We start from the raw sequence: 70,895 nt of genomic DNA, 5'->3' as shown, positions 1-70,895 counted from the left end.
TGGCCTTCTCGAATGGTTCAGAAGGGTGTGTCGTGTGTCGACTCCTCGCCCTGCATCCCAGCTCCCTCTCTCTCCGGAGACAAGGGCTTCCTCTCAGTCATTACCTTTGAAGGGACAGGAGGTCCCTACCGCACCGCAGGGAACACCCTGGTGGCTGAGGAAGGAGGCCTTGTCCCTAGTTAGAGGCAGGGCGAGGGCCTGGGAAGAGCCACAAGCTTGGGTTCCGAAGCCCCGGGTCAAGTGTCTTCTTAAATATCAGAGACTCCATGTGTGCCAGGCACGGAGCTCAGGATTTTCCAAGCATTATCTCAGTGAGTCTTCAAGAACCCATTTTACAGAGCACAAAACCGAGGCTGAGAGGGAGAGTTAGTAATGTGCCTGGAGGCCTGCGGGGGGGGGGGGGGGGAGGCGGGAGTTTCACACAGCCAAGCTGATGGAACCAGGATTTTGAATTCCAAGCGAAAGCTATTGCTCTTAACACTGTTTAAGTGCCCTTAACTGCTTAGTCGCTGGGCAATTTGGGGAAAAGCTCTTAACCACTCTCAGGTTCTTGGGGGTCCAGGACCCTTTATGGAAACCACTCTTTCCTCGTCTCTCTTTCCCACCGCGGAAGCTCTGCGAGGACACGTCCCTGTCAATGCAGATCGGAAAATCGCTTTTTCTAAATAACTACATATCCATAAAATTGAAATATCCACAATTAGATCCTCAGAAAAACAGGCTTCTTGACCTTCCTCTGATCTTGTCTGCTAACACTGTATATACACACATATATTATATCTACATAATATGTATGTATGATATATTATGCTTAATATATAACATATGTATCATATATTGTGTATATATATATAAAATAAAGTCAGGCAAATTCTTTATATGGAGGCATGCACTATATATCTATAAATAATGTATATTCAATAAAGTAATGTATATACAATTATATATATGTACAATACATATACCATATGTATATATTATATATATAATTATTAGTTGATTTGGTGAGTGAAATGTGGGTGTAAATGGCCATGCCACTTCTCAGCTGAGCCACGCTAAGGGTTAGCTTGTGGGCTGCCATCTTTTTCTTTTCTTTCTGTAATGAATCCAGCAGTGGCCCTGAGACGGGCTGTTCTGTAAGTCTGGCCTGACGGTCACGTGGAGGAAAGACAAGCTGACCTATGATGACGTGTACCACGAGTGAGAAATAAATATTTGTCAAAGAAGAAAAATTGTCTCTGAGATTTTGAGGGCATTTATTCCTCCTAGCATAACCTTGCCCATCCTGATACAGTGACCTTGGACAAGCGACTTTGACCTCTCTCAGCCTGAGTATCCTTTTCTATAAAATGGGAATAACTGGCTGACTTCACTCACAGAGCTGTTTTAAGGATTTACATAACGGGGTGGATTGCAAGCACTTAGCCTAGTTCTGGGAGCTCAGCAGCTGCCTGCTGAACGTTAGCCGAATCTCAACCTAATCAGCAATTGGAGAGAAGCCAGACAGAGACCGATGGATGGTGACTTTTATTTAGAATCCGGTAAGACAGGGGCGCCTGGGTGGCTCAGTTGGTTAAGCATCCGACTCTTGATCTCAGCTCAGGTCATGATCGCAGGGTCGTGGGCTCGAGCCCCGCGTCGGCTCTGCACTGGGTGTGGAGCCTGCTTAAGATCCTCTCCCTTGGGGCGCCTGGGTGGCACAGCGGTTAGGCGTCTGCCTTCGGCTCAGGGCGTGATCCCGGCTTTCTGGGATCGAGCCCCACATCAGGCTCTTCTGCTGTAAGCCTGCTTCTTCCTCTCCCACTCCCCTGCTTGTGTTCCCTGTCTCGCTGGCTGTCTCTATCTCTGTCAAATAAATAAATAAAAAATCTTAAAAAAAAAAAATCCTCTCCCTCTCCCTCCGTCTCCCACCCAATATATAAATAAAATGAAATCTTGTAAAGCACGGCTGTCCATAGCAGCAGTAGTCCCAGTAGCCAAAAGGTGGAAACAACCCCTATGTCCACCAACAGATAGATGGATAAGCAAAGTGCATGGCCATGCAATGGAATATTATCCAGCCTTGAAAAAGCAGGGAATTGTGACCCGTTATGCTATGTGAAATAAGCCAGACATGAAAGGACAAAGAATGTACACGTCTACTTCTAGGAGGACCCAGAGCGGTCAAATTCATGGAGACAGAAAGTGGACTGGGGGCTGCGGGGGCTGAAGGGACAAGGGAACAGGGAGTTAGTATTTAGTGGGGACAGTTTCAGTTTGAGAAAATGACAGAGTTCTGGACACGGGTGACAGTGTCGATGGCACAACAATGTGAAGATGCTTAATGTCACTGAAGTGTACTTCTAAAATGGCTAAAATGGTAAATTTTATGTATATTTTATCACAGTAAAAAAAAGCTTTATCAGGCTTCCCTTTCATTTGGAAAAAACCCAAAACCCTCATCCCTTTTTCGCTCTGCTTTGTGTCGAGCCCACCTCACTTGGATTTCTTCTTCTGGACCACACAGTTTTATCTTTTCCTTTATTATTATTTTTGTTACATATATCACATGCAGTAATTATTTAAAAGATTAAAATACAGATAAGCAGGGGCACCTGGGTGGCTCAGTGGGTTAAGAGTCTGACTCTTGATTTCGGCTCGGGTCGTGATCTCAGGGTCGTGGGATCAAGCCCCATGTCAGGCTCCGTGTGGGGTGTGATGCCTGCTTAAGATTCTCTCCCTCTCCCTCTGCCCCTCTCACCTTGATCATTATAATATATAATAATAATAATGAAATACAGATAAGCAGAAAGAAAAAAACCCTCTACTCATGTCCTCACCTGCAGCGATAACCAGTGTTAATGGTTTCCCGTATCTCATTCCAAACATCTTTCTAAGCACTTACGCATAGAATTCCACAGACGTCTATATACAGTTCTCCAAAGTGGGCTTACACATAAAATCAGATCAATGTATATATGCCGAGATGTAACCTGCTTTTTTGCTCTATGAAATGATAAATACAGATCTTTCTTGATTTAAGATGCGGTTACAACCCCAGGGCGCCCGGCTGACTCAGTTGGTGGAGCACGTGACTCTTGATCTCGGGGTTGTGCGTTTGAGCCCCATGTGGAATGTAAAGATGACTTAAAAATAAAATATTTTTTTAAAAAGATGGGGATACATCCCCCAAATCCCACTGTAAGTTGAAAATATCGTTAAGCTGAAAACACTGAACACACCTGACCTACAGAATCATCGCTGAGCTCAGTCTAACTGACGCATGCTCAGAACACAGGTGTAGCCTACGGTCGGGCAAAGTCATCTGACCCAAAGCCCATTTTATAATGAAGCGTGGACTCTCTCCTGTCATTGATTGAACGGTGTGCTGAAAGCGAAAAGCAGGGTGTTTGTAGGGTGCAGAACGGTTGTAAAGGTCCTGCTTGTTTACCCTCCTGATGGTGGCGGCTGACTGGGAGCTGTGGCTGCCAGCGTCACAAGGAAGTACAGGACCGCGTATCGCTAGCCCAGGAAAAGATCAGAATCTAAAATTGTGAAATATAGTTTCTACTGAATGAGTATCTCTTTCCCATAATGGTAAAGTGGGGGACCATGTACAGGAACAGTTTTCCACATTAACAAGTACAGATTTGCATCATAATGTTTAATAGCTGCCCAGAATCCCACTGTATGTCTGGATGTAACATCTTTATTTAACCAATATCCACCCCCCCCCCGCCCCCCTGCAATAGACATCTGGTTGTTTCCATTCTCTTTTGTTATTATAAACGAGCTTTCGGAGGGGCGCCTGGGTGGCTCAGTCAGTCAGTTAAGCATCTGCCTTGGGCTCAGGTCTTGATCCCAGCATCCTGCTCAGCGGGAGCCTGCTTCTCCCTCTCCCCCTGCTTGTCCTCTCTCTGTCTGTCAAATAAATACACAAAATCTTAAAAAAAAAAATTAAGCAAGCTGTGGCAAATACAATAATTATGGTACAATTTATTGATTACTTTCTATGTCCCAGAGATACTCGCCAAGCACGTTACAAGCATTATTTTTTTTAAAGACTTATTTATTTATTTATTCAACAGAGATAGAGACAGCCAGCGAGAGAGGGAACACAAGCAGGGGGAGTGGGAGAGGAAGAAGCAGGCTCATAGCAGAGGAGCCCGATGTGGGGCTCGATCCCACAACGCCAGGATCACGCCCTGAGCCGAAGGCAGACCCTTAACCGCTGTGCCACCCAGGCGCCCCCCGTTATAAGCATTATTTAACTTAATCGTCACAAGAGTCCTGTAAGGTAATACAGTTATAATCCCTGTCTCTTGGGTGAGCAAACTGCAGTTCACAGAGGTTAAGCCGTCTGTCTGCCTCATTCACACCGGGATTTGAATGGAGCTCTGCCCCTTCTACAGCTCACCCTCTTTCCTCTCAGTCGTGCTGTGTCCTAACTACTGAAATAGGGTTCCTGAAATTCCCTTTGTTGCAGCCGCAGGATGAAAGGGTTTGTGGGCCAGGAGCCTGGAAGGTCCCTCATCCAGCGCTTTTGAAACATAAATGGAGCCCCAAAAGTCCTGGATCCATTTCCCCTTGAGAAAGTCTATGTACTTGCCAACAAGACACCCAGTCTTCCCTGGGGACTGTCCAGAAAGTCTTAGATCTGGGCCGCCTCTGTTGGTGAGCGGAGCCTAAAGCCTGTGCCCTTGAGAAGCAGAGCTGTCTGTTGTCCTTGCTGCCCCAAGAGAGCACACTGGGCTCTCTGGGTCTTCTCACCAGCGGAGGCCTCCAGGCGGTCCAGCCCAGCCCTAAGTCTTGTGCTTTCCTGTCAAACAGAGAGGGTCCTCCCGTGGGTTCAGGTCCACAGCTTCCTTGGGAACAGCAGCCACTAAGCGATGGCTCTTGCTTCCAGTAGCCATTTTCCAGTAGCCTCTTTCTAACGCAGGACCTGCTTCCCCCAGAAGCAGACCTTGAGACATGGATTTAAGTGAACACAGGTTTTCAGGAAGTGCCGGAAACACCAGAAGGGGGTGGGGTGGGGAAATGACCCAGGAAAGGGTATGTTCTCACCAGCTACTACTCTGGGCAACCAGAGCTCAAGTCCGTGGGAAAACTCTGGAGAATGTCACAGGGTGATTTCAGCAGGGGGTGAGGGAGCTGGGGTATTTATATACCTCCCCTGTCAGTCACTCTCAGGGCAGAGAGGTCTTTTGCAACTTTGGGAAAAGCCTTCAGGTAATGAGATGCAGAAAGTGGAAGCTCACTGGAGCAGACTGAGACGATCAGTCTGAGAGGTGAGGTTGGGGGAGTCAACAGTGTCTGCTACATCTTGATACCAGTATTCCCAGGGCCGGGCTTCTGCTGGGAACTAAGTCTTCCCACACCACCTCACCTTCCCGCCCAGTCCCCAGATACAGCTAGAAATAAACAGCATTTTCACCATCCACGAGGATGTCCCCATGTATTCAAATCTTATGTATCATTATTAATAGTTGTGTTCACTTCTTCTACCAATTAGGAGAGGTCTATTGTTTTGTCTTGTTTTTTTCCCCCCTTCTACCAGTTTGGAAGAAATACTTTCTGTTCCGAAGCACCTGGGTGGCTCAGTCGGTTAAGCGTCTGCCTTCAACTCAGGTCATGATCTCGGAGTCCTGGGATCGAGCTCGCATTGGGCTCCCTGCTCAGTGGGGAGTCTGCTTCTCCTTCTGTCCCTCACCCCTCTCTCATTCTGTCTCTCTAAGTAAATAAAATCTTAAAAAAAAAAGAAATACTTTCTGTTCCTATTCTTTTCGTAGTTACCCTTGTGATTTCACCTTGCTGACTTATCAAAGTCTAAAATTAATCAATGCCTTTTCTTCCCCTGAACTTTGCAACAACCTTAAAACACCTTAACTCCAATAACTAGCCTCCAACTTGTATGCCATTGTTGCATATATATTTCACAATCTTATTTTTCTTTCTAACCCTCAGAAGACATTTTCATTATGGTTTTATGTAAGTCAACGAATAACATGAATTATTTAGAAGCATAATTCTTAATTTCCAAATACATAGGGCATCTGGTTACCGTTTCTTTATTAATTTCTAACATAAATTCACTGTGCTCTGAAAACATATTCGATATGATTTCAAAACTTTGACATTTGTTCAGACTTGCTTAATGGCCCAGGATACGGGTCATTTCTGTAAATGCTCCACGTGTCCTAAAAAAGAACGTGAATTCTACAGTTCGTTGGATACCGTGTTCTACAAATGTCTGCTAGGTCAGGCTTGTTAATCATTAAATCTTCTCCGTTCTTACTGTTTTTTGTCTGCTTGTCCTAACAATCACTGAAAAGGATATGTTGAAATCTCCTGCAATGATAGGTTGACGTGTCTGTTTTTCCTTCTGCCATTTTGTGGCTTTATACCTTTCAAAAGCATGTTATTAGGTACATATGAATTTAGCATTGTTTTATCGTCTTAACTGAAATTTTTACCATTATGAAATGACTCCCATGCCCCATTGTGAAATGTTTTCAGCTTTAAAGTGTATTGTATTCTGTAACTAGCCTAGCTATGTCGGCTTTCTTTTGTTTAGTATTTGCATAACATGCTTTTTCTACCTTCTTACTCTCAATCTTTTTTTATATATTTATAGTTTAAATGTATCTCCTGGAGACAATACATATATAATTGGACTTTTATTGTTCACTCTGGCAGTCTTTGCCTTTTGACTGAGATATTTAGGTTTGAAACTTCAAGGTACTACTATTATTATTAACATTATTATTGCTGTTACTATTTACATTCAATATTCATTTAGATTTTCTTCTCGGGATCATTTTCTATCTGCCTGAGATAAAATACTCAGAATGTCTTTAGAGTGTTTAGATCTGCTAGTGGCACACCGTTTCAGTTTTTCTCTGTCTGAAAATGTCACCTTTATGGTTGTTTTTCTTCTGCATGTCTAATATGATGAAAAAAATAGTTCAGAACTCATCCATCAAATATATCCTTCAAGAATGAAGACAAAAGAAAGACCTATCATCATTCACTGAACTCTTAGTTCTTCCTACCCCAGACCTGCTGTTCCCTAGCAGTCCCCAAATTCGGACAGGAAGTACGGAAATACTGGAGTTTTCTGAGATTCATCGTCTTTTTCCTTCATCTCATATCCTGTTCTTTGTTAAGTCTTGTAAACTCTATTTCAATCTAACCACTTCTTACTTCCTCCACTTCTACTAATTTAGCTCAAACCACCATCATCTCCCCCCCCCCACCCAAGTGTAGCAATAGCTTCCTAATTGGGCCCTCTGCTTCCTCTCTTACCACCCACATGACGTTGACACAATATCCTTTTATAATGCAAAGGAGATACTGTTATTTCCCTGCTCAGAACGCTCCAATGTCTGCTCATCACATTTAGAATAACATGCAAACTCTAAACCTAGTATACTCGATGTGGCTTCTACCTACGTCTCTAACTTCATTCCAAGCCACACTGCCCCTGTTCACTGAGCTCCGGAAGCTCTTCTGGGATCCTGCGGCTCCCTCTCAGGGACTTTCCTCTCGCTTCTGCAGCAGTGCTCCCCCTAGACGGAGCCCGGCTCCCTCCCTCACTTCACTCCCACCTCTGCTCAAACGTTAATTAATCAGCAAGGGCTTCCCCCAATGCCTTCTCTCAAATAAAGTCCTATCACTCTACTCCCTTCTCTGTTTCAGCGGTCTTCATACCAGCTGTTAACTACCTGACACCATTTCCTATGTACTGCAGTGTAAACTCCATGAGGACAAGGACTTTATTTTATTCACTGTATTCATCCCTAGTGTCTCAAACCATCCCTGGCAAGGAGGAGGTTCTCCATAAACACCTGCCGGATGGCTAGATCTGCACTGTGGTCACTTTTACAATGAGATGCGCATTAAAAGATTTTAACGCAAATGCAGCCGAAGTATCTAACCTCATCAGCTTGTTACTACGAAGTTGGGTTTAATTGCCTGGTTGCCTTTCCATTCTCAACTTGTAATGACTTAACACCCCATCCACACGTTGGCGAGTCCTCACTCAGTCTCTCCTCCAAGGGACCCTCCAGTTATTTCTGGGAGTCCCCAAAGAAGGGCTCCTCGGAGTGGCAGCCCCGAGTTAGCGTGGGCGGGCTCCTAAGAGCGGCTTGTTAAACATTCAGGAATTCGGTGAGCTGGTTGCTGTACCGAGGTAGCTTGAAATTGGCCACACCGGGAGTATTTATACCATGGAAATCAGAGAATGCTGCACATCAGAATGGCTTTTTAAATAAAAAAAAAAAAATTAGAGCCAGTTTGCCAGTACAGGGGTCCCCAAACTAATAAGTAAACTACTGTTTCCAGATGGCATTAACTCCCACTGGGAGGGCTCTTGGAGAACGCTGCCCCCTGCCACCGCCCATCCTGAGAAGGCCAATGTCCCTGCAAGGTGCCATATCCTATACTCTCTGGGAGCCAGGGGTGAAGTTAAGGGCTGCCCCCCTAGTAGACGCAGACGTGGAGGGGAACCTTGAAGATATAGGGTTTCTCCAAAGCTTGCCTCTGTTTTTTCTCTAATCAGCTGACTTTCAAAGCTCGTAAGCATGTTTTCCCCCTTTCTAATCAAGGCTCCGTAGTGGTGACGCCAAAGTGTGGCTTGGTGACTTTACCCCCCACGCGGAAGACGCTGCTCGCTGTGTTTTCGATGTGCATTCCCCCTTCTTCCTTACTGTGACTGTGGCACGGGAGTAGCAGAATGGCGGGGTGGGAGACACAAGGAGCCACCATAAGGACACCGCAGCCAAAATAAAGTATCCTGACTCCGTGAAGTCTCGTTAGCTGTCTTACCTGCTGCTTGGATCAGTTCCTAACTGAAACACTTCGCTGTCGTATCCGCCAGCTCCTCCAAGCCGGTTAAGCAAGAACGTATCTTCAGGGAGTCTGGGTGGCTCCATCTGTGAAGTTCCAACTTTTGATCTCAGCTCAGGTCTTGATCTCAGGGTCATGAGTTCAAGTCCCATATAGGGCTCCATGCAGGGTGTGGAGCCTACTTAAAAAAAAAAACAAAACACTCAAACCCCAAAAACCACATATTTTTCTAAGCAAGCACAGCATCCGAACAAGACTTCTCTGCTTTTTACTGTTTGATGGGAACGCTATTGATTTTTGTGTATTGATTTTGTAATGGGCCACATTCTTGGACTCACTTAATATTGTTAATGGATTTTGGGGAGATTTCCAGATATATAATCATACTGGTTTTAAATAATGATTATTTTGCCTCCTTCTCTCTAATATTTACACCTTTTAATGTGTTTCCTTAATTAAATCAACTAGAACGTTCAGAACTGTTAAGTAAGCACGGTGCTAAGGATCCTTGATTATTCTTTATCTAACGGAACTACTTGTAGAGTTTCTTTTTTTTAATTTATTTTTTTAATTTTTAAAAAAGATTTTATTTATTAATTTGACAGAAAGAGACATCCAGCGAGAGAGGGAACACAAGCAGGGGGAGTGGGAGAGGAAGAAGCAGGCTCCTAGCAGAGGAGCCTGATGTGGGGCTCGATCCCAGAACGCTGGGATCATGCCCTGAGCCGAAGGCAGACGCTTAACAACTGTACCACCCAGGCGCCCCTATTTCTAGAGTTTCAATGTGAAGCATGATGCTTAAAGTTAGAGATCTTTGAAAACAATAATCATAAGAAAAGACCACTTTTATTTTATTAAGATTTGTAAAACGTAGTTATAGATATTAAATTGATGAAATGCAATCCCATTATCTTTTAATAATATTGTATGGCTTTCTTTTTCTACTTATTAATAAGATAAATTATATTAATAGATTTTCTCATATTGATCTATCTTTTTATTCTGTACAGACTACCACTTGGTCATGGTATATTTTTCTTTTAAATAATTATTATTGTCTATTTTCTACAATAAATTATATTAATAGGTTTATTAGTATTGAACTATTTTAACATTCCTGTAATAAATACCACTTGTTCATGGCATATTTCTGTCCTAATACACTATTAGGTTCTCTCTGTTCATATTTTTTAAAGAGTATGAACTCAGTCTATAAACCCAGTTGTACAAGAAATATCACGTTTCTCATTCTGCCACAATTTTATTCAGGAGTTTTGTATCACTATGAATGAGCAAGGTTGGTCTATTCTTTTCCTTTTCTGCACTATCTGCACTATCCTTGAGTTTGGGGCACAGGGTCTTCCTAAAGAAAACCAGAGATATTTCCTTCTTTATCCAACAGTTGTCCCTGTGGCTGGATGTAACCACCCAATGTGTAGGCTGCATTTTCCCCGTTATACCTGAGGAGACTAAGATCTGCTAGGACTGCCCTTGTTAAGCCCGGTACCAAGGTCTCTGGGAAGCAAACTCTGTCAATGGAAGGCAGTGTAGAATCGTGGTTGAGTTTGGGCTCTAGGGCTAGACTAACCAGCTAGGTGACCCTGGGCTCCCACCCCCACCCAGAGTTCTTATGAGAATTTAACAAGATGGTTGTGTATGGAATAGAGAATGATGACTGGCACACAGTAGACACTAAATAGATAGAAGTTGAAAAACAGAACAAAACAAAACCCAGAAAGCTACTCGGTGAACCAGGAACCAGGCCAAAGAAGGATGGTCCGAGGGTGGCTCCTTCCCACCTGAGGACAAGCCTCAGAGATGATCTCTGCCTACAGCAGCGCCCCCCTTCCTAGTACCCACACCCCATGTGCCTTGCAGATTTCACACCCCTTGCCAGGGACAGAGCTGCTGGGACCTTCCCAACAGTCAGCTAGCTGCCTGGACACCTTGGATTCTCTTAAACCAAGGCCCCGCGTGGTCCCTCTGGCCTGGGATTGTGTTGGAAGAAAGACTGTTCAGTGACCACAGTGAAGAGCAGTTCACATTTTTCGTGGCGCGTCCTGAACAGAGTTAAAGGGAGTTCACGAACAGCACTCCCATCTGAAGCTGCCTCCTTCTCCTCTCACGTGTCTCACCTACACCTCCAGATGCCTTAAAGACCCAGCCCTTCACTCTCAATTCCCACCCCAGCTAGATGACCATCTCCTCTCCCGGTCCAGTCCCCCCCACCCCCCACTGCCATTCCCCAACACCAGCCTCCCCAGAAAGGTAGCTTGTTTGGGGCTCTGATTGCTTCTCCCCTAAGAAGCAGCTGTCCCCGGAAGGAACACTGATACTGTTCCTTGGTGCCCTTGAGGATAATTTTTGTCTGCAGAGAAGACTTTAAGAAGGTTTATTTTTGGTTTTAAAAATGGAGTCAATTTATTAAAATTACAAATCCAAAAACCTCAGTTCTTCTCGGACTTTGATGTTCAACTCACAAATCTTATTATTCTATTGATACGCCTAACGCATCTTCAGAATAATTTTTAAGGAGACTTTAAATGTTTGGTCCCATTTACAGCCTTAACTAAACACCTTCACATCGTAGAACTGTGTTGATAAATTTAAATGTATTTGATTTCTTTTTAAGTATTTAAATCTTCTCACTTAACAAACAGAATCTGGGGCACCTGGGTGGCACAGCGGTTGAGCGTCTGCCTTCGGCTCAGGGCGTGATCCCAGCGTTATGGGATCGAGCCCCACATCAGTCTCCTCCGCTATGAGCCTGCTTCTTCCTCTCCCGCTCCCCTTGCTTGTGTTCCCTCTCTCGCTGGCTGTCTCTATCTCTGTCGAATAAATAAATAAAATCTTTAAAAAACAAACAAACAAACAAACAGAATCTTTCTAGGTACCAAATAATTCTTATCAATCCAGGAAATTAATAAATATGGCGAGCCCCAAACTCCCTTAGATGTTCCTATGCTGTGCGTTACTTTAGTAAGATTTCAACTTGCAATCCTAAGTCTTCAAGGGTCACTCAGACGATAAGTGGTGGAGCTGGGATTTGAACCGAGAGTCCATGTGCTTAATCTCTACTCTAGACTGCCTCTTCATAGCTTAAATCATGGGAACCTTCATGGAGGCTACTCTCTGGATTCCAGGTACTCAGATCACCTAATTCTCTTTCCTCAGAGAAGGCTGCACTCCCACTCAGGTTGGCGATGGGTTTTGCATTTCTTTATCTCTTAAGATATGTAAACATGGTTTTCCATTTTACAGTAAAGACCTTTGAACTGGATGGGAACTTAGATTCTGTCGTGTTTTGGGGCGCCTGGGTGGCTCAGTCGGGTTGGCCCTGGGCTCAGGTCATGATCCCAGGGTCCTGGCATTGAGCCTCCCGTAAGGCTCAGTAGGGAGTCTGCTTCTTCCTCTCCCCCTCCCCCTCTCTGACCCCTCCCTGTCACTCCCCCCTCCTCGTGTGCGCGCTCTCTCTCAAATAAATAAATAAAATCTTTTTAAAAAATTCTGTCATATTTTTATGGGAACACAAGCTCCACGCGGACAGGTGTTCTTGGATACTCTGTCTCTTTGTTCTTTACTGATTCCGAGCAGAGCCCGGAGCCAGGTCGTGCCCCACAGATATTTGTTAAATGGTGAGTGAATAATATCTGGGATAATATCTAGTTCAATTTTAGCTACATCCCATGGCTTTGTCTGGCTCCAGGTCATGATTCATTACACCGTTCTCCAGGTTATTACCTGCTCTCCTTGGCTCCTCCCTGTTTCATTGTCTGCAAGGGCTGGCCGGCTGCCGGGGACTGCGGTCCGCCCCCCTCGGCTCCTGGTCTCCTGGGGAACTGCTCCCGTGCACGCTGGGTGGGGCTGTGGGTCACAGTGTCCCAACACTGCAACTGTGGAGTCGGGGAGCGTGACCCAGCCTAACCCAGTCCTGTGATTGATCCGCACTGTGACTCAAGCTGGGCGGTCAGCCAGGAGTTTTTATTAGTGTTGTTATTATTACTATAATAATTAACAGAACAGCCGGTACCCTTTTCTTGCTTCACAAGGGGCTGAGGTGTAGGCTGTCCCGGAGGTGGCTTCTGAAGTCGCCAGTGGGTCTCTCGCTGGCCACAAAGAGACTGGGTAACACCAGGCGTGGAGCCAACGTGGGAATAAAGGTAGAGAGTTGAGAGGGTGGGAGAGAGAAAGTCAGGGAGGGAGGGGGGAAGGGAGGGAGAGAGACCTTTTCTTTGTTTATTAGTCTGTTCAGCTTTTCTCCTTCTTGAGTCAATTTGGTAATTTATATTTTGATAGAGTGTCATCCTTCGGCGGATGCGTTCCCATAATGCGATCTTTAAATTCCCTCAGCCCCGGCGGCCCCACCGCTGCTCGCTTTTCCCGCGGTCTGTGTCTGCAAGCGCTGTACCTCTGTTCTTAATCAGGCTTGCTAGTGGTTCCGTACTTTACAAAATATATTCAAAAAAGCAGTTTTTCTTTATCCTTCCCACTGCTTTTTATTTCTTTCTCTTCTACTTCATTAATTTATCTTTTTCTTATGAACTTTCTTATACTTTTCTTCATCTTGTTCTTTTTCCAGGTCTTTTTTTTTTTTTAAGATTTTATTTATGTATTTGACAGAGAGAGACAGCCAGCGAGAGAGGGAACACAGGCGGGGGAAGTGGGAGAGGAGGAAGCAGGCTCCCAGCAGAGGAGCCTGATGTGGGGCTCGATCCCAGAACGCTGGGATCAGGCCCTGAGCCCAAGGCAGACTGAGCCACCCAGGCGCCCCTCTTTTTCCAGGTCTTAAGCTGCATATCGAGGTTGTTCGTTTTCAGGGTAGTTTAATCAACAAAGAAATTGCAAATGAGGGGCGCCTGGGTGGCTCAGTCGTTAAGCACCTGCCTTCGGCTCAGGGCGTGATCCCGGTGTTGTGGGATCGAGCCCCACATCAGGCTCCTCAGCTGGGAGCCTGCTTCTTCCTCTCTCACTCCCCTGCTGTGTTCCCTCTCTCGCTGGCTGTCTCTCTCTGTCAAATACATAAATAAAATCTTTAAAAAAAGAAAAGAAAGAAAGAAATTGCAAACGATAAATTATCCTCTGAATGAAGATCACTGGGCTTCCATAGATTTTGATATGAATTTCCCTTAATTTGATTATTGTGATTTCTGTTTTTGTGTCCTCTTTATTCAGGTATTTTCCTCCACCCACTTTTCCTGACAAATTCCTACCTGTTCATCAGATTTCAGCTTAAACGTTATTCCCAGGGAAGGCTGCCTGACTTCCCCTCCGCCCGGCATCAGGTTAGGGCTTCTGGTTGTAAATTCTTATAGAGTTGATACTTCTTCTGATGACCTCTTCCTTCTCGCTTCCTTACCAGACCACAAGCTCCTGAGCTCTGGGACCGTGTTGACCTTTGTCACTGTTTCGATATGTGCTTATTGAATGAATGACTGAAAAATAGTATTTGGGAGGAGAATGTGAACTTGTACAGCTCTTTGGGAGGTGACCTTGGCAAGACCTAAAAAAAAAAAAATTCCTTGATGACTTATGCATTTACCCTTTGGCCCAGTGACCCCACTTCCAGGATTCTAGCCTAATGATACACTGGGGGGAAATGTTAAAATGATTTATGCACAAGGTTATTCATTGTGACATAATTTGAGATAATAAAAGATTGGACACAGTCCAAATGTCTATCATTAGGGAGACCGGCTGAATAAGCTGTGATACATTCACACCAAGGATCCAAAGGATACTTTCCAGCTGTGACAAGGATTGTGGAAGATGCGTTGCAATGAGACCATCTCTGGGATCTACCACTCGGTGAAAAACACAAGGTGTGGGACTGAATATCTGGCATCCTATCTTTTGTGTAACAATGGGGTGGGAAGGGGTATATATAGGTATACAAATTGTCTATTTTTGCAAAAAGAAACACTGGAAGATAAACCAAAAACCCCCTAAAACCACCCAATGACAAGAAAAATGATTACTTATGGAGGAAAAACACAGCAGAGGGACAGCAATGGAAGTGGAATTTTCTAAATGCATATTGATATGTGGTTTTGGCTTTGGAATCAGATAAATATTGCGCACATTCAAAAATAATATTAGATCAAGGGGCGCCTGGGTGTCTCAGTTGGCTGAGTGTCTGACTCTTGGTTTTGGCTCGGGTCATGATCTCGGGGTTGTGGGATCGAGCCCTGCGTCGGGTTCCATGCTCAGCACAGAGTCTGCTTGGGATTCTCTCCCTCTGCCCTTCCTTCTGCTCTCTCTCTCAAATAAAATGCATAAATAAAATCTTTTTTAAAAAAAGGAAAAAATATTAAATCTAAAAGAAAGGAGAAAAAAAACAATGTCTAAAATTTGAAAAATCTGGGGGCGCCTGGGTGGCGCAGTCATTAAGCGTCTGCCTTTGGCTCAGGGTGTGATCCCAGTGTTCTGGGATGGAGCCCCACATCAGGCTTCTCTGCTAGGAGCCTGCTTCTTCCTCTCCCACTCCCCCTGCTGTGTTCCCTCTCTCACTGGCTCTCTCTGTCAAATAAATAAATAAAATCTTTAAAAAAAATTTGAAAAATCTGAAATGAAGGATCTTAAATGTGTAGCAAATTGGTGATATAACCACTCAGTGGAAATAATTACCTAAGTGTCTCCATAGCACAATGCATTGATGGTAGGTGCTTAAAAAAATATGTTCTTTTTTTTTTAAGATTTTATTTATTTATATGATAGAGAGAGAGAGAGAGAGCGCAAGCAGGGTGAGCGGCAGACAGAGGGGAGAGGAGAAGCAGGCTCCCCGCTGAGCAGGGAACCCGGCGTGGGGCTCCATCCCAGGACCCCGGGATCATGACCTAAGCTGAAGGCAGATGCCCAACCGACTGAGCCACCCAGGCACCCCAAAAAATATTGTCTAAGGACAAAAAGAGCTGTAAAGAAATTTTAAAATTGCATTTGGAAGTTTCACTGTTAGTACAAATATTGGTGTTGTTTTTTTGAAACTTTTCTATAAATCATAGCACAATGCAAATAAGTAACTATGTTAATACTAGAATCCAAGATCTTCAGTGTAAAAGAAAAGAGACATGAGGATAAAACCAAAGTTAAGAAAAAACCTTGACATGTGACATCTGAATTGGAAATATTAGCAGAAAGTCATAATTCTTTCATGTTTCTGTTCAAAAGTTAGGTATTTTCCAGCTCTGTCTGCTGAACAGTTTGGAAGCAGTGATAACCCACTATCAATGAGCACACCTAGTGCCCAGATTGTGTTCTCCCTGGAGAAGCCCCTGATTCCAGATCTGGGGCAGGAAATAGACCACACAAGCCAGCAAGCAAGGACATTGCCAAGGAGTAATGGGACCACACTTAATATATAAGCACTCGTTTGTCCGTACTGACATTCAGAGGAAGAGAGAGAAAGCCTCAAATCAACCAAGTATCATTAAACACCATTGGCAGTAACCAGACCACAATCCTCATCCTGAGAATTAGCAGTGACAAGGAGAGAATTCGGCCTTTATCCCGTCAGTCTTGTACTATTTCATCTCAACCTACAGCTGTCGTTTATGAGCGGTAGTTCCTTATTTAAAAATTCCAACTAATACATGTAGAAGGATTGATAGGATTAGAACATCATCTTTATTTTTTTTACAACCACTAATAAAATTATGGATTTAGGCAATAATCATGGATGGATGAAATTATCGTATGAAAGGCTGATAGGGAATTTTATAATGGAGGCCGTCACGTTGTCACTGCCTGGGCCCGCTGATCCATCTCAGTGCCGCCATGTGTGTCCCCTGACGTGATGTCATATGATGCACGCAGCCCTACCTGTGACGTTCCTGCCTTAGTTTGGATTCCCTCAAACGCACACCCTACGATAAAGATTTGGGTGCAAATGGTTTACTTCAGAAATGATCCTGGAAAGTACCTTTAAGAGACAGGAGAAGAAGAAAAACAATAAAAAGTGAATTAATGAGTGGCTACCCCTTGGACAACTGGGGCCCAGTTCCTCTGGGGATCCTCTGAAAGTCTGCAAAGTGTCAGGAACCTCCTCGAAGGGGCCAGGAGGCGGGGGTCTTGAGCCGCCAGCTGACATCCTGCTTTGGTCAGAGGCTGCTCCTGAGGCAATCGCTCCCTTGTTCCTCTCTAGACCAGAAACTGCCCTCAGGGTGCAAGACTCGAGAGGGTGTTGGTCTGTCATGTCCGTAGGTGGCTTCCAGGGTTGGCCCAGAGATTTACCCGCTGTGGTGCCATGCCGGAAGGGTTGAATTTTGGGCTGGCTTCTATTTATAGGAAATACGGGGGATGGAGGAACAAGGTAAATAATACCACGAAGAAGCACATAGACAAATGCGGAATGGGGGGACATTCTACAGGACACATGATTTCTTTAACAAGGATGTTCTCTGAGCTGGTGACCACTGTGGGCAACTGGGCTCATTTGGGCCGGGGCCCCTCTGAGGACTAGGAAGAGCCTCAGAATTGTCCCACTTGAGGCCTGAATGAAAGCTGAGGTGTGTATCCAAGATTCCAGGCCCCCTTGGGTAAGGGTTGCCCGGGGGCATCAGCTTCAGGTTTCTAAACTGTTCCCAGCTGGAGGCCCGAGAGGCCCTCCCTCTTGAAACAGGAGGCGGTTGGATGTGGGGAAGGGGGAGGCGCACAAACCTCTCTCCCCAGCTGCCTGGAGTCAGGGGCCTCGGGGGTGTGGGAGGGGCTCCACCAGCATCCGGAGGCATTTCCTCGGATTCCCACCGAGGCCCCACAAAGAATCCTGCTGCCGGGTTCTGCTGCCGCCCTCCCTCCTGCGCGCCTCCAGCCCAGACCCCAGCTCTCCCCAGGTACCAGGCTTTCTCCGTGCAGGTGCAGCCAGTTACAGACGTGCGGGGCCCTCCACACTGTGTGTGTGTGTGTGTGTGCTGTGTGTGTGGTGTGAAAGCGCTGTGCAGCCCCGGCCTTGCTCTCAGAAATACCAGGTGCTCCTCGAGTGTCGGGCCTGGCCCGGTTCCTGCTCACGGACGGTTCCTGCTCAGGGACAGGGACGCTGCGAGCACTGAGCACTGGGTTCCTTCACGTTGCTTCCCTGCTTAGGATCATTCAAGCAGCTGTGGGGCCTCCTGAGGGGCTGGAATGCGGCTCAGCTGCCTGACTCAGGCGTGGTGGGGCTGGGCCTGCTCTCTGCCCCATCCTGGTGGCCAGAATGGGCCCCTCCATCCTCTCTCCATTCGTCCTCCCCAGTCCTGTCTCTCCCACCTCAGCGCCACTTGCCTCCATGTCTGCCTCCATCTTGGCTCTGATTCACCTGGAACTCTCCTTTGCTCTTTGCGCCCTTCCTCCTCCTCCAGCCTAGATTCCCCCTCTAGAGCCAGTTTTAAAAAACGACTCTTACAAAAAGGTTTTAATTACAACTGCGCTTTAAAGAGACATTAAAAGTTGGATAGAGGGGAAAGAGGAATAATCCCGTCACTCTAACTCAGCAGCTGTGATCAATTTTGGTTATTTCCTTTCAGTCTTCTTAAAATGAGTTTCTAAACATATCATCCTATATTTTGATCTTATATTCTGCTTTTTAATTTTAATAAGAAATCCTTCCACTGGTTTCCAATCTCAGAGCAAATATTAAAGTACCTACAAGGCCCTACATGACCTGCCTACCCACCCCGCCTCCCACAGGTGCCCGGTGTGCTCTCCTTCCAGACACATCTCCCCTCTGCTCATCACTGTTCTCCAGCCACAACGGCGACTTCCTTTCCCTGAAGATGCTGCGGCCTCGGGGCCTTCACACTGGCTGTTCCCCTGCCTGGAATGTCTTCTCCCAAGTCTGCATGGATCACTTCTCACCTCCCACATCTGAAGGATCACTCTGTCCGCCAAGGCAATCATGTCCACCCTCCCTAAATGGCAGCCCCCCCCCCCCCCCGCCAACTGCACTCCCAATCTGTTACTCAAGTTTTCACTCTAACAACATTGCTGGGAAACAACTCTCCTGCATTCGTGTTGGGCAGACACCTTGACCCATGATTTTTTCAAACATTGCCTGGAGGGACATTTGGGTTGAAGTGGAATTGCTGGGTTTAAAGGTGTGCACATTTAGAATTTCTATGGCATTGGCAACTTGCCCTTTACTAAGGCTTCACCGATAAATACTTCCACCAGTGCACATGATTGCTTTCTCCCCCATCTGCCTTTCTAATTTTTGCCCATTTGATAAGCAAAATGCATCTGTTGTTTTAATTTGCCTTTTGCTAATTAGAGCTCACATGGAGCATCTCCTCACACACTTATTAGAGGCCTGTATTTCTTCTGTGAATTTTATTTTTCATATCCTTTGCCCATTTTTCAATTGGATTATTCATCTGTTTTTTATTGATTTATAAGAGCTCTTTATATATGGTGGATCTATTTAGCCAGTGTAGATTTTACCATTCATGAGCTCGTTCTAGCCAAGTACAAGTTGCCAGGGGTCCTCACTTTCATAGTGCAACATCACTATGGGTGTCAAAGATCCCACCCTTTGGTTTAGGAGGCTGATAAAAGTCCTAAGTCATTTAAAAAGGCTGATAAAAAAGTTGATAGGGATAAACGTGGATGGAGATCCTCAGCAAAATCTTAGGACAGGGGTGAGCGTCACTCCTTTTGAGCACTCCAGACTGCTGTCAACGAAGGCCCCAGCCGGAGAGTGAAGAGCTGAATGCCCAGAGTGGCCTGGTGCGCCCACGTGAGTGGCCACAGAGGATTTGCTGGTGAAGGCCCAGCCTCCAGGATGCTCCCTGGTATGATGAGGGGGTGCTTAGCAGTCTCTGGGCACTTTCCCTCTTGTGGCCCCGGAGGTCTGGTTTCCTCACCCCAGGTTCCCTTGACCTCTTCCAAGGTCCTGTCTGATCCCACTCCCTTCTTCCCTCCCAGCTCAATGTCCCCATAGCTTTCTCTAGGTGGCACGTGGTCTCGGTCTTCTCTGTCCTCATTTCAGTCTCCAGTTAACGCAGAAACTCTATCTCTAGCTTCCTTCAGGATCTGCCCTTTTGAGTTTCAAGAGCATTTTCCTTCAGCAAAATCAGCCTCTTGCAGATCAAAGGCTCTGCCTTTCGAAAGTGTGTTTCTGATGTGGGCTTCAGCAGATGATCTGGGAAGTTAAGAAACAATGACATCCGAACGTTGGCTGTTTCTCTCTCTTTATATTCTTGATATAAAAGCACTAATTCTCCTGGAGGTAAAGTGGAGCCTCTGATTGACGTGAGGAAGTGGAGAAACTCAAAGCAAAACTGTTATTTTGGGGTACGCGCTTGCTCCTGCCTGCCTGCGGCAGGTTAGTTTTCCCCAGCCTGTTACTCGTCTTTTAACTCGGCTCGTGTCGTCCCTGTCATTCTGAAGTTAAATGTAGTCAAATCTAGCCACCTTTCCGACTTTTCTTCTAAAGCTTTTATGGGGTTTTGTTTTTTACTTTCGGTTCTTTAAATCCAAGGTGCTTTATATGTGTGTCTGGTGTAAGGCAGAGTTCGAATTTTCTATCTTTCGAATTGGAGAGCCATTTGTCCTAATGCCATTGATTAAATAGTCTACGTTTTCCTCATGGATTTGAAATGCTCCACTTAAGATAGATAAACAGGCGAACAGTCTCTCCTCTGCTCTCCTGCCTGCCGCTCCCTGGCGGTGTATTCAATAAACTCCCATCTCCTTAAAAACCAAAAGATAGATACATACATAGACAGACAGACAGACTGTGGATGGAAGGAAAGAAGGAAAGGAAGAAAGAAAAAGAGAAAGAGAAAAATTCTCTTGTTTTATAAGTATTTTTATTTCTGGCTTGAGAGTTCCCCCTCATTTTTATTCATTAAAATTATTTTTTCTTGTGGAGAAAGAGGGAAATGGGAATTATTGTTTAATGGGGACAGAAGTTCAGTTTGGGAAGATGAAGGCCTTCTGGAGACGGATGGTGGTGATGGTCGCACAACAGCGTGAGTGTACTTAGTGCCACTGAACCGTATACTTAAAAATGGCTAAAACGGTACATTTTATGTGATGTATATTTTACTGCAATAAAATTTTTTTTGGCTATTCTATTCTTGTGTATTTTTTCTTCCTGTTAGACTTGAGAATCAGATTGTCAAATTCCATAAAAAGTACCTTGGATATTTTGATTGAAATTGCATTAAATTTATAGATTACTTTGGGGAGAACTGACATCTTTATAATACTGAGCTTTTCCATCCAGGAACACGGTGTGTCTCTCCATTTATTCAGATCCTTTTTTATGTCCTTCAGTAAAGTTTTATAATTTTATTCCTATCAGCTTATTCCTAGATATATGATGGCTTTAGCTGCCACTGTGAACGGAACCATGGGTATAGCACAGGCACTGTCACTCAGGTCTGCCCTCAGCCCAGCCCCTGGGATGCATGACGGGGTCCAAAAGACACACGAGTCAGGAAGTAAAAAATGTCATTTCATTAAAAGCCTCCGCTAAAGGCAGCTGAGCCGCAGACGCTAGCGAGGTCAAGAGGAGGGACCTTCAGGATCAGAGAAAGCCAAGTTTATCACCTGTGTGGTCAGGAAGAGGATGAAACCGAGGTGACGAAGGTTGGGACTGATGATCACCTTGAACACTGATGCACCCCCAAACCCTCTTTCATTTTGCAGAGCAGATTGTGGCTTTGGAGCCAGGAGACCTGAGTTTGAACCCTGGCTCTGTAATTCACTAGCTGAGCCGCCTTGGGCCACTGACTTTGCTTCTCAGAAACCAAGTGTCCTCAGCAACAAAGTAAGAGCGATTCTTACAGCTAAATTACATAGTTAGTTGTTTAATCATTTGTCTGTCCCCCATTGGCCTGTGACTCCACGTGGGCACGTAGCACATGGGTTTAACTCATTACTGTGCAGGGCTCCTTCTAGCCCATACAGTGCTTATGGAGGAATTAAAGAAAGGTACCCTTCTGAGCAGACACAGCTTTGGGAGCCCAGTCTGGGGATTGGTCCGTGGGCTGGATCTTGGCTCCCACTTGTCTCTCAAGCAGGTGCCCTTGGGGAGTGCTGCTGTTATACCCAGTGCTTGGCACAGGTCGGCACGTGAGAGGTGCTCAAGAAATTGATTGAATAGATAGATCATTAGATGTGGGGGCTTAGAAGGTGATGAGGGAACCCCTGAGGGTTTCTCCCTTGAGCTCAAAAAGAAGTCCTCTGCTTCCAGGGGCAAAATTACATGGATTATTCCAAGTATTTTATTTCCCTTAATTCTATAGGTGCTGGGCATGGCATCCGCTAGAACCTAGGCTGTGAGCTCTGCAGGAATGGGTCAATTTGATGATCTGGCGGGATGGACACCCCAGGCCTTTGGGAGCCTCCAAGAAGCATCTTCACTCAGGGCGGAAGGAGGCTGATTTGGTAACTAAACCGTGAGCAATCCAGGGAAGTGAGATGAAGAGTAGATGGTGAGTAACTGGTGTGTGTGTGGGGGTGCTTTCTGAGGAGGTGAAAGAATGTGGTCCAGGCACAAGAAGTGTGTCTCGAATGTGGTTGGATGTCCTGATTCTGGGGACGGGTTGCTTGGTCCCTTTGGGGAGTCGAATATTGGCCAAATTGGCTAGCCCTCTGTGCATCATTTCATAGACTTTTCATGAATTAGATGCCCTTTGGGATTTTCTGCACTGTCCTCCTCTTTCTTTTTTTCTTTTTTTTTTTTTTTAAAGATTTTATTTATTTATTTGACAGAGAGAGACAGACAGCCAGTGAGAGAGGGAACATAAGCAGGACAGTGGGAGAGGAAGAAGCAGACTCCCAGCGGAGGAGCCTGATGCGGGGCTCGATTCCAAAACCCCCGGGATCACGCCCTGAGCCGAAGGCAGACGCTTAACGACTGAGCCACCCAGGCGCCCCTGTCCTCCTTTTTCTGAACTTGATGAAGGTCAAGTAACTGCGACATACCCTCAGTGCACAGCACCGTCTCCCCGACATGCACTTTGTCTCTTCATATAGGGCCAGCCTCGGGTTGACAGGGTCATCCCACCAAGACCAATAAGCGTCCCAGCTCAACCGTGTATTAGCTGTGGTCTTCGTCAACCCCTCACAGCCTCCTTCTCCATCCATAAAATGGGGATGAGAAAATTGACCTTACCAAATTGTTGGGAAGATTCTGCCCTCAATAAAAAAGGCAAATAGTCCAAGAACAAAGAAGAGACAATTAAAAACTCCAGGAAAATTGTGCGTGGGTGGCTGGGTTGGTTAAGTGTCTGACTTTTGATTTCAACTCAGGTCTTGATCTCAGGGTCGTGAGTTCAGGCCCCAGGTTGGGCTCCACACTGGGTATGAAGCCTACTTAATAAAAAAAAAAAAAATCAAAAACAAAAACAAAACCACCTCCAGGAAAAGCACAAAGACGCAGAAGGAAGGAAATTTACAAGCACACTTCTTAACTCAGCAACGAACACTATTTAGACGGTGACAGTAATCCTTAAGCTTTTAATTTCTTTTTCGTGTCCTTCTGTGCTGGCCGGAACTACCAGTGCAACACTGAACAAAAGCAGTGTTCGTGGGCAACCTTGCTTTGTTCCTGACTTTAAAGGGAACGGTTCGAATGCGCGTCAAGTATGAATGCTAGCTTAAGCAGCTGTGGGAATAGTGAAATCCGAATCCTCACAGAACCTCTGATCTTTTTCTTCTTGCAACCAAACCGTGGTTTTCATGCTTCAACCATTCCAAGATTCCACAGTCTCTGTGCAAAGAAGTTTGAGCCTTTGAGAAGCCGAGCATTCAAGGCCTCTTCCTCTTTCCCAGTCCTGTCTTTAGGATTTACTCACTCATCCCATTCCAGATGTCTGGACATTCCAGAACACACCCTTGATGAGATCTTAAATTCGATCCCGGAATATCTGTCCTGCGCGCCGTGCCTGCCTGCTCGTCTCCTTGTCTGGAATACTCTTCCCTTCATGTACTTACTCGCACTTATCTTTGAAAAGCCAACTCACCTCTTCAAGGAAACTTTCTTTCCACCCTCTCCAGGACTTGGTAGAAGCTTCGTTTCTAGTCTGGGGGCACAGGTGCCAACACATACTGGGGTCTTAAGGTGTGTGTCTGTTGAATAAACGCATACATGAACCCCTGACTAAGCCTTTCGGTCACGAAGAGGAAAAAAGTCCTGTTCTTCCCACGAATCCAGACTGTGCTTTCGCTTCAGCCTCCAAACTCCCACACATGTTCAAAAATGTTGTCTTCTGCCTTTATATTTGACCAGCAGTTTGGCTCAAAATAAAATACTTGAGTCACACTTTCTTTCCTTGCTGGCTTTGTAGGTGGTGCTCTGTGGAGTTCTAATGCTGGATGCTGCCATGAGGAAGTCAGAGGCCAGCCTGGTGTCCCCCCCTTGTAAGTGACTAGTTCCCTTTTGTCGAGTCGCCCAAAGGATTATTACTTTTTTTTATGACTTTGAGATCTAATACCTTCCTTAGGACAGATTTGATATGGATCATTATGAATCAGCTGTCCTGGGTCTCATTGCTTTTTCAATGTCTCCTTTTTTTCTAAAACGTTTTCTGGAATTATATCTTAGAATATTTGTTTGATGCCATTTTTTGGTTTACTTTTTCTGTTATGTGTGTATGGTCTCTGTTGTTTTCTCTCATTTAAACTTAAAAAAGCCTCTTCATGCTATTTTTCTCACATTCCTCGTTGCTCTCATCTCCGTCCCTTGAGGTGTTCCAGCGGAGTCTGTGCTCTTTGGTGCTACTTTCACGCTGACTTTTAGTCCTGTGCTGTCATTTTCCTGAATCCTGACAGCTTGTTGTATTTCCTTCGGTGGTTTTGCTTTTATTTCTGTGAGCTCTTATATCTCTTCTCTGTACTCTTGTTTAGTAGAAATAAGCCCTTGGCATAGTGTCTGGTGTATGGTGGGCATTCTGTGAAGTTCCTCTTCATTATCAAGGCGATGGCTTTCATTTTCTTGTATTTTCTGCCAGGCTTTCATCAAGTCAAGATGAATATTTTGCACAGTTGTGATCATGCTTTGAATCCAATTTTGCAGTCTGCTTGTAAACCTACTATATTATAAGCATTTGTTTCCACATTTTTGTAATAATTTGATGGTGGAACACCATGCCGTTGAATCAAGATGTCCTTATTTAGGGAACCATCCTTCTGCTACTGGACATTCTGTAGTGCTAGAAACAATTTCCTATTGAGTTATATATTCTATGCTATTGTTGCTTTCATTGGTATCTCATTTTTATTTCCTACTGAAGGTTGAATATTCTTCCACGTTTGCCTGCTACTTCTATTTCCTCACTTCAATTGCTTGCTTGTAACCTTTGCCCAGGTATCTTTTAGCAACGTATTTTTCCTTGGTGTGTATGAAATCCTTACATAATATCGACATTAACCACTTGTCATTTTCCCCACTCCCGGGTGACATTTACATTTTAGTTGCTTTTCTAATATGCAAACTTTTGGTGTCTTTTTTTAAAGATTTTATTTATTTATTTGACATAGAGAGAGACAGCCAGCGAGAGAGGGAACACAAGCAGGGGGAGTGAGAGAGGAAGAAGCAGGCTCCTAGCAGAGGAGCCTGATGCGGGGCTCGATCCCAGAACGCCGGGATCACGCCCCGAGCCGAAGGCAGGTGCTTAACGACTGAGCCACCCAGGCGCCCCAGACTTTTGGTGTTTTATCTATCAGCCTTTACATTTGTGATTTCTTTGACTTAGCGAATTGGTTATCCAACAAACGCTGTGTGAGCATCTGATCCATGTGACAGGTGCGTGCAGAGGTATGGAGGGGGGAGTAAAGGGCGCTCCGGTTCCTGATTTTCAGTGAAGTTGGGAATGCAGCCATGAAAACAATCAGTGTTGTCCCAGCACGTGCTAGACCTGTGAGGATTGCAAAGGCAGCCAGCTCTCTGCACCCAGCCCCTTCTGAAGAACTTGCATACAGCATCTCATTAAAACTTCACAACAGCTCTGTGACTTAGATGAGAATAATGATCTTCAAACTCATTACGATGGGGAGAATGATCCTCAGAATGTGACCACGACTTATCCACGCTCCAACAGTTAGTGAGAGCTGAAGCCAGTATTTGAAATCAGCCAGTTAGACTGTAGAGCTTTTTAAAAAAGATTTTATTTATTTATTATTTGAGAGAGAGAGGGAGAGAGATTGAGAGAATGTGTGGGAAGAGGGGCAGAGGGAGAAGCAGACTCCCTGCGGAGCAGGGAGCCCAATGCAGGACTCGATCCCAGGACCCTGGGATCATGACCTGAGCTAAAGGCAGATGCTTAACTGACTGAGCCACCCAGGCACCCCTAGAGCTTGCCTTCTTAACCACCATACCAAACCAGCTCCCTGGGGCAAGGTGGTGAGGGTGGTGATGATGGCAGTGGTAGCGATGGAGTTACGAATCAAGGAAAGGCTCCGGGAGGAGGTGAGTCAGAGCTGAGAAATAAAGGATAAAGACAATTTCACTGTCAAGTGAGGGGCTGTGGAGGCATGGGCATCCCACCGTGGTCAGCTGAATCAGATGTATTGTTGGATTTAAGAAGGAGCAGATTTCCCCTTGAGCATGGAGCTCCAGCCCCCTGAGAGACTACAAGTTGGTCAATTGCCTCAAAGTCCAGGTGGTTCTTTCATGACCCACATTTTTTGTCTGTTTTTTTTTTAAAGATTTTTAATTTATTTGACAGAGAGAGAGACAGCCAGCGAGAGAGAGAACACAAGCAGGGGGAGTGGGAGAGGAAGAAGCAGGCTTCCAGCAGAGGAGCCTGATGTAGGGCTCGATCCCAGAATGCTGGGATCACGCCCTGAGCCGAAAGCAGAAGCTTAACGACTGAGCCACCCAGGTGCCCCTTTTTGTCTGTTTATTCCCCACAGGCTTCATGTTAGGTGCTGGGGACACAGAGGTAAACAAGACACTCAAGACGCCTGCCCCATGGAGTTTATATTCAAGGTGACGGAAATAGATAAGAGAGAAAATGTCCTGAATGTTTGCTCTTGCCCAATGAGCTTAAAAATGCCTTTCTACATTTTGATTATTCCTTATATCTTGAGTTCCTTCTTCCCAAAGCAGAAGCCTCCCTCCCTTGAGACTACGGTGCAGGCACGTGACCTCCTTTCCTCCAATTGCACTCACGCATCTGCGATCCGAACCAGGAGGTGAGCTCTGTGTGGGAACCGATGCATGCGGGGCACACCTTTGGCTGGCCTGGGCGGTGGCAGGCAGTGACAGCAGCAACCCTCCCAACCCCATCAATCATATTTTATAGTGTGCTTCTTGGAGATACTCCTGAAAGCTGCATCCAGAGCAGGTTTCTCCATCATCCGATAAGGCTAACATCCCTAAGTAAATTCCCTTTCTACTTCAACTGGACAGAATGGATTCTGCTGTCTGCGAGCAAGAGTACTGTGACTATGGAAACCAGTAAATACACACATTGAGGAAACTAAGTAGTCAAGAGGCTAAGAGACTGGCTCTGGGTTCTCCAGGGGTAGGGCTGGGAGCCAAACCCAGGAGAGAGAAAGAATCCAGACCCTGACGTCCCATCCTAGATGCTGCTGGAGTGCTCCCCCACCTGGTGGGATCAGTCCTATAGGGCTTGCTGGCACCTTCACAGGATCCAGTCTTCCTTCTTCCATGCTGGGCCTGGGCAGAACAGGACCGCCTCCCCCCTTGTCAGATAGAGAGATTGCAAGTGGCTGGGACGAGAGCCTTTGCACCTGGTGCCCTGGCCAAAGGCTCTTGATCTCTCGCAGGGAAGACTGTTCTGTCCTCCTCCTTGAGAACTGCAGGTGATGTGTATTGGGATGGGATTGTGTTTTTTTTTTTTTAATTTATTTTTTCGGTTTTTTAAAAGATTTTATTTCTAAGTAATCTCTACACCCAACGTGGGGCTTGAACTCACAACCCTGAGATCAAGAGTTGCATGCTCTACCAACTGAGCCAGCCGGGCACCCCAGACTGTATATTTTTATTAATGGTATTATCATACAATTATGTATCCACCTTATGGTCAGAAAGAAGCAAGGGGCTAGAACCTAACTGGACCTGTCCCAGGAAGCAAAGAAGGAGAGAAACAATCCAGGGTGTGTGGCCTTGGGGCTGGGGGCCACCCAGGCCCTGCGTATCTATGGGAAGGAGTCTGGCTCAATGCCCTTGGAAGCCAGATTGATGCCCTTTGATGTCACTGTTAAGACGAGCTTCAGAAGGGAAAATGGGGGCTCCTGCTCCCAATTCAGGCTCTGCTTTAATTAAATCAGATCTTGTCCAGGGAGACAAACAACCCGCCAAGAGCACTGAACTGACGGCAGGGGAGTCATTTGTCCAGAAGTGGTTTCTCCACTGGCAGGGCCAGCCTGCTAGCAGCGCAGGGCCCAAGACGTGTTTTCCTGTTGGAAGCATTTCTTTGCATTTTCCAAGGCTGACGGATCAATAGCTGCGAGCCGCTAAGCTGTATTTCTGTCTTTGCTCTCAGTGCCCTCCGACAGGGGTTAGCCACACCCTGGACAACTCAGGTCCCCGTCAGATGTTACTGCTGTCAGTGACTGCAGGGGTAGGGCTGTCCACGACCTTTCTGGGTCCTCACAACACTCTTCGAAGGTAAGGGTCACTGTGCCTATTTCAGAGATAGGAAAACCAAGGCTCAGAGAGGGGACGTCATGACCCAGAGTCCTGGAGTGTATCCTTGGCCTCAGGCCTCGACGCATATAAGCTGTTCGTTATCACAAGTTATGTTATTACCATTGCGGATTCTCCAGGCTAGAGAGTAACCGTCAGAGAGGGAACGTTGCTTGCTCAAGGTCACAGAGCCAGTGAATGGCACGGCTGGAGTTCGAAGCCCAGCTGGTGGGACCACAGAACCCCCGGCTAGGAGAGCTCCTCAGCCTGGGCTGGTCTGGCCCCTGCGTGTCTGCCCTGGAATTCACGGGAGAAAGGCATCAAGATGTGTGTTCCTCTGAGAGCCCGTGGAGGGAGAAGCAGGCTCCTTCCCCATCCACTGCAGCAAGGGCATCACTTCCTGGCTCTGGAAGGACCGGCTCCCCAAAGCTGCAGCTCTATTTTTAGCCTTGAATCCATCAATAAGGGGAGCCTGGCAGAGCAGGCAGCTCCTGGCTGCCTGGTATTAATAAGAAGAGAGAACGGGACCGTTTATTAAGCGCTTTCTGTGTGCTGGGCATTATGCAAAGTGCCTCACATGGATTATCTACTGAAAACTTTACAACATTCCTATGAAACAGCTACTGTTATTATCGCTTTATGAATAAGGAAAATGAGGCTCAGAGACGTTAGGGCACTTGCCTGAGACCACACAGCTGACCAACTCCAGAGCCAGGATCCAAATGCAGGTCACACCCAGGTTTGTGGGACCCCGAGTCCATGCGCTTTCCTCTTTAACGGCTCCCTCGGTCCAATGAAACCGGCCCCTGAACGTGGGGCAGCCTGGTGGGGGGGGGGGGCAGGGCAGAGCGGCAGCGGTAACCAGGGTGCGAGGAGGTGCTGTGAGGCCAGAAGGAGCCACAAGCTCCGGCTGGCTGGTTGGTTTCTGTCTCTGAGAACAGAAACCCAGGCCCAGGCGTCCCCAGATAGAGAAAGGCTGGAAGAGCATTGTGGGCAGGGGGAAGGGCAAAGGCGAAGAAGTGAGGCCTGTTCAGGGCACCAGGAAGAGCCTGGCAGGATTTGGGCAGAGAAGGAAGAGGAGGCCAGGGGCAGGGAGCAGGACAAGATTCCGAAAGCTCTTCAATCCCAGGCAGGGAGTTTCGGGCTTTTGGATCCTGGAAGGACTGGGGGTGGAAGAGTGGCGGTGTCATGTCTGAGCTTCAGAGCAGGGGGAGGGGGGGTTTGAGAACGAGGCCGGGGAGGGGGAGACGAAAGGCTACTCCCACTATTAACAGTGGTAACACCTTCCGTTGGGTGAACACCTTTTGTGTGTGGCCGGCCTCATATCAGGAGCTTTTCATAAGTGACCCCTACTGTGTGTGGCAGGAGCTCCAACATGGCGGCTCCGTGAAGGCTTTTCATTGTCCCCCTTCTACAGACAAGGAAACAGGCTTTGTGAGGTCAAGTGACCACCCAGGGCCCCTAGGACGGGAGTCACCAGAGACCTTGGAGCCCCGCTGGCCAGATAGGAGGGTGAGTAATAATAAACAGTCTCCGGACATTTATCTGAAGTCTCAGGAATGGAGACGATAAGGTAAGTTTCCAAAGATAACAGAGACGAAGATTTTTTGTTTTGTTTTGTCCTTTAAATAAGTTTATTCTCACACTGAGGACAGCAGTTATGTAACTAAGGTTACACAGCACTTTGGGGGCCTCAACAGGCAGAAAGACTCAACCAGGGGAGAGGCCATTGTTTCTTCAGGGCAGCGGCTAGGGGAGGGAGGAAAGGGGAGGGTCTCGAGTTCAGTGTGTCCAGCAGCTCTGAGGTCTCCCCCGATCAGAGGTGCAGCCAGGGCTCGGGGTTCGGAGGCCCAGTAGCAAGTGGCAGGGGTGAGCGAAGGAGGGGTCCGGCTGGGTCCCAGCTGCATCTGATATCTGATATGTTTAGGGTCAAAAGTCTCCAAGGAGGTAGGAAATATACCAGCCTCCCCCGCCCCCCAAAACTGGGGATATGTTAAAATGTAAAGAGACACAAGAGCCGACTAGAAGAGCTCCCAGGGGCCAAAGCCGGAATAGTTTGAGCAACAAAATAAATAAGGCAGCGTTGGGCTACAATCCAAAGTATGAAATAAATATCCATGAGTCCGTACTGATATAAATAAATGATTGAATAAATGATATAAATAAATGATTGAAAAGAGACAAATCAAAAAAAAAAAAAAGAAAAGAAAAGAGACAAATCTCCCATGTGAAATTCCAAATAATTTATGTAGAGGTTGCACCGTCAAGGAGATGGTGCACAGCTCCCCACTGCTTAAGTGTGGGCTGCACGCAGTGACTTCCTTCCTAAGAATACAGTTGGGGGCAGAGTAACCTTTTCAGAGGAGAAACCTGGCAAACAGGACCCAGCCAGGTGATCAAGGTCAACATCAACTGTGATAAGTCCTAGCGATATGATGTGTGCCCATCAGCAGCCTTGGTCAGGGTGCCAGCAGCCTCTGGCAGCCTTGGGAAAAGGTTTTCCTTTCCATGAACACAAGCATACCCACCTGCAGGAGGCACAGCTCAGGTCCATCCCTGGCTGGCTGTCCACCACCCTGCAGGATGGGGATGAGGGGCCCCGGAGGACCTGACCATTGCCTAAGCTTCTGGGAGCTCAGGGGCACAGGAAATCTAGTCACTTCAGCTGTAACTTAGAGGGACAGCCACATCCAGGGGTGTCCCGGGAGGACTCCGACAGAGGCCTCGCACACTTGACGGGAGGAAATTAAAGTATACGCGTTATACGTTTAAACATAACTACTGAAGATCAGAAATAGGAAAATCTGGGGACGCCTGGGTGGCTCAGTCGGTGAGGCGTCTGCCTTCGGCTCAGGTCATGATCCCAGAGTCCTGGGATCGAGTCCCGCTTTGGGCTCCTTGCTCAGCGGGGAGCCTGCTTCTCCGTCTGCCTGCTGCTCCCCCTGCTCGTGCTCTCTCCCTGACAAATAAATGAATAAAATCTTAAAAAAAAAGAAATAAGAAAATCTAATTTCCAATCATTTGAGGAAAATAAAGGGGGGGTGTGTGATTTGATAAATCTGGAAGAGGGCAAAAAGGAACACAAAGGAAGCAGAGAATTTGTAGCAAGAAAGCATATAGAGCAATGGTGGAAAAAGACCGGGTATATCAGTAGTCCCAAGCCTATGATTAGGTTAAACACATCGATGAAAGACAAAGATGCTCTGATCGGAATTCTGAAGTCTAGCTCTATGTCGCGTATGAGAGGTGTGGTGAAAGCAGAACTGCACGTAAAGGTTGAAAATAAAAGGATGGAAAAACTATACTAGGTCAACACTGACCACAAGCAAGCAGGGTACTAATAAATTCAAGCAAATAATAAATGAATAACTAATGACTAATAAATAATAATAATGAATGAACTAATGAATTAAAGCAAAAGAACATCAATAGGCAGGAAGAATATTTGGCACGGACGGAAGTTATAATCTACCCAAATGAGGTAAAAATAGTGAATTTGTATGCACGTAAAAGGGGTTTGAGAGATATAAAGCAGGAACCCCGCAAAGTAAAGGAAAAGTCCACAAGTCCACAATAATAGCGTGAGATTTAAAAACACACCCCTTGGGGCACCTGGGGGGCTCAGTCAGTTAAGAATCTACCTTCGACTCAGGTCACGATCCCAGGGTCCTGGGATCGAGCCCCACATCCGGCTCCCTGCTTAGGGGGGGACTCTGCTTCTCCCTCTCTCCCTCTGCTGCTCCCCTTGCTTGTGCTCTCTCCCCCCCCTCAAGTAAATAAATAAATAAAAATAAAATCTTAAAAAAAATACACACCTCTTAGAAATGGCTAGATCAACTAGATAAAAAATAATTTAAAATATCATAGAAGATAACGCAGACTGATTCGCTCCACATCTGTTCCCACATGCCGGCATGCCTTCTTATCTTGCAGCGGATGGAAAGCCGGAAACGACACAGCTTGTGTTCCAAATGTGGGTTCGTTTCTGGCCCTGGGTGCCACTGTGTGAGATCTGGAAGGCAGATGAGAGGTGGAGGCCACTGTCCTTATCCTTGGGCCGTTTCTGCTTACAGGCTTGGTGGGAGAGCCGCTAGGGTTCTCTGTGTCCGTGTCTGGCCTCCCGTTTTGTGACTGTTGGGACACAGTGGCAGCAATGGCCCTGCCGTGTCCGGATCTTGGCTGGCTACCACCATGCTGTATGTGTAGACGGCTGTAGTGGCGGTGTCCCCAAGCCCAGCCTAGAGTGCGCTCGTGTGCCCTTCCAGCGACCTGGTAAACACCCACCACCTCACTATGCTGGGGTGGTTACTGTTTTCTCCCCTGAACACTGATTTCTACAGTTTCAAGTTACTATAGATTACTGTGGGTTTGAAAAACATGATTGAAAAGCCGAGAGACTTGGTGTAAGGATTAATATAGGTAAATTAAAATAGATAAACACAGGTAAAACGCGTAGATCGGTCTCTGGCTCCAAGCAGCCTTACGTGTATGAGCCATCGCTGTCTTTTTAGCCTCAGTACGCGTGGTGCTAATAACACAGCCACTCCCCCTTTTTTTGCCAATGGTGGGAGACTTCCATTAGCGAAATGGACCAGAATAACAGTTCCACGGGTCTCAGGAGACCTGATCAAGTCTCTGCCATCACGACTGGAACATTCCATCGTGGGAGGTCTTTTCACTTAAAAAAATCATTTCTTAAGAGCGGTATTGGGTGTCATTAGTGGCATCCAGTCTCAACTCCTACCTCGTTTGTGACCCTGACAGCCAGATCGAGACGGACAGCTTTTGATATGAATCACACAACACCTTTTTTTTTTGTAGCAAACTTTATTTTTTATGAGTTTTAGATTTACAGGAAAAAAAAGGGAAAATTAGTACAGAGAGTTCCCATATACCTGGCCCTCAGGTTCCCATACTATTAACATTATCTTGATTTTCAAAGATTTATTTATTTATTTGAGAGAGAGAGAGTGTGGGCACATGCAAGCAGGGGGTGGGGCAGAGGGAGAGAGAGAGAATCTCCAGCAGGCTCCGTGTTGAGCACCGAGAGGAAGGCAGGGCTGGAGGCCGGGCTCGAACTCCCCACCCTGAGATCAGGACCTGAGCGGAAAGCAAGAGTGCCACAGAAGCTTCACCGACCGTGCCACCCAGGCGCCCGGACATTATCTTAATTTCTAAATTCAACATAATGTCTCTGGGATACAGCCGTGTTTGGCCTATAGATCTAGCACGTTTCGCTCTGCTGGCAGAGGACGATTCCACCAACCCGGCCATTCCCCTGCTCCTGGCCTCACACGGTGCAGGTTTACTGCCCGCGAATTCCATTTCCCTCTCGGTGATGTCTATCAGATTCCTAGTTCCGCAGTGAAAATATTTACATAGCTGTAATGTCATCAATGTCATCTGGTTTCAATGTTAAGAATCAATCTACAGGCAAAGTATGGCAAACTGAATTATCTTCACGGGGTAGGATGTGCGTGCCGCAAACAAGCCTTGACAAAGCGGAAAGGTGAGCCGCTGGAGGAAGGGCAGCCGCGGGGAGGGGAAACGGCTCCTCTCGCACAGAGAGTCAAAAGAGGCCATCTAAGGAAGAAATGGACATTTGAAGACTATTATTCCAAGGGGTGATAGTAATCGATAGAAACGAGCAATATAAATAAGAAAGAGAAAAACTGGGAAGAGAAAGGTGGACCGGTGTTTAATGCAATCACCAGAGCGGGCAGTCAATAGAAGCTATTCCCACGGATAAGTCAAGAAATAGAATAGGAGACTATTATTAATATTATTAATTAGTAATAGAGCATGAGATCATTTACAGTTATGAAAGCAGCATGAGTAAAAAAGGATAACGACAACGAACGTGGTGAAAGAAAGAAAGGTTGCTCCCAAGAGTCTGGAAATGAGAGGACGTTTAAGCTTTGTATTTTTTTTTTTAAAGATTTTATTTATTTATTCGACAGAGAGAGAGACAGCCAGCGAGAGAGGGAACACAAGCAGGGGGAGTGGGAGAGGAAGAAGCAGGCTCATAGCAGAGGAGCCTGACGTGGGGCTCGATCCCACAATGCTGGGATCACACCCTGAGCCGAAGGCAGACGCTTAACCGCTGTGCCACCCAGGCGCCCCAAGCTTTGTATTTCTAACCTTTAGTTGGGCTTGGGTATGCACTTTCCTCCATATGAATTATATTCTTATATTTGAGACAATGAATATAATAAATAATTAGGCAAAACAATGAGGCAATAATTAGGCAAAAAATTAGGCAAAAAAAAAAAATAACTAGGCAAAAAGTTCAGAGGAACCCCTGATTCCCCTCGGGGTTCAGGCACTTTCAGTGTCTCCCCATGGCCCTAGGCCCAAGTTTAAATTGTCAGACAGATTCAAGACCCCTCAACGCTTCTGCGCTCTGGTTCAGGCGCCCATCTACTCCTGCCCAGAAGCCCAAGGGATTGGCACCTCCGCCGGGAAGCCCTCGGGAGGGAGAGCGCGCCCTCTGCGGGTGCCAGGACGCCAGCACACCTGGGGTGCCGTCCTCAGCGCCTCTTCAGAGGCCCCGCCCCCGTCCCTCACCCCGGGCTCTCCCACCCCTCACGTGACCCCAGCTCCCGCCCAGCTCGGGGGTGGAAGCCTGGGCGGGGGAGCCCGGGGAGCCCAGGTGAGAGCTTCTGGACGCTTGGGCCGTAGGGGACTGTCCCGGTCAGGCCTGGGAACCTGGTGGGAGGGTCCGTCGGAGCGGGATCCGTGTGAGGGGAATTACCCCGCTAGCTGCCTGCTCCCCGGCCAGTGGTTAGGAGCTGGGCTTTCAGTGGGGGAGAGACTCCCCATTCTTCATTTCCATGTGTGTGTCCTATGGTGAGTCGCTAACCGTCCCTGTATCTCCGTTTCCTCACCGGTGGCCGGCATGAAATGAAATAATGCACATAGTAGGTACTTAAGAAATGGCAACTGTTATTATTAGGTCCCGTTTAAACAAGAGTGGGAACCCTCAGAGATGAGAAAACCTTAAGGGTGGCTCGCAGTAGCTCAACCCTGTTTGGTGGCAGGCCTCCCCTGCCTTACCCAGGGCTCCAGGCCCTGCTGGGGCGCTTACGCGACTGGGTGCTGTCTCCCTGTGGCCTCCAGGCCTCAGGAATGTGCAGGGCCTCGGCCTGCTCCCTGGCAGGTGCCCCAGGCCTGGTGGGCTGAATGGGCTGGCAGCCAGACCCTGCATGATGCCGTCTCCTCACCAGGGCTGCCTTCTGCTTTTGGCCCCTGTAGGCGGACAGACATGTCTCAGGAGGGGGCTGCAGAGGGCTCCAGCGCAGACCCTGCCCTCAGGCCCCGTGGCAGCTGTGGGCTTTCCCAGGAGGATGTGGAAGAAGGCAGCTCCACGTCTGGCTTGACACCACAGCTGCCAGGGGCAAGCTCTGGGGCCCGAGTTTGGGCTGGCAGCAGGAAGAGGGTCCTGAGGGAAAAGACCCATCGAGGTACCAGCTCCCAGGCTGGGGGTACTCCTGGGGCCAGCCTGGAGGCTGAGGCCCACTCGACGGCCCTGGAGCTGCAAGCCGTGGGACAAAGCCAGGATGTGGTGCCTGGCCCCCAGCTCCACTTCCGGCTGCCCATAGTGCCTGCTCAGGGGAAGGCTCGGGCCTTCAAGAGGCTCCAGGTTTCTCTGCACGACATCTTAGCTGAAAGGTGGCCCAGGAACCCTTGTAGTGTGTCTGTGGGTCTCCTAGAGAGAGCTTTGGTTGACAGGAAGCGGCTGGCAGGGGTGGGGACGATGAGCTGCCTCGGGCCAGGAGAGGCCAGAGGAGGTAGGAGTGATGAAAGAGGCCCCACCCTCAGCAAAGAGGAGCCCCCCAAAAGGAGCCTACCGCCCTTACCGGGCCCAGCCCCTGTGGGGGTGAGAAAGAACAACAGGCAGCATGAGGCCCGCTCAGATGGTGGGGAGGGAGCAGGGGGCCTCTCGTGGTTTGGTCACAGCCCTGGTGGGGACAACACCCCGTGTGAGGGAGGCCCCCCACCAGGTGCTGGGACAGACCTTGGGGGTCCTCTCTCTCCCAAAGACACTGGGGCTGGGTCGGGAGAGCCAGGTGGAACCTGTGTGGAATGTGTCTCAGGGACTGAGAAGTTTGACTATTTGCCTGCCGCGGGGAACGGGGCCCAGCCAGCCAGCCCCCCTGACCCTGTCGGGGTCCCACTGCTGGGTGGCGGAGAGTCCCTCCGGCCAGCTGCCTGGGACCCTCCGCAGAGCTCTGCACTGTGCCTGGGAGCGTCTGGAGAGGCCTCCACAGAGCGGCAAGAAGCTGAGCAGCTCCTCGGGGCTGGCAGCGGGGATGGCCGCACTCTCTCACACAGTCGTGAGGGGCTAGAGGTCAAGGCTCAGCCAGAATCCAGGGGGAGGCTGGGACAAGGACCCCTGGCTCCCACTGACAGCCCCTCCAGCTCCCTGGAGCCTGCAAGCAGCAGGGCTCGCTCAGGCCCATCCGTGAGCCAGAGAAGATCCAAGTATGCTAAGAGGTCGAGGAGAAGCCCCGAGCCCCGAGCCCAGCACCAGGGCGCAGACAGGAGTGCACACGACTCCAGCCAGGACCAGCCAGAGGAATCCCGCCCAGGAAGCTTCCCCAAATGGGTAAGTTGAGTCTGAGAAATTGAGATAGAAATTTGGCCAATCTTAATAACACCAAGCTTGGCAGTGGAGTTTAACGGAGGTAAGCTGGAGAGGCTCTTAGTGGGCATTGTCCTTCACACGCATTTTATACGTCAGTAAACTGAGATCCATCATGTCAGGAAAGAGAAAATGAACGTCATTTGCTGACATCTTATGAGGGTTCATTATCTTTTGGAGTTGGTGAGTCCTGGGTTCAAATCTTTCCTCTGTCCTCTTCTAGCTGAGTGACCTTGGAATATTTTTAAAGCTAAGTTCCTCACCCATAAAAAGGGGATACTAATTCCAGTTTAACGGGGGTTGTTTTAGGGAGTGAGATGACGGTGTAAAATAATGTACCTAGCACCGCATAAGGCACAAAGTAAATTACCTAATTTATGTTAAATTTGTGTTTCCTTTAGTGTTAACAATAGTCCTGTAAGATGGGCGCTAGCTCCATGTTTCCAGATGGGGAAACTGAGGCTCAGGGAAGTTAACAAACTCCTCTAAGCTCATACAGCGGGAAAGTCAATGCCCCGCCGTGTTCCCTGTAGTCACTACTTCTCTCTCCATTGTTCTTTAAGTAAATTGTGATTTTATTAATAACGGTTAACAGGTTGTTTTAGAAGATCTTATTTTATGTATTTATTTTAGGGAGACAGAGAGCGTGAGCATTAGTGGGGGGGCGGGGCAGAGGGAGAGAGAGAATCCCAAGTAGCCTCCGCACTGAGCATGGAGCCTGATGCAGGGCTCAATCCCACGACCCTGAGATCAGGACCTGAGTGGGAGCCGAGTCGAATGCTTACCTGACTGTGCCACCCAGGCGCCCCACTAGTTAACCTGTTTATACATAAGGCAGAGGTGGTGCTTTCTCACATGGTGGAATTTTTATCACATTCATCGAATATGTGTTGTGTGCGAGGCACTTCTCATTGAATCTTCACATGAAGCCCAGAGAGGTAAGTTGACTGGCCCAAAGCCATGCATCTGGTAAATGAAGGAGCCAGAGTATAAACGCTGGCGGTCTGTCCTGAGAGCTCCCCGCGCTGCCCGCTTGGGCCGCTTCCCTGGTGGCATCACGGTAGTGATAGCATCTAGCCTGCTTACCATGTGCTGGGCACTGCACTGAGCACGTTATCTTCCCAACAGCCCTGTGAGGCAGACGCTACTGATATCTACCCATTTTACTGATGTGGACACGGAGGCTCAGAGAGGTGAAATGACTAGTTCAAGGCCAAACTGCAATGTCCTAGAACGGGGATGGGAACAAATGAGCTGCTCTGTGATGTACCACGATTTGGTATTAGAACTGCCCGAGAATGCTATTACATTGCTTTTGTAAACATCACTCAAAAACAATTTTTAATAAAAAAATTAGTGTTTATCATAGAAAATAAGAAATTAAAAAAAACCCCGAGATGCCAGCCTTTTGGTATGTCCTTCCTCTCATCTCTTTCCTGTCCCTCTCGTCTCTTTTCTTCACCTAGAAATAAGACCACGTGTATCAAATGTATAACTTGACTTTTTTGGTATTTAAAAAAATTTTCACAACTGTCTGGCTTGGTTGGTATAGAAAGAAAGAGAGAGCACGTGAGTGTCGGGGTGAGAGGGGCAGAGGGAGGAGGAGGGAGAGAATCCTAAGCAGTCTCCCTAGCTCCATACCCAGCATGGAGCCTGACATGGGTTTTGATCTCATGACCCTGAGATCATGACCTGAGCCAAAATCAAGAGACACTTAACCAACTGAGCCACCCAGGCACCCAGGGCATGTGACTCTTGATCTCAGGGTCATGAGTTCAAGCCCCACACTGGGTGTAGAGTTTACTTTAAAAAATCTTTTTTTCACAATTAATTTGTTAACACAGAAAGAGGAAGTCCCTCTGAATGCTTCCAGGCCCCATTGCCCTTGTCTGAAGATAATCGGTGTTCACAGTGGGAGTCCCTCCAGCCCCCTTTTCATGAACACCGACATCTTTGTATCGTCCGTATATAAATAAGCTCATACTAATCTTCATTGTTCTGGGATTCCTACTTTGTTTATTTTTCAAGCATTATAGTATTTGGAGATCTTTCCAAGTTGGTACAGATTGTTCTGCCGAACCTGTGCTTTTCCTGAACCCTGCATCACAGCAGGCTGCAGGCATATTTGTCACGGCCACGGGCGCTGCCAGGACCAGAGGATGGGCTGGGACTTCCTTTTCTCATTTCCGAGCGCTGTCGTGTAGTTAGGAGTACGAAGCCTGGGGGCTGACAGATCGGCATTCGGTCCCGGCTTTGCCTCTGTCTGAATGACCGAGGCAAGTGGCTTCACCTCGCCGAGCATCATATCCTCACCTGCAAACCGAGGGCTGTGAGGAGTACTTACCTGATAGGGGGTGGTGAGGAGCAGGTGAGAGGACGCGTGTCTGGCATGTCGCACAGTGCCTCGGACAAGACAAACACTCAAAAACGCTACCTGGTACTGGCGTATCCAGTTGTGTGCTGTTGTAAGTGAGGCTGGAGTGAACACGCTTGTGCATCTGGTTTCTCCCCATTTCCGATGATTTATTCGGGCCAGATGCCCAGAATTGGGATTCTGGGCCCTGCGGCGGTTTGAGGGGCTTGTTGGAGCTCGGCGGTGGCGCCAGGTGCCCACCTGCCTTGACCGAAGGAGCCCACAGCTGCTTCTTCCTCCAGGCCCCATCCTTGACTCGGGGGCGCGGCTTCCCAAACACCCCGTCGCTATGGCAACTGGTGCCAACTGCAGGAGAAGAATTGAGCCGGGGCTGTGACAGGGACGGACAGGTGGTCGAGGCCAGGGCAGCGGAGTGGGGCGGGGGCAAGCGTGGCCGTAGTGTCCAGCCGGTCTGGGCCCCTTTCAGGGCCCTAGCACCTTCTCCTGGAAGCAGCCTGGCTCGTGCCAAGCGCAGACAGCTGGGTTTCGGATTAGTCTGTGCTTCTTACTGCAGGCGACTCGAGATGAGAGGGGTCTCTTCTCTGAATCGTAGTTGCCTCCTCTGTGACACGGGAATCAGGTATGAGAGGTTGGGTGTGTTCTGTTCTTCTGGTTGGAGATACAGACCTTTGGAGGACACGGCAGGGTGGGTTGAAATGTCATTTTCTTCTCTGTCCTGAGCCCTGCCGTGGCTAGAGAGGTCTGGAGCCGCTCTGCCGGTGGAACAACAGGGAATGTGGGGAGGGCAGCTCTGCCACAGCCCCCTGCTCTGCCCATCACAACGGGGGAGGCACAGACCTCCTCGGGCCCTACCCAGGTGCCCAGGGTGCTGTCTGCAGCTGCGAAGTGTCAGGAGCTATGTGAGAGAGGAGCGTGTCTTTCTAGCAGATGGGTAGCCTACGAATAGCTCTTTTTATTGAGGGCTTACTGTATACCAGGAGCTTCACATAATGTCATCATATCATATTTAATCCCCACAATAGCATTAAAAGTTAGTGTTAATACTTTATACTCTCATTTGGGATTCAGAGAAGTTAAGTGACTCAATCAAGGTCACACAGCAAGTAAGTGGTGGAGCTGGTATTTTGTTGTTGTTGTTAAAGATTTTATTTATTTATTTATTTATTTATTTATTTATTTATTTATTTAGAGAGTGTGAGAGTGGTGGTGGGAGGGGCAGAGGGTGAGGGAGAGAGAATTTCAAGTGAACTCCATGCTGAGCACAGAACCTGACACGGGGCTCAGTTTCACAACTGTGAGATCATGACCTGAGTTGAAATCAAGAGTTGGACACCTAACTAACTGAGCCACCCAGGCACCCCTGGAGCCAGTATATGAATCCAGGCCTGGAGGCTTCCACAGTCTGTTGTCTGAGCCAGGCTGCCAAAGGCTGGCTAAGGAGTTTGGATTTTTATGGGACTTGATTATAATTTGTTCAGCAAGCAGGGGGGCTCCTCCAGGGGACTCATGGTCCAGTGGGTGGAGGTCAACAAGTCATCAGAGGTATGGACTGAGGCCCAGCAGACCTTAGATACCCAGAGGGCAATTGAAACTATCCTGGGGAGGGGTGGGTGCGAGGGCTTAGGGTAGGGTTGGGGAGAGGAGGGGGCTGTCTGAATTGGGTCTGGGCAAAGGAAGTAGGTGTTCGGCAGGCAGAGAAGGTAGGAAGGACATATCAGGAAGAGATCCGAGCATGGGCAAAGGTACAGAGAGAGGAGGCAGCTTGCAGTTGTTACAGGAGTGAAGCAGTAGGTGGGATGGGGTCTGGAGGAGGAGGAGTGAGGTGGGAGAGATCAACAAGGACAACACTGCTTGAATGCAAGTGGAGAGACTTAAGTGTGGTCAGGTATTACGAGGGGATCTCTCAGGGCACGAGCCAAGGAAGCTTAACATCAGTGTTTACAGAGAGAATGTGCTGGGTTCCAGGCACTGTTCTAAGAACCTTGAATAACGATGGTCCTTGCAACAACACTATGAGGTAGATACTGGTATTATCCCCATTTTACTGATGGAAAAACTAAGGCACAGAGAGATTAAGTAATTTTCCCAAGATTATATAGATCCTAAGTGTTGGCAGCAAGTGTTCCATCGCATGAATATGCCACAATTTATTTATTTATTGACTCCATATGGACATTTGGGTTGTTTGCTTTTGTTGTTTTTGCTATTACATCCGGTGCTGCTATGACGAACAGTTTCGTGTATGTTTCTGGGTACATATGAGCGAGTGTGTCTCCATTGCTAGGTTATAGGGTACACACATCTTCAGCTTTACTTAAACAATGCCAGATGTTTTTTTAATTTTAATTTTAATTTATTTTTTATTTTTTTAAAGATTTTATTTATGTATTTGACAGAGAGAGAGAGACAGCCAGCGAGAGAGGGAACGCAAGCAGGGGGAGTGGGAGAGGAAGAAGCAGCCTGATACGGGGCTCGATCCCAGGACCCTGGGATCACGCCCTGAGCCGAAGGCAGACGCTTAATGACTGAGCCACCCAGGTGCTCCTAATTTTTATTTTCTTTAAAGATTTTTTTTTATTTATTTGAGAGGGAGAGAGAGAGCGCACGTGTTCAAAAGCAGAAGGAGGGAGAGGCAGACTCCCCACTGAGCAGTGAGCTGGATGTGGGGCTTGATCCCAGGATGCTGGGATCATGACCTGAGATGAAGGCAGCTGCTTAACTGACTGAGCCACCCAGGCGCCCCACCAGACTTTTTTTTTAAAGCGGTTGAAACAGTAGATGGTCCCACCAGCAGTGTATAGATTCCAGGAGATCTGCATCCGCCCCAACACTTGCAGCTTATGCCAAAGTAGGAATATGATATGATGTCTCAGTGTTGTTTTAATTTTTTTTTCTTTTTTTTTTTTTAAAGATCTTATTTATTTGAGAGAGAGAGAGAGAGACCACATGTGTGCACACACACACAAGAGCTGGCAGCTGGGGTGGGGGGCAGAGGCAGAGGGAGAAGCAGGCACCCCGATGAGCAGGGAGCCTGACATGGGGCTCGATCCCAGGACCCTGGGACCGTGACCTGAGCTGAAGGCAACGCTTAACTGACTGAGCCACCCAGGCGCCCCTGTAGGAGTTCTTTATATATTGTAGATACTATTCCTTTGTCAGTTATATGTTTTGCAAATGTATTCTCCCAAAGTGTTGCTCATATTTTGTTTGCCTTATAGTGTCTGTAGATGAGGAGAAATTGTTAATTATTTAAAAAATTGTTTCATTGTAGTAAAATATACATAACATAAAATTTACCATTTCCACCTTAATACAGGTCAGTGGCATTAAGTATATTCACACTGTTAAGCAGCCAACACCTCCAACCAGAATTTTTTCATCTTCCCAAACTGAAATCCTGTATCCATTAAACAGGAAGTCCCCATTCCCCTTCTTCCCCCAGCCCCTGATAACCACTATTCTTCTTTCTGTAGAGACAGAAATTTGACTCTGTCAAATTTGAATTTGACTATTCTTGGTACCTCATATAACTGGAATTGTACAGTATGCATCCATTTGTGACTGGCTTATTTCACTTAGCATAATGTCTTCAGGGTTCATGTTGTAGCATGTATCAGAATTCCATTCTATTTTAACGCCGAATGTCAGTGGACATTTGAGTTGTTTCTACCTTACAGCCATTGTGAATAATGCTTCTAGGAACATTGACGTACAAATATCTGTTCAAGTCCTTGCTTTCGATTCTTTTGCGTCTACTGTGCCTAGAAGTGGCAGCTGAATCAAAGTGGAATTGAAAAGAGGTAGAATTGACGCACCTGGGTGGCTCAGTTGGTTAAGCAACTGCCTTTGACTCCAGTCATGATCCCAGGGTCCTGGGATCGAACCCTGCATCAGGCTTCCTACTCAGTGGGGAGTCTGCTTCTCCCTCTGCCTGCTGCTCTGCCTACTTGTGCTCTCTGCTCTCTCTTTCTCTGTGAAATAAATAAATAAAATCTTTTAAGAAAAGAAAAGAGGTAGAATTGCTGGAGAAATTCCTAATATGTCCTAATTGATCTGTTATTTCACTTATGTTATGTATTTTTAAAAATCTTTAAGGCACCTAGCTGGCTCAGTCGGTGGAGCATGTGACTTTTGATCTCAGGGTTGTGAGTTTGAGCCTCATGTTGGGTATAGAGATGGTTTAAAAATAAAATCTTTAAAAAAAATAAAAATCTTTTAAATTAATTCCTTTCCTATCTCAAGGTCATGAAGATGTTCTTATACATTGTGTTGTTTTGCCTTTCACACTAAGGTCTAGAATGTACCTAGAATTAATCTTTGTGAATGATATGGGCTATATATTTTTGTATGGATACCCAATTGTTCCAATACCATTTACTGAAAATTCTGTCCTTCCCCGCTTATATGCAGTGCCAGATCTGTCACAAATCAAGTCTCAATGTATGTGGGATTGGTTTTTGGTCTCCCTGTACTCATCTTTTTCAAAAATCTTTCTCTTTGCTAATATTATAGAACATTAATTATAGTAGCTTGTTGTTAATAATTCTTGATGTCTGGCAAGACAAGTCTCCCATCTTTGTTGTTTTCAGGAGGATCTTTACTCTTACATTCCTTTGCTCTTTCATGTAAATATTACAATCAGCTTGTCAATTTCCACACACACACAAACCTGTTGGGTTTTTCACTGGAAAGATATTGAATTTATAAATCATTTTGAGGAGCACTAACGTCTTTACAACATCTTTACAGTATTGTAAAGATGTGCAGTATTGTATAACATGCTCAATCCATGAACATGGTATATTCCTCCCTTTATTTTGATCATCTTTATTGTTTTTCAATGAAGTTTTATATATTTTCCATAAAAAGTCTTGTATATCTTCTTCAGATTTATTCCTAAATACTGTATTTCTATATAACTTGTTATGGAAAACTTCAAATATCTGTGAAAATAGACTGAATTTTAAGAAGGGGTTGGAAAATTATGGCCCATGAGTTGGCCACCTCACCTGATTTTGTAAATAAACTGGAACACAGGCACAACTATTTGTTTACATATTATCTATGGCTAATTTCATGCCCCAAAGGCAGAGTCGAGGGGTTGCAATCGAGACCATATAACCAGCACCCCTAAAATATTTTCTCTCTAGTTCTTTACAGAAGAAAGTTGCTGGCCCTTGGCATGAAATTTCTTGTACTCATCACCCAACTCTACCAACCATCTGTTATTTTGTCTGAAAGTTGACCATAGTTCCAATAATATCACCCGATATTCATTCAATATCCAAATTTCCAAATAGTCTCATAAAGATTATTATTTTTATACTTTGTCTCTTTTAAAGTCAAGATCTAAAGAAAACACACACATTGCAATTGGTTGACATGTCTTTAAGTCTCTTTTAGCCTTCAGGCTCTCTCTCCGTATCTTGTTTTTCCTGTAATCTATTTTTAAAAAGGTTTTATTTATTTATTTATTTATTTATTTATTTATTTGAGAGAGAGCATGAGTGGGGAGGGAGGGGCAGAGGGAGAGGGAGAAGCAGACTCCTCGCTGAGCAGGAAGCCTAACTGGGGCTCGATCCTAGAACCTGGAGGTCATGACCAGAGCCAAGGGCAGCTGCTTAACTGACTGAGCCACCCAGGCACCCCTCCTGCAATCTATTTTTGAAGAAACTAGGTTGTTTGTCCTGTAGCTTACTGCCTCCCCGTCATTTAGTGACACCTGTTCCTCTGTTTTCTGTGTTTCCTGTGAACTGGTGGTTGAATTTGAAACTTTGATTAAGTTTGGATTCACAGTTTTTGGCCTGTTTTATAGGTGGTGGTGTGGTCTTTCAATCTAAAACCACAGCATGTCTAATTGTACTACTTTATATCTTTTGATGCTATCATAAAATGGTAACTTTAAAAATTGCTGTTTCTAACTGTTGCTGGTGTATAAAAATGCAATTAATTCTGCAGAGATCTTGCTGGATTTTTATTAATTCATATAATTTACCTATGAAAATTTTGTTTTCTCTGTAGACAATCATGTCATCTGCAAATAATGACAGTTTTCTTCTTTCCTTTCCAATTTTTGCATATTCTCTGCCCTCTTTCCTTACTGTGCTAGGTAAGACCTTTAGTATAATGTCTAATAGAAGTGATGATAACGGAGACCATGTGTTATTCTGGACTTTACAGGGAACGTGGTCATCATTTCACCAGAGTATGTGTGCTATGTTTTGTTTTGTTTTAAGATTTTTATTTATTTATTTGACAGAGAGAGTAGACCTGTGCATGAGTGGGGGAAGGGGCAAAGGGAGAGGGAGAAGCAGACTCCCCACTGAATAAGAAGCCCAATGTGGGGCTCGATCCCAGGACCCCAAGATCATGACCTGAGCCGAAGTTAGACGCTTAACCAACTGAGCCACCCAGGCTCCCCTATTTGCTGTATTTTTATATACGTGCCTTTTATCAGGTTAAGGAAGCTCCCTTCTATTGCTGGTTTGTGAATTATTCTGAATGGACAGTACATTTGACCAAATATGACTTCTGTGTTTTTTGAGATAATATGATTTTTCTTCTCTAATTCACTATTGTAAGTAAATTTAATGAGTTGGGTTTTTTCAGGTTAACTCACTCTTGCATTTCTGGAATAAACCCAACTTTTTTTTTTTAAGATTTTATTTATTTGACAGAGATAGAGACAGCCAGCGAGAGAGGGAACACAAGCAGGGGGAGTGGGAGAGGAAGAAGCAGGCTCACAGTGGAGGAGCCTGATGTGGGGCTCGATCCCACAACGCCGGGATCACGCCCCAAGCCGAAGGCAGACGCCCAACCGCTGTGCCACCCAGACGCCCCTTTGGAATAAACCCAACTTGATCATGTTATCTCTTTTTTATATTTTCTGAATTCATTTCCATTTGGTTTGGAATTTTTATAATCCTATTGATGACTTAATTGGCCTGAAATGATTTATTTTCCTCTGCCTTATAGGTTTTGGTGTCTAGGTTTTGCCTCATAGAATGAATTGCAGAGTGTTTTCTCCTTTTCTGCTCGCTGTGAGACTTCGTATAAAATTGGAATTATTTGTTCTTTGAACATTTTGGTAGAGTCACTGGTAACGAAGAGGCTGGACTGGTGTTTTCTTTAGGGAAGATGTCCCCTTCCCTACTGATTTAATTCATTCTATAGTTATAGGTTTATTCAGTTTTTTTCTTTGAGTCAATTTTAGTGAGTTATATTTTTCTAGAAATGTATCCATTTAATCTGAGTTTTCAAATTTATTGGCAAGTTGGCGTAAAGTATCTCATGATAGCATCTTTTTAATATTGGTGCATTCATGATTACTCATTCCAGATATGGTCTAGTTGTGTCATCCTTCTTTTCCTTAATCTTGCCGGAGAATTGTCTGTGTTTTGAGTCTGTTCAAAGAACTGTTTTTTGGTTTTGTTGATCCTTTCCATCCTATGCTTGTTTTCAGTGTCATCTTTCTTTCAATTTATTTTCTTATTTTAAAAAATCTTAAGAATTATGTTGAGCTAATTAATTTTCTGTCTTTTTTTTCCCCTTTCTAATAAAGTCGTTTGAAGCTATAAAGGAACCGGTAATTATCACCTTAGCTGCATGCAGAGACTCTAATGCATAGTCTTTCTTATTATCGTTCAATTACTAATATTTCATAATATGTATTACAGTCTGTCTTTGACTTATGTGTTATTCAGAAGTTTTTTTCTTAATTCCCATTCCTCTGGGCCTCTTTCTTTTTTCTCTCTTTCTGTTATTGCTTTCTTTTTTTTTTTTAAGATTTTATTTATTTATTCGACAGAGATAGAGACAGCCAGCGAGAGAGGGAACACAAGCAGGGGGAGTGGGAGAGGAAGAAGCAGGCTCATAGCGGAGGAACCTGATGTGGGGCTCGATCCCATAATGCTGGGATCACACCCTGAGCCGAAGGCAGACGCTTAACCACTGTGCCACCCAGGCGCCCCTCTGTTATTGCTTTCTAACTTAATCAGAGTGGTGTGAGAATGCAGTTTTGATCTGAGTTATGGCAGCCACCAGCGCCTTGTGTCTATTGAGTATTTGAAATCTGGCTGGTCAAAACTGAGTAAGTGGAAAGTACATATTGAATTCAAAGACTTAGTACCAAAAAAATGTAAAAATCTAATAAATTTTTATTTTGATTACATATTGAAATTGTAATATTTTGCATATGTTGAATTAAGTACAATATAAAATCAATGTTTTTGAAGGGGGAGGGGCAGAAGAAGAGGGAGAGAGAGAATCTTAAGCAGGCTCCACACCCAGGGGGGAGCCGGACGAAGGGCTTGACCTCACGACCCTGAGATCATGACCCCAGCTGAAATCAAGAGTTGGACTGAGCCACCCAGGTGTCCTGAAAATTAATTTAACTTGTTTCTTTTTACTTTTTTTGTGTGTGCCTACCAGAAAACTTGAAAGTACTCACTTGGCTCATGTTTATACTTCTATTGGGCAGTGCTGGTGTCAAAAGTACTAATCTTTTGAAATTTGTTGAGATTTGCTTTATGGTCTGGGCTGTGCTTAATTTGTATCTGTCACATGTATTCTTAAAAAAATATATGTATTTTCTACTTGTTAGGAAAAGTGTTCTATGTATGTACACAGATGACGTTTTTAAACTGTTTTTATCAGGGGCACCTGTGTGGCTTGGTCAGCTAAACATCTGCCTTCGGCTCAGGTCATGATCCCAGGGTCCTGGGATTGAGCCCCGTGTTGGGCTCCCCACTCAGTGGGGAGTCTGCTTCTCCCTCTCCCTTTGCCTCTCCCCCTGCTTGTGCTGTCTCTCTCTCTCTCTGTCAAATAAATAAATAAAATCTTTAAAAATTAAGAAAAATGAATAGTTTTTATCAAATCTTTTTTTAATCTTTACTATCTTGTCAGCCAGATTGATCAATAGTTAGGGAGATACGTTAACATTTCTTGCTATAATGGTGGATTTGTCTTTTTTCTTGCCGTTTTGTCACTTTTTGCTTTATATTTCTTGAGATTATGTTATTAGATGCTTATATATTTAGAGTTGTGATAGCTTCCTGGTGAAACTCCTTGTCTTTATGTAGTGAGCTCTTTGCCCCTAGTTATTTTTTTCCTTGAGGTCTGTTTTGTCAGATATTAATATAGCTACAAAGCTTTATTGTGCTTGGAATTTGCCTGTTCACATATGATTCTATTTTTTTCTCACGCTTTTTCACATTTTTGTATTTTAGAAGTGGGTCTTATAAATATCCTTCAATTAGATCTTCTTTTTTTAAAGGTCTTATTTTTTTGTATTTATCTCAAGGATTAGTTCATTTTCATTTGTTGTAGCTACTCATTTATTTGAATCTATTCCTACTGTCTCATTTTGTGCTTTGCATATATATATCTTGCCTTTTCCATACTCCCCCCCTTTATTGCCTCCCTTTAGATTGATTCTTTTTTCTTTTTTTAAAGATATTTATTTATTTATTTATTTGAGAGAGAGAGAGAGAGAGAGAGAGAGATTGAGAGAATGAATGGGAGGAAGGGAAGAGGGAGAAGCAGACTCCCTGCTGAGCAGGGAGTCTGATGCAGAACTCCATCCCAGGACCCTGGGATCATAACCTGAGCTTAAGGCAGATGCTTAACTGACTGAGCCACCCAGGTGCCCTGATTATTTTTTCTTATTCCTTTTTATCCCTCTCGTAATTTGGAATTTTCTATGCCCTGTTTATGTTCTTTTGGTGACGATTTTGGAAATTTTATTTTATTTTTTTTTTAAGATTTTATATACTTATTTGACAGAGAGAGACAGCCAGCGAGAGAGGGAACACAAGCAGGGGGAGTGGGAGAGGAAGAAGCAGGCTCCCAGCCCCCCATTTTGGAAATTTTAAAATGAATACCTAACTCGTCAAAGTTCAGAGGCTGTTACCACTGTTATCTGCCCCTGAAATGATATAAGGATCCTGGAATGCTCTAATTAAATGCAGTTAATTACATTTAATTGCTTTAAATGCACCTTCACAATATATGTGCTATTATCCAGTAGATTGGTCCTTTTTTCTTTAATCCCCGGTTACACACTGGTACGGTTTCATATGCTCCATGTTCATTTAGATTTAACAACATATTTGTTATTGTCTTCGCTCAAAATTCCTCTTTGCATCTCAGCTTTTCTCTCAGGTATTATTTCCTTTCTTCTGCCTCAAGCTCATCCTTTAACATTTTGTTTCTTGTGGGCGCCTGGGTGGCTCCGTCAGTTAAGTGTCTGTCTTGGGCTCAGGTCGCGATCCCAGGGTCGCCTGGATTGAGCCCCGCGTCAGGCTCCGTGCTCCGCGGGGAGTCTGCTTGTCCTTCTCCCTCTGCCCCTTCCCCCCTCCGTGCTCTCTCTCACTCGAATAAATGAATTAAAAAAACATTTCACTACTTGAGAAAACAAAATTATCAAGGATAACAATTTTCTTAGTTTTCTCTAGGATACCATTGTTGGATCCTCATTCTCAAAAAATATTTTGTATGGGTCCCCAGTTGATAGTTATTTGCTTGCAGCACTTTGAAAATATCATTCTAGTCTGTGTTGCCTTCCGTTGTGACTATTGAGAAGTTCGCGGTTGGTCTAATTGCCATTCCTTTGTAGCTGAAAAGGTCTTGGTGGGAGGCATTTATAGCACAGGGTTTAAGGTGTGGCCTCTAGATCAGACTGCCTGGCTTTAAACCCCAGCTCTTTGGTCTGGCAGCTGGGAGACGCTGGGCAAGCTAGTAACTTCTGTGTGCCTCTGTGTGCCTCAGTTTCCTCTTCTGTAAAACGGGGACAATACTAGTAGCGGTATCTAGCTTCTAGGGTTTTGGTGAGGATTCAGTGAGCTAATGGGAAACGTTCACAGGAGTGGTGGCACATTTTCAGTGCTATTAAAGTGTTAGCTGTCATTTGTTCTCTTTATGCTCTTAGGATCTCCTCCTCACTGGTGTTGGGCGGTTTCACTGTGTCGTGCCAAGGTGTGGATTTACTTATCCGGTTTCAGATTCACTGAGCTTTTTGAATCTGTGTTGTCTTTTATCAATTCAGGAAAAGTCTTTTTTTTTTTTTTTAAAGATTTATTTATTTATTTATTTGACAGAGATAGAGACAGCCAGCAAGAGAGGGAACACAAGCAGGGGGAGCGGGAGAGGAAGAAGCAGGCTCCTAGCGGAGGAGCCTGATGTGGGGCTCGATCCCAGAACGCCGGGATCACGCCCTGAGCCGAAGGCAGACGCTTAACGACTGTGCCACCCAGGCGCCCCAATTCAGGAAAAGTCTTAGCCACATATCTTCAAATACTGCCTCTGTCCGGCTCTGTCTCCTCTCTTTTTCTGGAACTTCAGTCAGATTAGTTAGTCCTTTTCACCCAGTCCTTCTGTCTGGTTCACGGTGTTTCACAGCCTGTGTTGTGAATACTCCGGATCATTTAAAATGTCTTCTAGTTCTCCAGCTCCCTCAGCTGTGTCTACGAGGCTATCAAACCTAGATATGGAGTCTGACATTTTCATGATTATCATATTTTTATTTCCAGAAGTTGTGTTTGGTTCCCAACCGGATCTGCTTGGTGATTGTTTAATATTGCTTTGCCCTTCACTCATATGTTCGACTCCTTCCTTTGGTTTGTTGCACATAGTACACATATTTTGTGTTCTGGTCTGATAAATCCAGCATCTGAAGGCTTGCTGGTCAGATTTGGCTGCCCGTTGTTTTGTCTGTACATAACACTGACGTACACGCCCCCGACACAGGCCTGTCAGAAAGTTCGAAGCCACGGAGGGCCATTCTTACTATCTTTCCTGCTTTCCTTCCCAGCTGTCCCGTTTTCTCTCCCCACCCCTTTTCCTCAATTTACTTTTTTGAAAGGCTGATTCATCCCCATGGTTTAAAAAAAAAAGTGAAAAGCAAAAAAAGTGAAAAGCCTCTTTTCCAGCTCCCTGTCCCTTTCCTCCTGGCAGCCTCTGTTTTTAGGTTTGTGGCTACTTCCAGAGATATTTTATGCAGATTCAGGCAAACATAAATTTAAAAATTCTTTCTCTTTTAACGCAAATGGTAGCGCCCTACACACATTGTTCTCAACTTGTTTTTTAATTTAAAAAATATGTTTCTGATTATAAAAGAAATACATGCTCATTTTGAGTAACATAAATACCCAAGTGTCTACAAGCAGAAACGGAAAGTCCCTCTGGAATTTCATTCCCCGGAGATAACCTTCATTATGCGTCTATAAATATGTATTTACATAAATGGGCTTATGCAACAGATACTGCTCTGTAACCTATTTTTTTTCCCTCCAAATAATATGCCTTGACATCTTGCTGTGAATCTTACCACATCTGTCACTGGTGTTCAGATAGCCTGCAGTTTAGTGCCTGGGCTGGAGTCAGATAGCAGTAGGCTCTAATCCTGGCTCTGCGGCTTCATAGCTGTGGGACTTTTCAGATCCTCTCTGACCCTCAGTTTTCCTCATCTGTAAAATGGGGGTAGAAATAGTACGTAGCTCATGGTGCTGATCTGAGACCGAAATAAGGTCACGTGTGGTGTGTTTCCTGCAGGGCAGCTGTTTTGTAAGCCTCCGATGAGTGATCGTTTTTTATCATGACTCACTCTAGTGGTCTGTTAGAATCCACAGTATATGTCACGGTTTATTAACCATTCCCCCTCTGATGGACATTGGAGGGTACGCATTTGTTTTTTGTGGATTTTTTTGCCAACCCTGTGAACACTGAACACCTTTCACTTTTGTGTGAGTGTCAAGAATTCTTGGGAACTCTCTACAATGGGGTCACTGGTCCTCTGAATCCTAATTTCTGCATCCTTTCTCTCCCAGGACGAAATGAAAATGCCCCATGGGGTGAAGCACGTATGTTACGTAGGTTTTCATTTTTTCTTACTGCTCTTCTTCCTCCCTCTCCTCAGGTCTGGCGGGATGGGAGGGGTTCTCCCCAGCAGAGGCAGTCCCAGCCCCCCTGGCCTGCTCTCCTCCTGAGCCCCGTAGTGTTCCCCACTCCCTGTGATGCTGGACCTCAGACTTCCAGTTTTCCCTGAACTTTGGAACCTGACCATTCGTGAGAATTCATCCAAAGATTAGATTTCAGACTCATCTCCTTTCACAGTAGTTTCCCGTGGTTTGCAATAGATTAAAAGTATCAAAACATACTTGAAATGGGATAAAAGCCTAAAGTAAGAGAAAAGGAGAAAGAGAAAGGGAAATCTCGGTATGACAACCTCTCACCTTCTGCCCATCCTGGAAAGGTACAACTGTTGGACTCCAAGTTAATGCCGAGCTTCCCGGCAGCCAGAGCAAAAAGGGGAGCAGGATCGATTCTATAGCTCATAGACCAAGAGACCACTCTGCACCTTGAAATGCTTTTAAAGGGCTGGGGGTGAGAGGGAAAGATGAGAGGATGCGAATGAAGACCGGCTCCTCTCCTGGCACAGAGGCCATGCAGTCCGCAAACATTTCTCGAATGCTACTTTGTGTCAGGCCTGTTCTAGGCATTGGGACTATAGTGGGACCAAGACACCCATGCTCTGTCCTCATGTTGCTTACGGCGCAGTAGGGGAGAGAGACATTAAATGAGTGCAGATGAAGCGAGCGCTCCGAGGGGCCTTCGTGGCTCGGCTCTGAAGTGCTTTCCTTCCCCTGCAGCTTGGTTCCGGGGCAGTGCTCCACCTCCTGGGGGCCGTCCGCGGCGGCCGGGCAGGGGAGCCGCAGCCTCCGAACTTGGAGGTTCTAGAGGACATGATGGAGGTCAGCTTAGCATCGCCAGTCCAGAGGCCCAGAAGGAAGGAAAGGCCCACGGCCCAAGGCCCCGCGGGGTGCCAGGTACAGAACACGTTCTTTACATAGGCGGTGTTACATCATCCCTGCAGGGAGACGCTTTCACACCTGCTGCACAGAGACGTCACTGCCACCACACAGCTGTGACTTGCTCATGGTCCCACAGAACGTAATAGCCAGAGACGGGGTTAGACCCCCCACTTGTCTGCCTAGTGGGGTCTGTGTGCTCTTTGTCCAGCTCTCCTGAATTCGGGAGCTTGACTGAAGCGAGGGAGGGGCTGAGCCTCCCGTGCCTTTGGAGAGGGAGCAGTCGCCGACCTTTGTTCCTGGCTGACCAGCATGTCCTGCCATCCTAAGGTCCTCAGGAGGGACAGCATGGGCCCCTGGTGGCCTCTGACTTCTTCTGCCGTCTGAGGAGTCCTTCCTGTCCCCTTAGCGACCCCCCCCCCATATCCTCTTTCTCTTGCAGGAGGGGGCTCCTGTTCGTGAGTCCTGTGCTGCGTGTCCCGGGGTGAGTGCCTCTCCCGCAGCGCCGTGGGCTGGAGCATGGGTCAGGGAGAAGGTGGGGAGGTGGTGGGGGGAGTGGTGCTCCCTGGGACCAGGAGGCTCCTCCCAGGGTCGTGGCCTCAGTTCCTCTCCCCTTCCCCACAGGGCGGCCCATTGGAGGCTGAAGAGGAGGAGCCTGGTGAACAAGATGGGGGAGGGGTCAGGGAGGGGAGGGCCCCCCCGCAGCTGCTTGTCTTCCAGGGACTGCTGGGGACTAGTGGGGGCCTCATGCCCAACTTCTGACCCCAGCCCCTCTGGGACTCTTCTCTCTCACCTCTGATACATCACTCCCACCAGCCTCAGTCCTTCCCCAGAGGGATGGGGGCTGCTGGCTGCCTGGGACTGGATCCTAGATGTCTCGGATCCCTGAGGTTGGGATACCCCCCCCTTGCCTGCCTAAACCCCCCAGCATTAAGTCACCCCCGCCCCTTGCTCGTCAGCATCCCGTGGGAGTTTGTGACTTTCTCTCTCTCTCTCCCTACAGCTCAGCTTCAGCACCAGCAGAAGCTATCCCTGGATATCGGGGTACGGGGTACTGTGGTCCATGCCATGCAGGAGGTACTGTGGAGTCGGTAAGACCTCGCTCCCTACTTCCTTGACATCTGTGACATCCTGAGAGCTGTCCTCACCTCCCAGGCCCATGTTGCCATGTCCTCAGGGCTTCTGAATGTATGACTAACCCCATTTTGTAGCCGTGAGGTCATCTGCCTGCACAGCGAGCTGGTGGAGAGCTGACATTTGCACCTGGGTCTCTCTGGCTTCAAGGTCATGCTCTCCCATTAAGCCACTGCTGCTGCTCATGTCCTCGTGGTTGTCACCCACAGCAAATGCTTTCAGACACAGTGAGACTCTGCTGGGAGCATCTGTGAGCTCTGAGCCCAGAGCGCTCATTTACATTGGTGAGACCGAGGCTCAGAGAGGGTAGGACTTGGCAAAGGCCACACAGCAAGTCAATGGCAGAGTCGGTGTTACATTCAGGGCCAGGGCTCTGTCCCCTGCCCGCCTGATGCCTTCCCTGTCCCCCCAGGCTTCCTCCATCCCAGTCCCACTGGCCAAGGATAAAGCATGGGCTCAGCAGTCAGATTTGCCACTAATCACATGGCCTTGGGCAAGCCCCTTGTGTTCTCTGAGCCTCGCTCACCCCATCTGTAAAAGGAGAGTGAGACTGCTGCTTCCTCACAGAGCTGGGGTGAGAATGAGTGTACACATTGGGAGATGCCCAGCACAGAAACCAGTCGGTCCAGCCCCTGCTCTGTGCTTGCGCTGTCTGGCCAAGGGCCTAGATGGCCTCACGGGCTCAGCGCAGTGGTGCCACCATTGCCCCCGCAGCCTCCAGGAGCATCCAGACCTGGTGCTGAGTGAGCAGGCAGTGGAGGGGATCGCTGCTGGCATTGAGACAGCCCTCTTCGACCTGACACAAGCCACCAGCTGTCGCTACAAGACCAAATACCGCAGCCTGCTGTTCAACCTGCGTGACCCCCGGAATCCAGTGAGCGGGGCACTGGTTGGCCCAGATCCCCCCCTCGGAGGCTCAAAGCCCCAGCAGGATGTTGGGGTGGGGGCTTCTGGAGCAGTGTGGTGCAGCCCCTATGCCTGCCCCTGCAGGACCTGTTTCTCAAAGTGATTCAGGGAGACGTCACCCCCCACGACCTAGTGCGGATGAGCTCCACCCAGCTGGCCCCCCAAGAGCTGGCCCGCTGGCGGGACCAGGAGGAAAAAAGGGTGAGCTGTTGGGTCAAGTCAGGATAGGTGACGTGGGAGGGACACGTGGAGAGGAGGGCCCGAGGGTGCAGCAGGAGAGACAGAGCAGAGTCGGGGGGGTCAGTGAGATACAGGGAGCACAAGACAGAGATAGAAAGGAGGAAATGGAAAGAAAGAGCAGGAAGACAGGGAGGGAGAGAGAGAGAGAGAGAGAGAGAGAGACTCTCCACAAAAAATGGAAAAGAGGCAAAAAAGAAAGAGACTTGGGATGGAGAGCTTGGTAGAAAGGTGACCCCCGAGAGGTATCATCTTCCACTTGCTTTTCTGCAGAGCTGCGCTGGGGGTGGGGGTACCAGGCATGATGGTCTGGGCTCTGGAGTCCAGGATTGTCATCCACTAATAGGGCTAGGTCCCCTCAGGTGCCCCCGTTCTCATGTCAGCCTCAGAAGCCCCAGAAGTGTCTTCCTGGTGCCCCAGGCTGGGGAGGGACCCCAGAGCCCTTGAGCTTCACCATCACGTCCCCATGTACCCCCTGTCCATGGGTCTCTCCCTTCTTGGGGACGGCTCAGGGACAGGGAAGGTGCGGGCCCTGAGCCAGCTTTTGGGAATGCCCGGTGGCCCCCAAGGGAGAGGGGACCGATCTCGGAGTAGGCCAGTGGGATGGGGTGGGGTCCTGCAGCCCCGGTTCTGGAAGATACTGGAAGATTCGATTCACCTAGAATCCACAAGGTGACTCTGTCCACTGTAGGCTGAGCTTCTGCCCAGGTACCTGTGGGGGACCAGGAGCAAGACCAGCCACATAACTTGTGGGGGGCAGTGCCAAACAAAAATGTGTGGCTTTTTGCTCAACAACTATTAAGAATTTCAAGATGGCGACAGCATGAAGCATGGGGCCCTGCGAAGGGCAGTGCGCCGTGTAACAGCAGGGGCCCACACCCCCGAGTCCAGCCCTGCCAGTGAGGATGGAACCTCCTCCAGGCTCCCAGGAAACATTTCAGATAGGATGACGTTGACCAACAATAAGAATGACAGGTAGCATTTACTGTGAGCCAGACTCCAGCCAAGCATTCTACATTTGCTGTTTAATTTAATGCCCTTAATTTAATTCCTAGAAAACAGACACATGGAGGCTCAGAGCAGCGAAGTGCTTATCCAAGGCCACACTACCTTGGGGGTCTCTAGTCACGACCCAGCTGACTGCCGAGCCTGCCCTCTTTCGACTACACTGTATTCTTCCCAGGACAGAGGCTGGGGTACAGTCAGAGGCAGAACTGACTTGTGGGAGAAGGTGAAGTTCAAGAAGGCTTGCTGGAGGGGCGCCTGGGTGGCTCAGTCGTTAAGCGTCTGCCTTCGGCTCAGGGCGTGATCCCCGAGTTCTGGGATCAAGCCCCACATCAGGCTCCTCTGCTGGGAGCCTGCTTCTTCCTCTCCCACTCCCCCTGCTTGTGTTCCCTCTCTCCCTGGCTGTCTCTCTCTCTGTCAAATAAATAAATAAAATCTTAAAAAAAAGAAGGCTTGCTGGAGGAGGCAGGGCTTGCATTTGGAGGGCGAATGAGTGGCCTGTGGAGCAGTCGGCTTGAGGGGGGAGGGCGTGTTAGGTGCAGGAATGGTGGAAGCAGAAGTGTGAAGGAAGAGGAAGGGTTGGCACAGAAGGGGAACCACAGGAGAGGGGCCTCCGGGGAGGAAAGCGAACACTTGGGCTCGTGGTGGCCTGGGACCCCCTGACCCGGCTGAGTTTGGGCTGCTTGGCCCCGCCAGGGCCTGGAGATCATTGAGCAGCAACAGAAGGAACCGTGTAGCCTCCCGGCCTTCAAACTGACCCACAAGGGTGAGGTCGAGATCCTGCGGGACGTGGACCAGACGCTGACCCTGGAGGATCTGGTGGTAAGTGACAGACTGACCTGGCACTGGGGGCAGGGCGGGGGGGCTCGTGTCCAGGGTCCCATTCCTCACCTTGGCAGCTGGGTGGCCTTGAGCAAGTCGCTGAACACTGTGGGTCCCAAGGTCTTCACTGTGGACAAGGGGATGGTTGCTGCCGCAGGGGTCCAGGCGAACGTGGGGCGGGACGGAGCCGCGGGCGCTGGCCTGTCCTCACCTTCTCGGTGCAGGTCCCCTCCTTCTGGCCTAATGCCAAGGCACCGGATGGGAGTGGGAATAAATCTTATCACCGAGATTTTCCCCAGCCCCAGACATTCCCACCGGATCTCTGGCTGGGAAGCAGGAGGGCCACACTGTTTGAGTCAGCGACTGATTTTGGATGTGAGGAACAGAGACCTACTCTCTTTGGTGGCAGGACTTAGGGGCGCTAGGGGCACAGAACCGCCCGCAGCCCAGGGCAGTTGCTACACTCCCCTCTCATCGCTGGGGACCTCCGTCCTCACGTCCACCCTGCTCCTTCCTCCCCGCCGCCCCTCCACCTTGCTCGTGGCCTGCCGTGGTGGCTCAGCCTCCCGCAGACCATCAGAACTCCCCCTTGGCTTACTTCAGCCTCTCCCGGGAGGCTCCTCTGGCTTGGCTGCGGTGTTCCGTGGGTCAGATGTTCACCCCCCTCTGATCAGCTCTGTCCGGGACGGACAGCGCGGGTGAACCCCTTGAGCCGCGTGCGCTGGATTAATGTCAGTGAACATGAGACAAAAATCCCTGCGGCTCCGAACCCATGTCCAGGCCACACCCCAGAACCACTGCCTGTGTGGAAAGGAGTCCCCAACCAAAACCGATCTGTATTCCCTGAATAAATCGCGCGTAAGTATAGAGGGAGGAACTAGAAGACCCAGGGAGAAGTCCCCACTGGGAAGAGAGCGGCACAGTAGCAGAGGGCAGAATAACCATAACAACATCTTTACTCCTAATCGAGCGCCTGCTGTGTGACCTTGGACACACAGTGCCTCGTTCAGATCTCGCAGGGACCGAGGAGGTAGGTGATCCCGGTGTCCTGGAAGAGGAACCGGAAGCCCTGTGCCCAGGGTCACTTAGTTGGTCCCGGGGGAGCTGTGATTTGAAGCATGTGCCTTGGTGCTACTGTGGACGTGGTTTATGAGGCCAGAGTTGAGTTTCCGAATCTTTTAAAATCTTCCTGAAGCCATGTTTGTTTTGTGGTTAGAGCTATTTCTATTGTGAGGGGAAAGCTGACTTGGCAGTGAGCATCAAGGCTTAAAAAGGCTCATTCTCCCTGATTCTGTCATCTGCGCCTGCGAACTTGTCCTAAGGACAGAGTTAAAAGTTTAGGAGAAGACTTCCTGCATAAGGATGTCCTCAGTACTGTTTGTAATGGTGGAAACCTGGGAATGACCCCACCACCCAGCAGGAGAAGTGAGGCTTACACGACGGTCACCCCTCCCCTCAGTACAGGCGCTGTGTCACACGGCAGATGCTTCTGCTGTAATTCATGGACGCAGTGAGAATACAGGTGGCTGGGAGGCCTGGGTGACTCAGTCGATAGGCGTCAGTCTGTGGCTCAGGTCATGATCCCAGCATCCTGGGATCAAGCCCCACATCAGACTCCCTGCTCCGTGAGCCTGCTTCTCCCTCTCTCTCTGCCTGCTCCCCCTGCTTGTGCTCTCTCTCTGTCAAATAAATAAAATCTTAAAAAAAAAAGAGAGAGAGAGAAAACAGGTGGAATACCTGATCCCAGCTATTTTAGTCATAGGACCCCCACACCCTGTGTGTAGGAAAACTGCTTCAAGGATCCCCAGAGGGCCAACAAGTGTCTCTGAGTGCTGGGGCCAGGGGTGATTTTTTGGTAAATTTCACTTTTTTTTGTATTTTCCATATTTTCTCTAACACGTTTGCAGCACCTCTGTAATAAAAGAATGTATTGTTTGGAAAAATAAAACCATATCCCCGAGGCTCCCTACCGATGGAGAGCTGCTGACTTCCCTGGCACCTTGCCAGCCCACCCCTGTCCTCTTGTGCCTCCTAGGGTCCCATGGTGTCCATAGACTGCAGCCCACTGGCCCTGTCTGCCACGTTGAAGGCCACTACCGAGCAGGACGAGGACACCACAGGGCAGCACGAGCACCACTTCCTGGACCCCAGCTGCCGCATCTGCATGGGTTGGGGGGAGACACAGGCTGGGTGCAGGGGTGGTGGGCAGGCTGGGGCTGAGCGGGGGGCTCAGCAGCAACAGATTCATGGCCTGGGGAGAAGGTGGCAGGGTGGGCATACCTGTGTCCCGGGTCACCTGGAAAAGAACCCGGTTCAGAGCCTGGCTCTAAAGCCCTAGGCTGGCTTCCTCTAACTGCCTGCCCGCCAGCCTTTGCTTCTGCTCTTCGTAGACTGGAAGGCCCCGTGTGAGCTGCCAGGCTCCTTTAAAGCTACTAGGAGGATAGAGGATGGTGTCTTCCAGAGAGTTCCAAGCCCAACCCTCACCTCCTCTCCAGAGATGCCCCAAACTGGGGAGAAGCCTCCCCCACAGCTCCAGGACAGGTGTGGGGCTGGGGCTGGGTGAGGGTCCATGGGGGCAGCCACGTGGGGGACAGCAGATGTGGTATGGGCTCTTCTTTCTTTGTGGCCTTGGGCAAATCCTGCCTCTTCTGTGGGTCTCAGTTTCCTCATGTGTGCAATGGAACCAATCGTCACTGTCTCCTGGTTCCCCCCTCATAAGGCCACGCTCAGGCTAGTGTTCCAGCACGCACGTTGGGAACACAGGACTTTCTCTGAAAAGTAGGGAGATGCTGAGGGATGTCCTGATAACCCGTTCTGTCTGGCTCTGTCTCTCTGTCCCTCTCTCTAGGCTCCACATGCCTGCTGGGCCCACAAAGGCCCTGCCCAGCCAGCCGCCCTGGGAGGGAGCTCTGGACATGTTCTCCATCAAGCGGTTCAGGGCCAAGGCCCAGCTGGTGTCTGGAAACAGCTGTCGGCTCCTCATGGTACTCTGGCCCTGCTCGCCAGGGTTGTCTCCCTCACACGCTGGCTGTTGGCTACTCGCACCGCTTGCTTGCTTGCTTGCTTTCTTTCTTTCTTTCTTTCATTCATTCATTCATTCATTCATTCATTCATTCTTTTACTCCCTCATACTCAAACAAGGCATTGGCACCCTCTCTGTGGCTGGCCCTGTGCTGGGCACGGGCAAATGAGACAGCCCCACTCCTATGGAGACGTACGGGGGTCAAGGACTTCCTGTAACCCAAGGCCTAATGCAAGAGGGCCCCGGGAGAGGAGTCTGGTGCCTCCTTGGCCCAGGGGGAGGGTGTTAGGAGTGATTGTTGAGTGATGGACTGATCAGCTGAACTGTTGGATGGGGATGGAAGGTTCAAGGAGGGAGGAAGAGGCTTCTGAATTGCTGCAGGAGACTAGCCCAGAGAGGCTGTGGGCCTCCAGGGGGCAGTCAGGACTCCCTGGGCAGCCACGGACCTTCGTGGGGGTTCTGGTATACCGCCTGTCCATCCTCGTCACTGAAGGCCGTGGCTTCGCGGTGGCCGGTGTTGAGTGTGCCCTAAGTGGGTGGGAAGCTAGAGGGCTGACTGGCCATCCTACCTGCCCCCAGGCCCTGCCTGAGGTGATCCGTTCAGCCGGCTGCATCCCCTCCAGTACTGTCTGGGAACTTCTGGCCAGCACCTGCCCGGCCGAGGCCAAGGTAACTGCCATCCTTGGGCAACCCCTCTCCTCCTAGCAGGGGACCCCAGCCCTGTGCTCCCTCCCTCTCCCCTTCTGGAGCAGAGGCCTGATTTAGGGTGTCTGGGTCTAGTTCCCACCGTGACCGTAGACACTCTGTGACCCTGAGCAAATCCCTCTCTTTCCTCCACTGGGAAGTGGGGACACAAGTCCTCACAGGGTCGTCAGAGGCTTAGCTGAGGGCAGGGGTGTTCCCAGGAGGAAAGGATGGCTGCTCCAAAAGCCACCCTCCTTCCTGCACCTGCAGGACATCTGCGTGGTCAGACTGTGCCCACACGGGGCTCGGGACACCCAGAACTGCCGCCTGCTCTATTCCTACCTCAACAATAAGCAACGCCATGGCCTGGCGGCCGTGGAGCACGTGCGCGTGGTGCTGCTGCCCCTGCCTGCCTTCCAGCCCCTGCCCCCCAGGCTGCGCCCTCTTGGAGGCCCTGGTGAGTGCCCCAATGCCCCACCAGACCCCGCCTCCCCTCCCCTGTGACCAGCGGGGGCGCTGTGGACAGTCACCCCGGTGTCCACGGAGGCAGGCACAGCTCAGCAGGGTATTCCTGCGACGGGCACATGGGGTGACAATAATAGCTCTGTGTTGCTTACTGGGTGCCAGGCAGTGTCCTAAAAGCTTCACTTCTATTCACTCACTGAGTCCCCAGAATAACCCCATTTCACAGATGAGGAAACTGAGGTAGGGAGCAAGCCGGTGACTTGTCTGGAGTCACACGGCCAGTCAGGAGCAGAGCCGGGCCTCACAGCACGGCTGCAGAGACTGGGCTCCTGACCACCACACAGACTGCCTCTTCAACCAGGCATCCCGATTAGAATCTCATGGGACGGCCACATTGGAGGCAGACACAGCGGGACAGGGGCAGGACCCACAGACAATCGAAAGCATCACCTAAGACAGGAAGGAGGGATGTTTTCACCACGGCGGTCCTAGGCCGAGGTTGGCCTTGGTGCACAGAATGTGGCTGGCACCTGGGGTGGGGGTAGGGGGTCAAGGGTTGGACTGCACCCACTTCCAAGCAGAACACTTGGCCTTTCCGGGCTGCCTGTCCTGGGGACAGTGTGGTAGACTCTGCAGCCATACAGTCTTGAGGTCAGACCGTCCATTGCCCTACCCTCCGTCAGGTGAGTCTGTTCCCGTGCCCAAGACAGGCTCACCCTCCTCCTTCCTGTTCCCAGCATCTCATGGGCCCCCATCTCACCGCTGGAAAGCTCTCCCTGGGGCCTCGTCTGTAGCCCTCTGCAGACACAACGCAGCTTCTAGGGACTGTGCGTTCTCTCCTACCCAGCCTTTGGTCTCTCCACTCCCTCTTTCCCCAGGTCTGGAAGCTGCTCACTCAAGCCTGGTTCTAGCTGTGCTGCTTCCCAAGGCAGGGCTTCCAGACACAACGGAGTCTGGCCCTTTGTGGGGGAAGGTTCGAAAGATGGTCTCCTTCAACAGAAAAGTGGAGAGGCGGTGCTATCAGCCAGAAGACAGGAGTCCCAGCTTGGCCCCGAAGTGCTCCCCTCCCCCAGGGGGCACTCTGCAGCAGAGCCAGGGCGATAGCAGCCTGGCTGCAAGGGGAATCTGTGCTTGGCAGAGGCCCCCCAGAGGCAGGGGGAGACTGTGGGGAGAGCCGGAGACCTGGCAGAGTCCTGGGCGAGGGCAGTGGCCCCCCAAACCAGGCTGGTGCCAGTCTGGCCATCCCTATTCAGCAGCACCATCCGGCCCCAGCCAGCACCTCCACAGGGCCTCCTGCCCCCACCAGGCCCTGCTCCAGCATCTGGAATCCCTGGTGTCCATGAGCCACCAGCTCCAAGCCTCGTTGAGATTCCCAGGCCAGGGGCTCTTTCCCCCAACCCCTGCCCAGCCCCCTGCAGCCCCTGGAATTTTTGACCTACTTTGCCAGCCCCCTGCAGCTTCAGAGCCCCCTGGCCAGGTTCCTGACTCTTTGGGTCCTACTGATGGAGCTGGCTCTGAGTGCACCTTCCCCAGAGAGACCTGACCCTCATTACCCACCAGAAGAGAGGCATTGATTCCCTCCCCAGGACTGAATCCTGAGCTGTTCCAAAGAGAGGGGCGGGGGGGGGGGTCAGCTGTTTGAGTTTCTTTTTCTGCGGTCTGCTTGGTGTTGATCTTTGGTTCAATAAAGAGTTTGGCAAAGGTGAGATTGCATCTGCTGGCTGATCAGGAGAGACCCTGGGCCGGGCCAGGTGTGGGTCAGGATAGGTGTTTCTGTGAGTTTCTATGCGCAGATGTAGCAGAGCTGAAGTGTGGGGGATGGAGGGGCAGCCTTGCCAGTTGCTTGTCTTGAGATCCTGAACCATCACTGCATCCCAGGACACAGCTGTTGCCATGGTGGGTTCTGGAAGCATTCTGCAAGTATTCTGAACTAGGAGGAAGAAGCAATGGGAGAGAGGGCAGGACTAGAGTGGGGGAGACAGAAATGAGGCTTTTGCAGGGGCACAGATACCCAGAGATTGTTAGGGAGAAAAAGGAGAGCAAGTTGCAATGGTTTTTAAATTTTTCAGTTACCAAAAAAAATTTTTTTCGGTTACCAAGATTTTTTTCGTTTGGCTAGTCGGGTACCACCATATTCCCTAAGTGTCTGCGTCTGTGTGCATCTGTGAGTGTCTGTGTGTGCTTGTGCCTGTGAGCACGTGTGTGCATCTGTGTGTATGGATGTCTGACTGCATGTCCATGTGTGGGTCTCCGTTGAGTAAGTTGGGAGATCCATACAGGACGACTCTTCTCTGCACCTCTTACGAACTCCCAGAGACTGGTACAGGAGAAAGCCAAGGGTCTTGGTCTGGGAGGGAGTGGGCATTCAGGGTAGGGTTGGAAGCTGGTGTTAGGGCTGGATGGTGCTGCTTTGCTTGGGACCTGGCGTGAGCTCCTAAAAGCAGCTACAATCGTAAAGCATTTCAGTGTGGGGTGGGCCTCAGGAGAACTGAGTCTGTGGACCCACCTGGAAACTAGCTGCCCCCTGGCTGGCTAACCCAGTGGGAAGAGACAGGGCCTGTCTTAGAGGAAAGAACTTGTGGCAGCACCCCTCCCTCGTCCTCACCCCCGTCCCCGGTCCTAAAGGGGTGTACTCCGTCCATCCCTCTGGAAGTCTGCACATGTACCAGCCTCACTCTGGACCGTGCTGTACTGGGAAGGATGGGGCGTTTGTTGTTTGGGGGAGCCCCTCCTCTCTGCCCCACGAACTCCGCTGCTGCCCTACCCGCGGCCGACAGCAGAGGGGGCCCTCGGCCTAGGGATGGAGGTCGGGGCGAGCAGGACCGGAGGACGCGCTGGGGGCGGGGAGAGGTGTGGAATTTTAGCCGGAGGAACAGGAAGAGGGGCCGGGAGGTGTGTTGCGGGGATAGGAGGGGGACACAGAGAGGGGTCTGGACAAGTGAAGCGGGGGAGGGGGCGGGGCTCCTTCGGTAACTTTACCGACTCCGAGGGGCTGGTGAGCGTCACAGCCTCCGTTCGGTATGTAAATAACACAAATTACTATGCAACCTGCAGCTTGATCTGAGTCGGCAACTTGGGTCGTTTCCCTAACGCAGTTGGGGCAGGTCAAGGGGAAGACGGCTGCGCACCCCTTCTCCCCAGGCCCAGGACTTCCTCCCTGGGAGACAGGAGAGCGTTTGCTGGCTTCCCAGGGCACTCAGGGAAGAACAGGCTCTGTGCTCTCGGCCGGGACTTCCTTTCGGAGCTTCAGTTCCCCCCCACCTAGCAAATGGGGGAGATGACTCGCCTTCTAGCACCTCGCCCCGCGAAGAGGGCTAGAGGTGGACCGCGAAATCCTGCAGCGTGCTTTGAGGCTGGGGCCTGGACAGTACGACCTCCACCCACGTTTTGGCCCTAGTCCACAAGCCTCTTTCCTCGCCTTTCTTGCGGCAGAGGAGGCCAGGAGCAAGGATTGGGGGAGCTGTTGCTAGGGGGCGTGACCGGCGGTTGCTGGGCTCGAGGGACGTTGCTAAGCAACGCTGGGCGGGGCTCAAGTTGCTAGGCCTGAGTAGGAGTCCCCAGGGACCGGAAAGGCCACCTAGCTCCCTTCGGCTTCAGTGGAAGGCGCACCACGAAGCTGCTCTCCCGCGACTTTCCCCGGGACCGCAGCTTCCCCCGGGCTGGATGCAGTTTCCAAGGGTCCTTCCGGTTCACACCCTCCGAGACTCCGTGATCCTCTGGGCTCTGGAGCGAGGAACCCTGGGTCTTTGTGCACGTGTCTCTGCGCTTGCTTGAGCGGTAGAGGGGGAGGGGGTCGCATTTGGGTTTCCATAGCAACTGCTCCAGTGTCATCCCGTTTCTCCCAAAGGTTTGAGCGGTAGCGTGGATAAATTTGCATATATCTGCATGTCATTAACATAGAGGCGGGGCCGGAACTTGTTTGGGCAACTATCCCTGGTCAGTTCCCTTTGCTTCTCTCTCATCCCGCCTGAGGGGCACGTGGGCCGCGCATGCGTGAGTGTTGTGCTTGTTAATGTTCCCAGAATTGGGGTGGGTGGGTGAACTCTAATAGTGACCTCCCATTCTGGACCCCGGTCACCTTATTGAGTCATTAGCCTGAATTCGTCCCAGTACCCTTGACCAAAGACCTTGACCAGCACCGCCACGCAATGCCGGGCCTGACTGGAATCCCAATTCTGACCTTTCCTGTCTGTGTGGCCTTGGGCAAGCTTAGTTCCCCTCTTTATGGCTCAGTTTCCTTCTTTGTAAATAGGGATACTAATCCCTAATTCATCAGGTGATGTGAGGGTTCGATGAGATGTCACTTTTATATACACTTATGCTGCATCTGGCACACAGCAGGCCCTTAGTCACCGCTTCTGCCCTCCCTTCGTAGAATCCAGCTCCTCTCAGGACCCAACCAAAACAAATTAACTTCCTTTGCAGCTCAAGAGTTGACAGCTAAACACCAGGAAGGACTTCCAGATGTCAGGATTCAAGGCACAGGATGAGGACTATTGGTTTGCCTGTTTGTCCTTGGCGGCTGGAGGCCAGGTTGGTGAAGCATGGACCCCCACCCCCCACCCACCACCGCCACCACACACTCATGCACGTTCTTACACCCCATTCCTTCTGAGGGACCGACAGTTTCCAGAAACCCTGCATTTCTGTCTCAAAGGCACTAGAGCCAAGACCTCTGCAGCAGGGGCAGCTGAGCTTAAGAGTCTTAAAAACCAGAGCTAGGGAGGTGGTGACCAAGAAAGTCCCCCCAGGACTGCGATATCGGGTGGAGCAGGGTCTGGCCAGAGACTGAGGGCAGAAACTTTGCTTAGAGAGCCAAACATCTGGTAAACCAGATAGGATGGGGGAGGGGAGCAGGGGAAGGGGCCCTAGGGCCACTCCCTTGCCTCTTCTGGGCCTCAGTATCCCCTCTGTGGACCATTGGGACTCCTCTGCTGAGACAGGGGGCAAAAAAAGGCAGAGGTCAACTCAGTGTGAAGAACTGTGTCACCGCTGAAGCTGTGTAGCGTGCCATGGAGGTAGTGAGTTCCCTGTTATTGGGGCTATGGAAGCAGAGGCTGAGCAGGACTGGGAGCACCGTTGGGAGGGAGCAGCAGATTTCCTCCTGGAATTTCTTGCTCTTGTTTGGACTCCAGTTTTTCTGTATAGCCTCTTCAAAGGCTGGAAAGTCTTTCCTGGGGCTGACTTCAGCCCTTCCAGCTCTGGCCTTCTTACCTTCCTTTTTCCCAGAGTCTCTGTAACCTTAGCCTTGACTGCTAGGGTCAGAGGGGAGGCAGAGGGGGTGTTAAAGGAGGAGAATCTGTTCCACTCTGTGTTGGTCCCTTCATTTGCAATTAGGTTCAGATAATTAAGATAAATGAGGTTGGTTCCTCTCCTGGGTAGACGAAGTTTGTTGGTGATGGAAAGGGAGTGTAGGAGCTGGATTCTGATGGGTTGGTTGGCTTCCTGAAGGAGGTAGGAGTACATGGGGGCTATACCCTACAGTTGTCACTCTGACCGCTGGATGCAAGACCGGTGTCTGCCTGCGGATGGCAGTGGGCCAACTCCTTCCCTTGTAGCCACCTGTGCTCCACAGGTAAGGGTTCCAGGGACAGGCTGAGAGCCTGGCAGTGCCCGGCTGGCCTGCTCGTGTCCCACTCTGGGGGCCAATTAAGTCTCCATCCCTAGCCGCGCCGATTAACAGTTAATAAGGCAGCAAACACCTGCAGCTACGGAGGCGAATTAAGAGCAACAGTCGGCATAATACACAACCCGATAAGTGAGCAATTAACAACCAGAGAAAGATTAATAGAAGCAATTACGTCCTACTCGGAGCTCTGTAAATACGACTGTCAGTGGCTGAGGGATTCAGTCCAGTCTCTCCCAGCCCCACCCCAGGCCAAGCCTCTGTAGGGAGGGGAGCCAGCCCAGCCAGCCTGTGGACTCCAGACCCCAGAGCCATATATACATGAGAAATACACACATAACGTGCAATCACACACATGGACATATACAGACATACATTCGTGGAGAGACGGTCCACAAGACGCAGTCACACAATATACAAATCCCCCACTGTCATCCACACTCACAAAAATGTGTACATAGAGATACACATATGTCCTGCCAGAAACACATATCGATCCGGAAAAATATTCACATTGTCCCATAGAGACGCTTCCCTGTTTAACACAGAGCTAGAACCACACGGACTACGAGACATACAGTGGCACGTGTACAAATTTGGACACGTACACAGACACAGCTGTCTCCTCAGGGCACTTGCCCGCCTTTGATGCCCATCTTGCAAAGGGTCATCCTCAGAGAGTTGCACACATGTAACTCGAAGCACGCGTGTCCTCGCAACTCCTGGGCACGTGCTTGTGTGGAAACAGGCATGCGCCTTCCCCCTGTGTGCCCGTATGTATGCATGGGAGCGCGTCCACGTGCTTGTGTTCACCGGAGCCGTGACTACCGTGTGGGTTTCTGGCTCACATGTGCTCCCCGTGCCAGCGCTCATGGCTAGATAATTGTGTGACTACTTCAGAGTGGCTTTACGTGTGTCTTGTCTGTGTTGTGGCAGGTGAGGGGAGTCCCTGCAGGAGCTCCCCAGGGAGCCTCTAGGGCTCCTGGGGCCATGTGGTTTCCTTCACAGGGACTTGCAGCCCCTCTAGGGGGACTTGGCACCCCGGGGCCTCACCCAGGCAGAGAGAGAGAAATGAGAAGAATCTCTAAAGAAGTGGACCCGGAGGTTCCTTTCTCCTGACTGAAAGCTGAGAATGGGCCCTTTTCCCTCTCCCACCTGTGCCTGGGAGCTATGGACTACAAATGGTCTACTCACAGTCACACCCAGACCCAGCCGCCCGCGCGCCGTCTTGCCACACACGAAATCACACACACGCACGGGCACACGTGCAGCAACGCTCACACACCTGCACTCCCACATGCCCCTGCGCCTGTCACCGTCTGAGATGAGCCCAGCGCCCAGCCCGAGGGCCCAGAGGGGCGTCCTGCGACAGGTCCCCCCAGCACCAGCCTGGCCAGATGGTGGAGGCTGCCAGGCCCCAGGAGAGCTCTCTATCACCGCTAACCCACCAGCTGACAGTTGGGCGCAGAGGCCTGGCTCTGCCCGAGTGGGGGCGGGGGGGAAATAAGGAGGTAACGAAGCTCACTGACACCCTCCACACCCCACACCCTGATGAGGCCTGCCCCATGGCCTTCCTTTCGTTGTTAAGCAGAGAGGAGCTTCTGAGCCGGGACGCGCAGAGTCAGAGATGCGGAGATGCGCGGATTCATACAGAGCCAGCCCCACACGCTCGGGGCTTTCACAGGACACAAAAGGACCCAGACGCAGGCAGACACCCCCTCCCCCTCTAGCCCCTGCAGGTACAGCTACCCCCTCCCCAGCCATGAGCCACTCACCAAAGCCAGGGCTGATTTTGCAGAAAGCCTGGCCAGGCCCCTAACCCCCCTTTGCCTCCTACCATTGAATGACAGCAAACAGGAAACAGGTCTGTGGGCCCCCAAAGCCGAAGGCCTGTCCTCTGTCAGTGAAGCCGGCCTTCTTTTTGACTTTGAGTCATTCGATTTTTGTTTTTCAGTCATTCATTTGTTCAATCACTCATTCAACCAGTAAGGACGTTAAACAAACCATTCTATCCGGTCCAGTGACCTGGCTGTCCCGGCATCTGGCAGCCTGGCAGCCTGGCCTGGGCATGTGGAGCTGGGGAGGGAAACACGGCGGGGAGGCTGGGCTCGGACAGATGATGGGGAGGAGCAGAAGCGACGTCCCCATCCCCTACTTCTTCCTCGGTCTCTCAAAGTGAAAGAAAAGGTGCTTCTTCTGCAGCTGGAGGGAAAAAAGCCAAATCCCAGGATAATATAGACAATAATAGCGAACGCTTACAAGCCCTTACTCTGTGCCAGGCGCCGCTCTAAGTGCTTTACGTGAATTAAGTCAGTTCTTCCCCCTAACAACTGCGTACGGCAGGTACTGTTACTAACCCCACCTGGGGCATAGGAAGGTTAAGTAACTTGCCCAAGATCAAACAGCTTATCAGAGCCACCCCAAATGTTTAAAAAGCCTAGGGCAAGAATTCAACAGGAGACCCCTAGACGTCCACCCACCCCTCTCCTCTTCATCCGGGGGCTCCAAGCAGCAGTGTGAGGGGCTTCAGATGCAAAATGGCACATGTCCCAACCCTAGAGTCCCTGCTGGCTCCACACTCCTGGAAAACAGCCCCCCTTCGGCCACCCCCCGCCCCCCCCCCCGAGCTTGAGGAGAAGGGATGTGGGAAAGAGGCCACCCAGGCCTTGGCTGCCGGCTTAGGGCTGCTGGGGCAGGGAATTCTGGGGTCCTGGGTGGGGGTGTGGTCTAGAAGGCGCCTGGAGCTCCAGGTGGGCACAACCCTGTGGGCCTTGAAATTTTTCATTCCATGGAGAAGAGGGCCGTCTGAAGAAGGGGGCCCGGGGCACGGGCGTCCGTTGCCCAGGTCTGGGAGTATTGGAGCTGGTAAGTGGCAGATCCAGGAGACCGTCCCAGGAACTCTGGCTAGATCAGCCCTTAACTAGATGGTGGGGGCTGAGGATGCCAGGGGGTGATTGGGGGGTGGGGTGCAGAACAAGCCGAGTTTTACTTCCCCACCCCCACTCCCAGTTCTGCTCTTATCGAATTCAGGCCATTTCCACCAAGGGGCCTGCTCTGTGCTCAGCTGCATGTGGGAGCCCAGGGCTCTTGATCTTGTTGCCCCTCCAACTGGACTCCCACTGACACCCCACCCTCCTGCACTGGCATTAGGGAAGAAATGGAAGCTCCTGGGATGCAATGGGGACCGGCAACATCAGCGCATCCAGCTCCCTGCCTCTGTTTCCCTGGCCCCCAAATTACCACTCTATCTCCCCAGGCTTTTTCACACAATTACTCAGGCTAGGAATTTCGATCTCTGGTGCCAGCCAGACCCTTGTTATGCAAATATAGGCAAATGAGATGCAAACAGAGCAGTCCCAGATTAACAGAGAAATCCCCAGCAGCTGGAGGAGTCACCATAAAGTCAGCTCACTGGAGCACGCTTCCCCCACCCCCTCCTTTTCCAGTCTCTGTCCACCTGGATGTGTCTGGCCCCTCCCTGCCCTTGCCACCACTCTTTGGCCCCACTCAGGAGCTATCTGCTCCGACATAGGGAGGTTCCGGACAAGGGGGACAGCAAGGCCCAGGCTCTCTACCACCCTTCCAGTTTGAGATCTCTGCCCTCTCCCCCGCATTTCTAAGAGATCTGGGCAGGGGTGGAGATTAGGAGTAAGGGGGGTGAGTAGGGCTGGGGGAGAGGGAGAACTCTGTTTTCCCCCTGTGGAAGGGAGAATTCTCACACACACACACACACATGCACACACGCACGCAGAGCTGATGTGAGAGTCACCCC

General features: G+C 48.9%; 1 protein-coding gene across 1 annotated transcript; it reads left to right on the top strand.

The window, feature by feature from the left end:
* Window positions 1-26,176: 26,176 nt before the first annotated feature.
* Window positions 26,177-63,040, top strand: SPOCD1 (SPOC domain containing 1). Its single transcript, XM_044390631.2, has 16 exons — window positions 26,177-26,212; window positions 34,812-35,051; window positions 35,559-37,007; window positions 52,242-52,283; window positions 53,064-53,251; window positions 53,553-53,584; window positions 54,226-54,313; window positions 55,071-55,230; window positions 55,347-55,463; window positions 57,201-57,326; window positions 59,362-59,494; window positions 59,717-59,885; window positions 60,175-60,310; window positions 60,928-61,017; window positions 61,303-61,489; window positions 62,376-63,040. Exons 1-16 carry the CDS (start codon window positions 26,177-26,179, stop codon window positions 63,038-63,040), a joined length of 3,858 nt encoding a protein of 1,285 aa, XP_044246566.1.
* Window positions 63,041-70,895: the final 7,855 nt, after the last annotated feature.

The sequence above is a fragment of the Ursus arctos genome, unplaced genomic scaffold (genome assembly GCF_023065955.2).
Source record: "Ursus arctos isolate Adak ecotype North America unplaced genomic scaffold, UrsArc2.0 scaffold_32, whole genome shotgun sequence".
Taxonomy (NCBI): Eukaryota; Metazoa; Chordata; class Mammalia; order Carnivora; family Ursidae; genus Ursus; species Ursus arctos.
This window is presented reverse-complemented; position numbering and strand designations above follow the sequence as displayed.

Bases quoted from the DNA above. Each gene is read 5' to 3' on its own strand.
- SPOCD1 (XM_044390631.2), top strand. From the start codon at position 26,177: ATGGAGTTACGAATCAAGGAAAGGCTCCGGGAGGAG. The intron at 37,008-52,241 runs GTAAGTTGAGTC...TTTCTCTCCCAG, and splicing joins CAGGAAGCTTCCCCAAATGG to GACGAAATGAAAATGCCCCA. The intron at 53,585-54,225 runs GCCTCTGACTTC...CTCTCCCTACAG, and splicing joins GACAGCATGGGCCCCTGGTG to CTCAGCTTCAGCACCAGCAG.